General features: G+C 43.8%; 2 protein-coding genes across 3 annotated transcripts in view; both read right to left on the reverse strand.

Annotated features, from left to right (window-relative positions):
* Positions 1-1,854, reverse strand: part of LOC142846343 (zinc finger protein 426-like) — a 20,327-nt gene extending 18,473 nt beyond the window's left edge. The window contains exon 1 of the mRNA XM_075966715.1: positions 1,661-1,854. The gene's annotated coding sequence lies outside the window, so the exon portion shown is untranslated. The remainder of the gene's footprint in view (positions 1-1,660) is intronic.
* Positions 1,855-6,131: 4,277 nt separating this feature from the next.
* LOC142846350 (uncharacterized) lies at positions 6,132-40,286 on the reverse strand. 2 transcript variants are annotated; one of them, XM_075966754.1, is made up of 7 exons: positions 39,885-40,252; positions 31,555-31,644; positions 30,701-30,827; positions 28,295-28,366; positions 27,723-27,805; positions 24,727-26,076; positions 6,132-7,115 (listed from the first exon to the last, which is right to left on the reverse strand). In XM_075966754.1, exons 2-6 carry the CDS (start codon positions 31,585-31,587, stop codon positions 24,766-24,768), a joined length of 1,626 nt encoding a protein of 541 aa, XP_075822869.1. In that variant the 5' UTR covers positions 31,588-31,644; positions 39,885-40,252; the 3' UTR covers positions 6,132-7,115; positions 24,727-24,765. The 2 variants fall into 2 exon arrangements, with proteins under 2 accessions (XP_075822869.1, XP_075822868.1); XM_075966753.1 differs by lacking the exon at positions 6,132-7,115 and having other exon boundaries at positions 23,043-26,076; positions 39,885-40,286.
* Between the last annotated feature and the right edge of the window lie 31,803 nt (positions 40,287-72,089).

The raw sequence follows: 72,089 nt of genomic DNA on the forward strand, positions 1-72,089 counted from the left end.
AACAAACAAACAAACAGAAATCCTTTCTTAAAATTAAGAAACAAAGACAGTGGTAGAACACTCGTCTGCCATGTGTGAAACCCCAGGATCAATTAATTCTCAGCACCCTAAAAAGAAAAAGGGCACTCCTTAGATATATATTACGTATGAAATTGTTAAAGAATAAATAGGGCCATATGCGGTGGTGCAAGCCTTTAATCCAAGCACTCAGAAGGCAGAGGTAGGCAGGTCTCTGTGAGTTCAAGGCCAGTCTCATCCACATAGCAAGTTCCAGGACAGCCAATGCTATATAGTGTGATGTTATCTCAAAAAGACTAAAAAATGGAAAAGAGTAAAAACGAAACAAACACTAAATAGTGCCAAAGAGATGGGCCAGCTCAGCTGATAAAGCCAAGCCTGATGGGCTGAGCTTGATACACTGGATCTACATGGTAGGAGAGACTCAGCTCCTGCAAGTTGTCCTGTGACCCTCACACACACACACACACACACACACAAAACTGAAAAATGAAAATAGGATAACTAGCTGGGTGGTGGTGGCGTGTGCCTTTAATCACAGCACTTGAGAGGAAAGGCAGGTGATCTCCAGATTTAATGCCAGCCTGGACTACAGAGCAAGTTCCAGGAAAGCCAGGGCTACACAGAGAAACCCTGTCTTGAAAAACAAAAACAAAACACTACCAACAAAACAACAGCAAACAACAAAAATTAAACCACCACCACCAACAAAACAAAACAAAAAACCAACCAAATAAATAAATCACTGAAACCTGAAGTATGGCTAGTATTCATGTATGAAATTCAGTTATGAATCTTAAAATTTAGTAAAAAAAAAATAGTGTTATCAGCTAGGCGGTGGTGGCACACACCTTTAACCCCAGCACTTGGGAGGTAAAGGCAGATGGATCTCTGGGAGTTTGAGGAGTTTACAAAGTGAGTTCCAGGACATCCAAGGCTACATAGAGAAACCCTGTCTCAAAAAAACAAAATTAAACAAAACAAAGGGGTACCATTAATTAATATTTAAAAATGTATTCGTGTGTGTGTGTAAACCACATATATGCAGGTACCTTCAGGGGCTAGAAAGAGGGTGTGGGATCCCGAGGACAGATTCAGGAGGTTGTGAGTCTTCTTGCCAGTGTTGGAAACTACCGTCTGGAAGAGCAGCGAGCTCTCTTACACAACAACCATCTCTCCAGCCCCCTCATTACTTACTTTTTTTTTTTTGATTTTTTTTTCGAGACAGGGTTTCTCGGTAGCTTTTGGTTCCTGTCCTGGAACTAGCTCTTGTAGAACAGGCTGGCCTCGAACTCACAGAGATCCGCCTGCCTCTGCCTCCCGAGTGCTGGGATTAAAAGCGTGCGCCACTACTGCCCGGCTCATTACTTACTTTTTATTGTCTATATTTCTTAGTATTTTGCATGTATTGGGTTCGATTTAAAGTGTAGTAAAAATTAACAAAAATGTTCATTTGTTTAAAAACAGAAAGGTCCTCTTGAACCACTTAAGCACATATATGTACATATAATAACTATAAATAAAAATACCTACATGCAATATATATCTATAGTTTTTTTTCCCCAAAGCTGGCGTGGAATCCGGGGCTCAGCAGAGACAGCCACATCCCCCACTCGAGAGCCTAATCTCTCCCAGCGCTCACCCGTGTACGCGGCAGCTGCCAGGTCCAAGAGGCAGGAGGACACTCGGGGACGCTCTTTAACGTATCCAACGGCGGAAATATCTTTTTCTTGTGGTTTACAAAGAAGAACGAAAATTATAAAGGCTTGGAGGCTGTAACGTGAACAAAACAATAGCTGTCGTGCGGCAAAGACACGTCGTCACGGCAGTTTTACGACGCTCCCCGCTCCCCGCTGTCGCACCGCGCGCAGGCTCCTGCAGACCCGGCCTGTCACTTACGTCCTTGACAACGGAATTCCTTACTACCCGTGCGGACCTCACAGTCCGGAACCATAGACTCTGAGTCACTCGTGGCGACTCACAGAAAAAAAGCAGGCAAACGCGATGCTATTTCCTGTTTTGCTTTCAGCCTGTGGGCAGGGGATTCACATGGGACCGAGCTCAGGGATCGATGTGGCTGGTGAAAGGACCAGAGTGGAGTGGGCATGGGGGGGGAGGGGGCGGCAATGCTGAAAACTGGTTATCAGTGGTTTTTATTTGGTGGTGTTGAGACGTGCTGCACAGGCTGTCCTCCAACCTGACTTGTAGCTGAGGATGACCTTGAACACCCGATGCTCTTGCCTCTACCTTGCAAGTCTTGGAATTGTAGGAGTGCCAGCCACTACTTGCAGTTTAACAAATATAATACAAGACTGTCCAAATCTCTAAATCACAGTTCTATTGATAAATCTACCAGTTCATGAGATGATCCGTTTCTTCCAAACATTGAGTCCAACATGTGGATTCCTCTTATTTGGATAACTTAATAAACTATAGATTGGATTTCTTTACATTTTCCTGTGTGTGTGTGGTAGATGGGCGAATGCTGTACCACTGAGCCATGTCCCCAGCTTTTTATATTATCAAATACATATAATTTTAATATTTTATTATATACTTTTGTCTTGGGGGTTATGAGACATGCTCTCACAATATAGCCTAGGCTGGTCTCCACAGGCACCAGGTCTTCATGTGGTATGCATCAAAGAACAAAAATTATTAATTAAAAACAATTCCTCATGATACTTGTCCATCAGTGTTTATTGAAGCATCATTCATAGAAGCTGTGATTTAGAACCAATCTAGGTGTCCAACAACAAGGATGGACAAAATATGCTATATGTACAAAATACAATCTTTTTTGTACATATATTTTTGTTGGGAGATGATGGAGGTATGAACCATTGACATACACATACATGTAGGCTCCAGGTATTAAACTCAGGTTATCAGTTTGGTGGTGTTGGACTCTAGCGTCCAAACACCGAGAAGGAGTCACCCCTAGAGACCATCTCACACACCATAGCCGATGCAAAAGCATGAGGATTTTATTAATTCTGTCATGACAGGGTCCCCCAGCATTCGGGAAGCCGAGGGACCTCGAATAGCGGGTACAGTCTATTTTTAAAGGGGCCACAGAAGCAAGGGGGGTTGTTTTTTTAAACTATTTTGATTGGCTTATTCGAAAGGGCTATTACCAATAATTGACTGGAGAGCTGTTGCCAGATCAGATGAGGTAAGAGGTCATTTTGACCCCGTTTCCCAGGGGACCGAACCAAAGCATACGTATATGGGTAATTGTTCAGGAACTGAGTACGTGCGAGTGTAGCTGTTAGGTCCTTGGTTCCCAGGGGAGGAGGGGAAGCACTATGGCACAGAGGCTGAGAGGATTCAGAATTGTCAAAAATGGCTTTAGGATTGTCTTAAAGTCTTACATTCCCTCCTCTTATTTGGTCAAATATCTCAATCTTGAGATATTAGTAAATTTGGAGGACCAATTGGATCTGTACACAGAGATTAACAAACCAGTGTTGTAGGCCCACCATAGATCAATAGAAGGCACCAGGTCCTGTTGTCCTGGGACTTTGAAACTGTCAGATGAGGCTATTTCCTCATAATAGGGAGGTCCTGCTGACAAGCATAGCCAACAAGATTGTGTCAAGCTGGGGTCAGTACTATTTAGCAAGGAAAAGACTCCCATTAACAGATTAAACAGTCGCTGGCCTGTATGAGAGTTTGCCAGCAGTGAAGCAGGAGTTGTAGAAGGGTTTTTAGGACTAGGAGTGGGGCCCAGGGCCCTGGAAAAGGGGGGCTATCTCATTAGGGGCTAGCTGGCCTTGGTCAGGTAACATCGGGTTGGGCCCTAGTACTATGGTGATTGGAGGTGTTACAACAACTCACAGGGTGAACAGAATCCCTATGTCTTTTTTTTTTTTTTTTTGGATCATACAACCATAAACCCCAAGTATTGCCTGTTAACCGGTTAGCTCTTTTTTTTTCCTCAGTGAAAGTGATTATGATTTTTTACATTTTCAGGCAGCACAATAAAATACTTTAAGCCCCCCCCCCCATACTGCAGAGTTTGCTTCCCCCCCCCCCAGACAAATATATCATTCAGAATATTTGTATACAGGATAAAAGTTTCTGGGGGTTTGCTCAGTATCCTCCCAAGAGTAATTTGCTAAACATAGGTCAAAAGTTAGCTGGGGGAACCAGGTATTCAGGGGATGAACTCCAGTGGCTAGCCTTAAAGCTTGCCCAGTCTCAAAGTTAGTCAGGGTCCAGGTTAAGTCCTGAGGTATAAACATCAGGGCAAAGATCAGCAAGCCTGGCAGAGTCAGGCCTCCTTGAGAGGACTTTGGGTACACTGAAGCTTTCATTTGGATGGTCCTGGGTCGTCCTGTGAAAGTGCAGGCTTGACGTGAGACGCATGCATTCAGGCTGCAATACCGTCCACTTTGAGGGCAGTAGGTGTAGGGTCCCTTCCAGCGAGGTCTAAGGTTCTGGGACTGGTGTCTCCGCACGTACACAGAATCGCCAACCTGGAACGGGTGTGAGGTTTCCGGGTGCCCGGGCTGGTGTTGGGAGGTGCCAGCAGAGAAGCAGGGAGAGTACCTTAGTCCAGCGGGCAGCAGCAGGGATAGCTAGGGCCCCTTTAGGGAGGGTCTAGTCTGGCCTGCAGCAGCAGGCTCTGGTCAGATAAATACCATTTTATGTCCCAAGTCCTTCCCGACACCCATGGAGACAGTCCCGCGAGAAGCCTCTGGGAGACAAGTGGGGGAGATGTCTGAACCCCCGTGTCCAAATATTTCCTCCAGGGGAAAATCTTTTGCCAGCCTCCAGGGGCAGCTGTGGGGGATATGTAGCTCGAATATCCCAGGAGGCTAGCTCTGCCACTAGTTGACAGAAATCAGGGGTAAGGGCAGGGGTATCAAAGCGAGGGCTTGAGGAGGCATGGATTGCAGGTATGAGCGGGCAGCTGCTGTTCTGGCTGTGGGGTGCTGCAGCTTTTCTCATGTCCCTCGGGATATACCCCAGGTGTCAATTCTGTAATGAATGCGAGATTTCCAGGTGTCAGGGTGGCCCGGGGTCTCTATGCCTGGGCTCGGAGATCTGGAGAGCCTTCAAAACCGCGCCTGCAGATGGGGTTTGTGAACAAATGGGTCATGAGGGGCCTTAGGAAACTAAGAGGGGGGTCCCCCATATTGGATCTCATAGTGGGTTAGTCCAAGCTGAAACGGGGTGTTTCGTACACAGAACAGGGCTAGGGGAAGGAGCTGTACCCAGTCTCTAGTGCCAGATTCCAAAGGCTAATTTGGTAAGGGTCTTTATTTGTTCTTTTTACCTGTCCTGAACTCTGGGGTCTGTATGCACAATGTAATTTTCCCCAGTCTTACCTATGCCCTGACTTTTCTGAGTAACAAGGCTGTTTTACCATCAACCTCGATTACCTTGAGCAGGCCAAACCTCGAGAAAATTTCTTCTTTGATCTTCTTAGTACTGGTAAGAAAAAGCTTCTCTGCCTTTCGGCCGATGTCCCTTTAAGTAGGCTGCTCAGGTCATTCACCATTGCTGCCCTGTCTTCTTCAGCAAATCTTACCAGCACGCCTCACCAAAACCGGCTCTGCTTGGGCATTGCAGTACCCCAAGCTTCCCACAGTTGTGGTCTGGGAGCTGGGGGCAGTTGTTCTCTGAAACTTGCAAGCAGCTTGGGAAGGCTGTTTGGAATTGGGCTCCTGCATCTCCCAGCCCCTCCTCGTTTCAGTTAGTTGCTGCCTGCCGGGGCAGGTGGCTGTAAGCAGAGTTTCCAGGCTTGGGCTGTGACCAAGGCAGCTGGGAGGATTCAGCTGGCAGTGGCTGCAAAGCCTTCCTCAGCAAGGTGGGCATGGCAAAGGCAGAGAGCAGCCTGCTAATTTTTATCAGCCCTGGAGAACAGTAGGGGAAGTCAAAGTCTCCAACAGGTCTTTTTCTAATAAAAGCGTGGGACACTTAGTAATAATCAGCCATCCTTGTGTCCATAGTCAAATGCTTTAGACAAAGCGAGGGGGAACCCCCCCCCCCGTACACCCAGAATCGGACACCTGGGTACACAGCATAAGCAAGGGGGGGGATTTCAGTACTGTCACTGTGGCTGCTGCGTAGGCCTCTCAGGTGGGCAGAGCATCGCTTCAGTAGCCGGCTGTGCTTCTGCTTCTGCTCAGCAGCTGCTTTGGGAAGTGTCTCAAGCCCAAAGTCCTGTAGGGCCACTCCTCACTGAAGTCTGCATTCGGCCACTCAGGGGCTGCTCCGTCTGAGGTGCGCAGTCTCTGCAGCTGTCGTCTTCTGTTGCCTCCCTGTCTGTCTAATTTTTTCCTTTACTAAGTCCTGGAGGGAGCATCTCTGCAGTCCCTCCATTCTCTGCAACTTGCTGTCTGATGCTGACTGGCCTATAAAAGACATCACTACATTGGCTTGGCGATCTGCTGCCATGGGATCAAAAGGGGTTTACATCCTGTACCCCTCCAATAGTCTTTCTAAAAATCCTGTAGGAGTACTATCAGACCTTTGTACATTGCTCTTACCTTAGCCAAATTAGCAAATTAGTGGGGTGCTTTGCAACCCCCCCTCTTTTTTTTTAGACCTGCCAACTGGACTCTGGCAATAAAGACGGAGCTGCTCCCTACCAGCTGGAATATTGAAGTCCCATCCTCTATCTTGTCCAGTGATTGGGTTGACCTGCTGTCAGCTCCTGGGACATTCTTTTTTCCTCTGTGGTTAGGAGCACCTGTAAGAGCTGCTGGCAATCATCCCAAGTGGGCTGATGAATAACCAGAACAGATTCTATAAGCCCCGTCACGGCCTGAGAGTCCCAAGAGAAGAAAGGGTTATAAGAGAAGAAAGGGTTAGAGGCAGAAAAAGGCAATATTGTAATTGGCCTGCTACTGAGCAAAGGGGAAATGATTGGGAGATCACTCTCTCTAGTGGACATCCCTCCCCTGTCCCAGCATAGACATTGAGTACTGAAGTTTTCAGGGCTAGGGCCCCCCCCCACCAGACCAGCGGGGCTCCTCAGGAACGAAGTGCTTCCTCCGGGGGAGGAGGAGGAGGGAGAAGTCTGTCATGCTCGGCTGGATATCAGGAAGAACCAGAGGTGCCTGGATTCTGGGTTTCTTTTGCTCCTGTACAGGAAAGAGAGAAGACAAAGGGCTTGGGGAGGGGCAGCCATCACCTCCTCCAGCAGTGGGGCTGCTTTCGGAATCAGGGAAACTGATGATGGCCAGGGGGCCAGTGCCAGGTTCTGAATTCCTGCAGGTGGATTTTAACAAAGACAAACAGACATACAAAAACAAAAATACAAAGAGACAGACATAAACTCAAAACCAGAAGCTGGTGCTCTCACCACCACTCTGGTGTAGAACTGAAAATACACAAGAACAGAAAGACAGACATAGACTCAAAATCAGAAGTGTGTGGCAACAAACTGATATGAACCTGGAAGGGAGTGGGCGATAAGGGCCACACTCCCTAGAAACTAAGATGACCTGGTCGCTCCTAGTTTCACAAATTGCCAGTGAAGCGTCCTCCACGCCTGGGCCAGGGAGTGTTCCCGGACACGTCTGTCCCACTGCCTGGTCCCCTTCAAATAATAGCCCTGCGCAGGTACAATATTCCTTCAAATTTACTGATTCACAATTACACAGAAACAGAAACACAATACACAAACAGACAGACATAAAAATGAGCTCATTTTTTTATACCTCCAACTGGGTCTAGAGTGTGTCTGGGAACGACTCAATTCCCGGTCAGGGAACCAAATGTTGGACTCTAGCGTCCAAACACCGAGGAGGAGTCACCCCCAGAGACCATCTCACACACCACAGCCGATGCAAAAGCATGAGGATTTTATTAATTCTGTCATGACAGGGTCCCCCAGCATTCGGGAAGCCGAGGGACCTCGAATAGCGGGTACAGTCTATTTTTTAAAGGGGCCACAGAAGCAAGGGGGGTTGTTTTTTTAACTATTTTGATTGGCTTATTCGAAAGGGCTATTACCAATAATTGACTGGAGAGCTGTTGCCAGATCAGATGAGGTAAGAGGTCATTTTGACCCCGTTTCCCAGGGGACCGAACCAAAGCATACGTATATGGGTAATTGTTCAGGAACTGAGTACGTGCGAGTGTAGCTGTTAGGTCCTTGGTTCCCAGGGGAGGAGGGGAAGCACTATGGCACAGAGGCTGAGAGGATTCAGAATTGTCAAAAATGGCTTTAGGATTGTCTTAAAGTCTTACATTAGCAAGTACTTTTTTTTTGTTGTTGTTCTTGTGATTTTTTTTATTTCGTATTATATTTTTTTAATTTATTTATTTATTAAGAATTTCTGCCTCCTCCCCGCCACCGCCTCCCATTTTCCTCCCCCTCCCGCAATCAAATCCCCCTCCCTCATCAGCTCGAGCAATCAGGGTTCCCTGCCCTGTGGGAAGTCCAAGGACCGCCCACCTCCATCCAGGTCTAGTAAGGTGAGCGTCCAAACTGCCTAGGCTCCCCCAAAGCCAGTACGTGCAGTAGGATCAAAAACCCATTGCCATTGTTCTTGAGTTCTCAGTAGTCCTCATTGTCTGCTATGTTCAGCTAGTCCGGTTTTATCCCAGGCTTTTTCAGACCCAGGCCAGCTGGCCTTGGTGAGTTCCCGATAGAACAGCCCCATTGTCTCAGTGTGTGGGTGCACCCCTCGTGGTCCTGAGTTCCTTGCTCATGCTCCCTCTCCTGTTCCTGATTTGGACCTTGAGATTTCTGTCTGGTGCTCCAATGTGGGTCTCGGCAAGTACTTTTTAACTGCTCAGCCAGCTCTCCAGTTCCACAAATGGAATCTTTATCAGCAATAGAGAAGAATGGCCAGGGGATGTATCAATGGGTTAAGGCACTTGCTGCCAAACAACTTGAGTTTGATATGTGGGGCTCACATGGTAGAAAGAGAGAGTAACTTCTGTAAGTTATCCTCTGACTTCAACAGACGTGTAATGGGTTTTCTGTCCACTGATAATAGGTTTCTCTGCCAAAGCAGTAGCCCAGCTCAAGCCAAATTGAAAAAAATATAACAATTTTTTTTGAGCAAAGCAACTCCTGGGTAGGTTCTTTAGTCCCAGAGATGGAGGCTGGAGAGGCCACATGCTTGAACTAAAGTAGGGATCTTATATAGGTTGTAGGTGAGGGGTGATGTGTCTGTCGCAAGCTGTGTTTATGCCCAAGTATGGTCAAAAGCCGAACAATTTAGAGGGGGACTTGGGCTGCTGGCAACTTCAGGGGAGGAGCTTTTGTAGCCACCAAGAACTCGAAACTGGGCTTTTTGGTGCCTTTTCTTTGTTGGAGATTCTGAGTGGGCAGGGCTTGGAGAGAAAGAGGCAGGAATGGGGCTTCCTGGATCATGCAGGGTGAGCTGCAGGTTCCAGCTGCACAGCATGCTGTGGCACACTGCATGCTCGAACTCACATGCTCACACAAAAGTGTATATATTATACATTCATTCTAAAGGAAAAGTTATGTCATTTACAGAAAAATGAATGCAACCAGAGGTAGTCTTTTTTTCAAAGATTTACTTATTTATTATGTATACAGTGTTCTGCCTCCATGTACACCTGCATGGCAGAAAAGGGCACCAGATCTCATTACAGATGGTTGTGAGCCACCATGTGGGTGCTGGGAAGTGAACTCAGGACCTCTGGAAGAACAGCCAGTGCTCTTAACCTCTGAGCCATCTCTCCAGCTCCAAAGGTAGTCTTATAAAGCAAATTAAGATAGTCTCAGAGTGACAAATGTTTTTTTCTCATGTGTAGTTCCTAGGTTTTATATAGACACATAAAATTATATATATATAGGACATGGGGTAGAAGTGAAACTGTCTAGGGGACTAAAGGGAAGGGAAGGGGAAGACTTATTGGGGTAACATATTAAAGGTACATTATATAGTTGCATGAAAATATCTATATAAAAAGAAAAAATATCTATAATACAATAGTATGTATTGTGAAATATTTTAAAAGCCAAAAAATGTTGTACATTATATAATGTGTTTATGCAGCTAGAAGTATACTCCTTTGTTTTTGTTTTATTAGTATTCAATTGGTTTTTGTTTGTTTGTTTGTTTTTGAGACAGGGTTTGTGTAGCCTTGTCTATCCTGGAACTAGCTCTGTGCCAAAAAGTCCTTGAACTCAGAGACTAAAGGTGTGTGTTACCACCAACTGGCTTAACTGTTTTTTGATTGGCTGGTTTTGTTTCTTTGAGCCAGGGTCTCACTGTGTCACCCTGGCTGGCCTGGAACTGGTTTTGTAGGCAAGCCTGGCCTTCAATTCAGAGCTCTGCCTGCCTCTGCCTCCTGAGTGCTGGGATTAAAGGTGTGCACACCACTACATTGCTTTGTGCATGTGACGTGAATCTCTGCAGATGCAGAGGTTGAGGACAACTTGCTGGAGTCGGTTCCTCCTACCATGTGGGACCTTGGGATTAAACTCAGGTTGTCAGGGTTGGTAGCGGGCTCCCTAATCTGCTGATCCATCTCCAAGACAGTGTTCAGAACAAAATAAACACTGGGCTGGCCAGATGACAAGTGTGGTAAAGGCACTTGCTGTTACACTTACCTACCTGAGTTAGATACGTGCAACCCACAGGTAGAAAGAAAGTATTGACTCCCGCAAGTTGTTCTGCATAGTATGTGTCCGGAGCCCGGCTACTCGGGAGGCTGAGACAGGAGGATCTCGTGAGTCCAGGAGTTCTGGGCTGTAGTGCACTATGCTGATCAGGTGTCCGCACTAAGTTCGGCATCAATATGGTGACCTCCCGGGAGTGGGGGACCAGACCACCAGATGTGTGCTATGGCACATGCCCACACTAACAAAATAAATATGTAATAAAAGTTAATACATGAATGGACATGGTGGCACATGCCTTTAATTCCAGCACTAGGGAAGCAGAGGCAGGCGGATCTCAGAGTTCAAGGCCAGTCTGGTCTATAAAGCCAGTACTAGGACAGCTCGGGCTAGAGAAACGCTGAGACAGAGAAATACTGTCTCAAAAAACAAAAAGCAACAAAAAATGAGCAACAACAACAAAACTAAAAGAACAAAAACTAAAGGCCCCAGACATTTTGGTGCACTTTATCATTTTCTTCCTTCCTCGTTCTGTTGTGACGCTTGCTGTGTGTTGGCATGAGTTCTTTGTTTTGTTCTGTGCTTTGGGTTTAACCCCTCTAGTTGCTAGTTTAGGAAGTTAGATTGTCAACTTGAATTCTTTAAAAATTATTTGTGTGTGTGTGTGTGTGTGTGTGTGTGTGTAGGTCTGTGGAAAACCTTGGGTGTCCGTCGTCTTGATGTTCACAGCTGTATACACCAGACATCTGGTCTGTGAGCTTCCTGAGTCTTGTGTGTCTCCCTCCCATCTCCCCATAGGAATATAGAGATTCACGCCACCAGTCAGGCTTTACATGGGTTCCGGGCATCTGAACTCAGTTCTTCATACTGGCATGACAAGAGCTTTACCCACTGAACTAACTATCTCTCCAACCCATTTTGTTTGGTTTGGAGGCAGGGTCTGGCTATGTGCATAACTTCTTTTTCTTTACGTTGTGTGTGTATCTGTGCGTACATGCATACAAGCCATGGTTCTCGCGTATAGGTCAGAAGACAGCTTTAGGGAGATGGTCCTCTCCTTTCACTATGTGGTTCCAGGGATGGAGTGCAGGCTGTCAGGCTCAGTGGCAAGCACTGTTACCTACTGAGTTTCCTTTGCCAGCCCACCCATACATGACCTTCCTTTCTAACATGAGGACGGAATAGCTTACATGTACACTCATTTAGCAGTGCCCCCGAGAATGTAATGGGCTGTGTTTTCGTTACGTTCAGCGGAGGCAGGTGGATCTCTGTGAGTCTGAGGCCAGCCTGGTCTACAGAGCTTGTTCCAGTACAGCCAGGGATATATAGCGAGACCCTGTCTCAAGAAAACACACAAAAGAGTATGTGCACGTGTCAGGTAGTTCTCAGTGAAAAATGTTATGGATCCTTTTTAATCTTTCACCATTTATCTTTTTATTTAGTTTGTTCAATGGAAATTCAGGAGAAGTTACTGTGAATCAGAACATAAACACAAACACCACATACGATCCAAGCAGAGGCACTCGTTCTGGTATGAAGTCGAGGGGGTGCTCATTCACATCCTAGGTACTTCAGAGGTTTATTCCTGTGTAGGTTTTTGGGGCAGTGCTGGAGACCAGAGCCAAGGCCTTGTGGATGCTAGAGGCCTCTACCACTTCTGCTACTAAGCTACTTCTAGATTTTATATCTTCAAGTCTTACTATGTAGATTGCACTTGCCCCAAACTCTTGTCCCCCTGAGCGCTAAGATTAAGGGGCTAATCCACCCAGACACACCTCCTGTTTGTCTTTCTTTTATTTCTTCTTCCTTTCCTTCCTTCTTTTCTTCCTTTTTAAGGTATCCCTGGATGGCTTGGAACTCACAGAGATCTGCTAGCCTCTGCCTTCTAAATGCTGGAATTTAAGGCATGTGCCACCATGCCCAGCCTGTGTTTGGAGAAAGATGCTTTGGCTATCAGGGATACTGTAGCCAATCAGACAATAGAATATTAAAGGATCAATGTGTGGCCATGCAAAAGGAGATTTCAGAGTGGATTGATTTTTTTTTTTTGAGATGGGATCTCACCATGTTGCCCATGCCGGCTTGAACTCCTGCGCTAAAGTAATATTTCTGCCTCCACTGTGGTTTGGACTCTAGGCTTGTGTAGTGTGTCCAGCTTTGAGTGTATCTTTGTGCAACTTACCACAGTCATGTGTGGCCGCACACAACTAATTCCAGCCCTCAGGAGGCAAAGGCAAGCGGAGGATCTTTGAGTCCAAGGCCAGCCTGGAGTTCCTGGCCAGCCAGAGCTACATAGTAATAGTAAGACGCTGTCTCAAAAAAAAAGATCAAAATAAAAACTACAACAAAACTAAAGCCCAAAATGTTTGCTACAGAATGAAGCTGGAGTGAACAGAATGAACTCTGGGGTGTGTTCTATCTGAAAATATTCCTAACAAAACGGCTCCAAACGAGGCTCCCCTGACCCCCCTAGGCTCAACACAGCCAGGCCCCAGTAGGCTCATTTACATATCTGCCTTTCGAATTTCACAATGTATTTTACCTCCAAAACGGACCATATTGTTTAACTGTGAAACTGTTTGACATGTTCTGAAAATTTTAAAAATGCGTTTTGAAGGTAGCCGAGGTCAGTGTACTCCCATTCTTTGGAATCCCAGGAAGTCTGGGTCTTCTGCTGAACGAAACAGGAGTTGGCAGTGCCTGCCACTCACTTCCGCATGCGTGTCTGGCGCATGTGTATTTGAATGTGCGTGTGGAGGCCTGAGGTCGACATGAAGAGTCTTTTTCAATTGCTCTCCACTTTATTCACGGAGGCAGGGTTCTCAGCTGGTCATCTTAGGCAAACTGCTTTGGAGATCCCGCCTTCCGGGTGCTGAAATTACATAGGGGTGCCACACCCACACATCAATCACTTGGGTTCTGGGGATTCAAACTCTGTTCCTCATACCTGTGGGGAAGCGCGTTATCCCCTGAGCTATCTCCTAGCCCTCCTGTCCACCTTATGAGCTATGATCAGTTCATGATGTTTAGATTTGAGGGAAGATTTCAATCTATCGTTATCATGGTACGTATCAAATGCTACAGAAAAGGTCAAATGTAGGCACTGAAGCGCTTGCTCAGTGGTCAGGAGCATTGCCTACTCTTTCAAAGGACACCCTCAAGTGTGATTTCCAGCACCTACATGTGGCTTACCAACACCTGTAACTGCAGTTCCAAGGGTTCCAACACCCACTTCCAGCCTCCACGGGCACCAGTCATACACATGGCACACAGATATACATGCAAGCAAAACACCCATATACATAAATTTAAAAGTGTAAATGTCAAATGTAATGTTAAACTGAACCTGCAGAGGGAAGGAGCTCCGTTTCCAAGACAACAGTTATAGCTGAACAATGTGAAACTTATTACAAAAGCTGTCCACGTAATTAGCACCGTGGACACAACATAGTGAAGCTTTATAGTAACTCTTTAAAGTCCTCCTTAATATGCATGTAGTTATGGCTGTTTTCTAGTTTTTCATTAATTTGTTTTAAGTTCATGTGTGTGTGTGTGTGTTGCTCTGGATCAGAGGACAACTTGAGGAGCTGGTTTGCTCTTCCACCCTGTAAGTGCCTTAGGCAGGCAGGTTTGGTGGCAAGCTCCTTTCGCTGCTGATCCATTTCACTTGCCCTGGAAGCTTTTCCTATTGCTTGTTTTATGACCTTGTATTGCATCTTGATTCTCTAAAAGCTCTTACCTTCAAAACATAGAAAAGAGTTTGTTTTGTTTTTGAGGTCTCATTGTGCAGCCCCGGCTGGCCTGGAACTTGACTATGGAGACCAGGCTGGAGTCTCCAGAGCAGGAAGTGAACGTGTGCGACACCACACTTGGTCAGGTGGTTTTTATTGTTGTTGTTGTTTTTTAGTTTGTTTGTTTTTGAGACAGGGTTTCTCTGTAGCTTTGGAGTTTGTCCCGGAACTAGCTCTTGTAGGCCAGGCTGACCTTGAACTCAGAGATCCACCTGCCTCTGCCTCCTGAGTGCCACCACCACACGGCTAGGTCAGGTAGTTTTTAGTATCCATTTTTCTTAAGAAACATTTTGATTTTTTAAAGCCTCTCACTTCTAACTGAAACTCTAGCAGACTCAATGATCTTTTAAACCTTTCTTATATCCTTTTTCCATATCTCTTAAAGTTGGATTCTCAGTATTTTCTATATCAACTAAATAAAGTGTAGAATTACAAAATTTGACATAGCTATTTGTTCTCTGCCACAGTCCACTCTATTGAATTTAGAGGGTGGAATATAAAAAAGTTTCTAGGTCCGAGTTGTGTTTTAGTACGTCTCTAAGAAGGGCGAGATCATGAGGAGGCCGACAGTTCACCTCAGGACTCTCTTGCTCGCGTCAGTGGCTTTGTGACTGTGGGGAGCAGAAATATTATGAATAGTTATTTAAGTGTGTCATCAGACACACTTGAATAAATCTGCATAGCAACCCCACTTAGGCCACAACACTCTGCCTGTCTCAGCAGACATAGTATGTTTGCTGGATGGAGATACATGTAGAATCCTTGTCCTTGGCGGCCACAAGGGATGTGGACCCCATCCTTGTAACTGCTACTTTTTCTATAGGATTACAGCCTATTGCATTTTACCCCTTTACCCCTTTTCTTCTTTTTCTTTCTTTTTCAATCTTTTGAGGTAGTGTTTCTCTGTAGCCTTGGCTGTCCTGGAACTCACTCTGTAGACCAGGCTGACCTTGAACACAAATAGATCCGCCTGCCTCTGCTTCCTGAGTCCTGGGATTAAAGGCGTGTGCCACCACTGCCAGGCCACCCCTTTCTTTCTTTTGATAGGGTCTCATGTCTGTCAGGTTGGCACTAACCTCTCTATAGAGCCAAATAGATAAATAAATAGAAATTTAAAAAGGCCCTGAACTGCTGCCTCTTCTTCTCTCACATTCTGAGGCCTGGGATTACAGGTGTGAGACAATGGCCTATTATTATTTTGTTTACAATGTCCCAATGAATCCTTGTTTTTGCGTCTCACTATGTAGCATAGGCTGATCTGGAACTTGTGACTGTCCTGCCTCAGCTTTATATTTTATTCTAGGCCTTATAGTATTATAGGTATGGCATGATGCAGAGCCCTGAACTCCTTTTCAGAGATTAAATGTCGATGTGCATACATATTCCAAATAATCAAGAAACTGATAGATCAGGTTAGCTCAGGAGTTCCAGGGCAGCTTAGCAAACAGTAAGACTGAGCCCCCCTCCTCAAATAAATAAAAGCATGCACACTTAGGGTTGGGGGTGTAGCACATTGAGAGGGTGCTTGCCTAGCATGACTGAAACTCTGGAAGAAGCTAGAGGAGGATCAGAAGCTCATCCTCCATGGCACTGAGGTTGAGGACAGCCAAAGCTATATAGTAGATGCTTTCTGAAAAAAAAAAACAAGGACAAAAATTGATCTTAGGTTCCACAATTTCATCATTGTATTTGGGCTTACTTTTCTTCTGATTCATGTTTTAAGTTCATTAAGACCCTTTTCCCCTCGTGGAAAGAGAGTTTCATGATCTAGTTCAGGCCAGCCAGAAAGTTGTAACCATCCTGCCTCATCCACTTGACTGCTGAGATTACAGGCACCCACCACCATACTGGACTCATTCTGGCTGCTTAAATCCTACGAGGACTATAAGTACTTGTTTCATCAGGCAATTCACAAAACTGGGTGCAGCATGCAAGTCTCCTTCATTTTTAAAATGACATTTATTGGGGGGAGGTGATGGCAGGTGCACCGTTGCCCTGACAGTTCTCTTCCACCATCATGTGGGTCCAAGAGTTGAACTCAGTCCAAGCATCTTTACCCACTAGGCCATCCTGGAGGATGCAAGTTTAAGGAACATTCTGTGGGTTCTAATTTCAAAGCCTTTTAAAGGCAGTATTTTGGAAGGAGAAAGGAACCAGTAGCATGGGAGATGGGAGGGCCAGACAGGGAAATGACAGTAAACATGAGCAAATCACATGATGTATATGTACGAAAATATCCCAGGGAAACCTATCAATTGTTACCTTTTTTTCCCCCCAGGGTGGGGAAGCACATGTGAAAGTCAGGGGATTCCTGGAGGCTGTTGGTTCTATTTTTCCACTATGTAGGTCTTAGAGATTGACTGCTAGTCAACAGGCTTCAAGGCAAACACCTTTACCTATTGAGCGATCTTGCTGGCCTAAAACTCACTGTTTTATATAATAATTGTACACATTTTATCTTCGTGTGCTGTGCAGCTGACATGAGTGTGTATGTATATATGCACATGTTGAGACCAAAGCAGGACAAGTGTGATGAGCTCTTTAATCACCCTGCGCCATTAGTCCCTGGAGACAGGGTTTCCTCCCTGAATTGAAAGATCACCTACTCCATCTCCAGTGCTGGGGTGAACGGTGTGCACAGCCACACTCAGCATTTGATGCATGTGCTGAGATCCAAGCTCAGGTGCTTATGCTTGCAGAAACGCAATCTTACCCATCCGATCACCTCCCAACTTCCATTCTTTCTACAAAATGCCTCTTTGGTACCATCTGTATCCATCCTTGAGGCTGGACTGTATGAAAAGTGGTGTTCTAAGGGTCCAGTGTGTCTCATGGCTAAAAACTACCTAAAGGTCAGGAACATGTAAATGACAGGGGGAAGGCATGTCTTTCTCACTGGGCATTAAAACATCCCCGTTCAGCAGGGTTATGGTGGCACATGCCTTTAATCCCAGCACTTGGGAGGCAGAAGCAAGCGGATCTCTGAGTTTGAGACCAGGTTGGTCTACAGAGTGAGTTCCAGGACATCCAGGGTTACACAGAGAAACTCTGTCTCTAAAAGCAAAAACAAACAAACAAACAAGATAACAACAACAAAAAAACCCAAACATCCCCTTCAATGCTTTTGTCTAAATGGAAGTACTCTATTTTATGCCTATAGGGAGAAAAAGAAGATTAGACATAAATTCTGTCAGCAGTAGACTAAGTATACAAAACTGAAACTACAATGCACACAAGTGTGTGGGTAGACCCTGTAATCCCAGCATTTAGAAAGAGAAGGCAGGAGCTAGAGAGATGGTCCAGCAGTTAAAAGCATGCACCGCTCCTGCAAAGGACCCAAGTTCTGTTCTCAGCACCCTTACTGGGCAGTTCAGAACTGCCTGTGACACCAGCTCCGTGGGGTCTGACACCTCAGGCCTCTGCAGTTCAGAACTGCCTGTGACACCAGCTCCGTGGGGTCTAACACCTCAGGCCTCTGCAGTTCAGAATTGCCTGTGACACCAGCTCCGTGGGGTCTGACACCTCAGGCCTCTGCAGTTCAGAATTGCCTGTGACACCAGCTCCGTGTGGTCTAACACCTCAGGCCTCTGTACCCACCCATACACAGATGGCACACATATACATACTTTTAAAAATTAAAATTTATTATTTTATTTTATTGGAATTTGCTTGTATGTATGTCTGTGTGAGGGTGTTGGATCCTGGAGTTATAGACAGTTGTAAGCTTCCATGTGGGTGCTGGGAACTGAACCCAGGTCCTGTGGAAGAACAGTCAGTGATCTTAACCACTGAGCCCTTTCTCTAGTACCTGTTGTTTCATTTTTTTTAAAGATTTATTTATTATGTATACAACATTCTGCCTCGATGTATGCCCGCATGCCAGAGGAGGGAGCCAGATCTCATTACAGATGGTTGTGAGCCACCATGTGGTTGCTGGGAATTGAACTCAGGACCTCTGGAAGAACAGTCAATGCTCTTAACCTCTGAGCCATCTCTCCAGCCCCCTGTTGTTTCATTTTTTAAGACAGAGTTTCACTATGTAACTTTGTCTGTACTAGGCTAGCCTTGAACTCACCAGAGATCTACCTGCTTTTGCCTCCCAAGTACAGTGATTAAAGATGTGCACCATTATGCCTGCCCCACCCCCCAAAAAAAGAACTTAAAAAAATCTTTTAAAAAATGAAAGTAGAATCAGGAAGATTACAATTTCAGTGTCATCCTGAGCTCCATAGTGAGTTTGAGAACATTCTGGGGTACCCTCTCAAATAAGAGACTGCCTCAAAAAAAAACCCTCAAACTCTTTTAAAACAATGTATAAAAGACATTGCAATAGGACACATTTAAAGTTATCAAGAAAACTTCTGAAATCACAGAAATAGTTGGAAAAATCTGGGATACCCAAATTAAGAAACCCTTAAGATACTATCATATGCAAACTTGTACTGCCTCATGGAAATCAGTGTGGCAGTTCCCCAAGAGCTGGGAATAGAAGGACCTCAAGATCCAGCTATAGCACTCTTGGACATATCTCAAAAGACTGTATCTACACCCTTCTACAGAGACACTTGCTCATCCATGTTCACTGCTGCCCTATTCATAATCACCAGAAATTAGAAACAACTTAGATGGTCCTCGACTGAAGACTGTGATAAAGAAAATATGGAACACTTACACAATGAAATATTACTCAGCTACTAAAAATAAAACAACAATAAAAAATAAACATGAAATCATGAAATTGGCAGGTGAATAGATCGTCCTGAAGTAACCCACCCCCAGAAAGATAAATAAGGTATGTGTTATCTTATGTATGGACATTGCCTGTTAAATAAACCAAGCTACAATCCGAAGACCCAGAGAGGTTAAGTATGAAGGAAGGGACTAATGAGGGGGACAACGCATGGGTCTCTATGGGAAGGAAAATAGGATAGTTATAGATGGAAGGAGGCAACTGGAACGGGGAGATCAAACAGGGAGAAAAAGGGAAGAACAGGGTAAAGGGGGGAATATGGGGAGAGACTGGTGTTTTGAAAGAGATGGCCCCGAAAGGGAGTGGCACAGCTCGAAGGTGTGACTTATTGGAGTAGATATGGCCTTATTAGAGGAAGTGTGTCACTGTGGAGGCGGGCTTTGAGGTCTCATATATGCTCAAGCCATGCCCAGTGAGACAGTTCACTTCCTGTTGCCTGTGGATCAAAGATATAGACTTCTCAGTTCCTTCTCCAACACTGTGTCTTATCTAGCTGCACACTGCCATATCCAACCATGATGATAATGACCTGAACCTCTGAACTGTAAGCCACCCAATGAACTGTTTTCCTTTATAAGAGTTGCCATGGTGTGAGTGTCTCTTCACAGCTAAAGAAATCCAAACAAGCCGGGCGGTGGTGGCGCATGCCTTTGATCCCAGCACTCGGGAGGCAGAGGCAGGCGGATCTCTGTGAGTTCGAGGCCAGCCTGGTCTACAAGAGCTAGTTCCAGTACAGGAACCAAAAAGCTACGGAGAAACCCTGTCTCGAAAAAAAAAAAAAAAAGAAACCCAAACTAAACAGACAGCTAAAACTAATGGCAATTTGAGAGGTCATATAGAAAACTAATACAGTAGAAACTCCTTATCTTATCTTCACATCTCTCTCTGTGTACACACACACACATACACACACACACACACACACACACATCTTATCTTCATATACATGAGTGGAATCACCAAATAACTGGGGAGACAAAGTTGTAACTCGAAATCTCTTGTCACGAAATGAAACTTCAAGCTCTGAGAATGGGTAACATCTAACCAAGTTGTTGCCAATGGCTTCATGGAAACCCCAAAACAACCCAGACTATTGCCAAAGCTATTGTTTGCTCTCGAGAAACAGATGGTTTCAGCTTTGTTGCTGAAAACATCTATATAACTCATCGAACATAGTTAAGTTGAGCTGGTGCCTACTTAGAGCCCTCATTCCTACTGACTAGTTTCCTGGTACTGGAAGATAACTCTGCATCCTACCAAAGCAGAAAGGTAACCACCAACCCAGCTACAAACACTTGAGTCTACAATGGTGACCTTTGGCAATGTACACTGGTATATTAGCAGACAAAGCTTGTGGAACTAATCAACCAATATCTGACTAGATTGAAGGCCTCCTCCATGAGATGGAATCCATCCCCAACACTGCTCAGGTGGCCAAGAACTTGAGATTAGATAGACCATGGACTTGCATGAAGACCAAATTCTACTGTTCTACAAAAGGAATGTAGCAATAAAACGACTCCTAGCAACATTCTGCCATATGTAAAGATCAGTGTCTTGCTCAGCCATCATCAGAGATCACACAGCAGATGGAAGCAAACACAGAGACCCACAACTGGAGAATGTGCAGAGAGGGAGAGACCCTGGAATACTCAGTCCTAAATGGAATGTCTCCATCAAATACCTCCCCTGGGGGACTGAAGAACACTAAGGAATCAAGGCCTTCTAAACACAGCAGGACTGACACACACATAAACCAGAAACTGTGGCAGCATGCACAGGGCCTGCATAGGTCTAAACCAGACCGCATCTGTCCCAGTGGTGAAAGGCTAAGTGGACACAAGCCCCCATCTCTAACACAGAAGCTGTTTCCAAAAATAGTTCTCTCCAATGGAGTCCCACTGGGCAAACAAATCACTCTTAAGGGCAGGCTCCATGCCCAGCAGTAGATGGCCAACACAAAACCCAATGGTACTATTGGGTTTGTCCCATTTTAAAGCTTTCTGCATATATACTGGTTTCCAACTTTGTGTTTTTATGGCTTTCTATGTGTATGGATGTGCCGCTCTGCATCTGTTTCTTGTGCCTTTCTTTAGGTCCTTTTCTTCTGTATGTTTGTTTGCTTATATCTTATTTTACTGTTACTTCTTAGTGCCTTTGGAGGGGTTGTTTAGTTTGAGACAGGTTCCCAATATGTAACTTTGGCTGTCCTGAAACTCGTTATGTAGACCAGGCTGGTCTCAAACTCACAGAGATCCTGAGTACTGAGATTAAAGGCAAGTGCCACTACCTCTATCTGAGTGAGAGGGAAGGAGGGGAGGATCTTGGAGGAGTTGGGGGAGGAAAACCTTATTTAGAATATAATGTATGAAAATATCTATTTTTTAGAAGATTTATTGATTATGTATACAGTATTCTGTCTGCATGTATGCTGCAGGCCAGAAGAGGACACCAGATCTCATTACAGATGGTTGTGAACCACCATGTGGTTGCTGGGAATTGAATTCAGGACCTCTGGGAGAACAGCCAGTGTTCTTAACCTCTGAGCCATCTCTCTAGCCCCCCAAAATATTTATTTTTAATTAGAAAATAGGAAAAAAAGATATGAACACAAGAATAAAAACCTCTAAGATGGAAACTCCTACAACACCCCCCACTGCACCTCCAAAATTTTAAATGAAGTGGTTTACTCCTTGCACATTGGAGGCTGACGGCAGACAAAACGAGTTCCAGGACAGTCTGGATGGACTACAGAGCAAGACCATATTATCAGGAAGGGTGTGTGTGGCCGGGCGGTGGTGGCACACGACGCCGACGCCTTTAATCCCAGCATTCGGGAGGCAGAGGCAGGAGAATCTCTGTGAGTTTGAGGCCAGCCTGATCTACAAGGCTCTAAAACTACAGCAAAACCCTGTCTCGAAAAACAAAACATAAAAATAAAATAAAAGAAAGAAAGAAAGAAAGAAAAAGAAAAAGAAAGGGTGTGTGGGGAAATGTGGAGCTGGGGACATAGCTCAGTCGTGGACTGACTGCCAATAACAAGAAAGAAAACCAAACAACAACAACAACAACAAAACAACCAAACAGAAAACAAAACAAAACCCTACAATTATGAAGTAATTTAAGATGTCTAAGTCTTAAAATAAATCAAAAACATAAAGGGGACACCAAGATGGCTCAGCAAGAAGGGCCATGTGCTGCTTAGCATGACAACAATCTGAGCTGCATCCCTGGAATGCATATGGTAGAACTAACTCCTACTGCAAGTTGTCTTCTGCTATAAACCATGAAAGTGTTGCCTTCTACAAAATAAAAATGTACAATGCTGGGCGGTGGTGGCGCACGCCTTTAATCCCAGCACTCGGGAGGCAGAGGCAGGCAGATCTCTGTGAGTTCTTGGTCAGCCTGGTCTACAAAGCGAGTTCCAGCACAGCCAGAGCTACACAGTGAAACCTGTCTTGAAAAACAAACCAAAACAACAACAACAATGCAGTAGAATGGCAGCTATACCCGAGTCACTGCCCAAAGCACACCAAACAATACAGAAAACATCAACTATGAAGAGATGATTGCTATGAGCATCTATGGGAAGCCATACTGGTGCCTGATTAACTGAAGTTTCTTATGCATTGTACTGAGCAAGGGCGCAGAATGACACACCATCCAGACCTACAGAGGCAAAAACAGAGTGAAGGAGGCGAGGATGTAAGCAAGCAAAAAAGTATTAGCCACAATATTACTGAAATTTCCGCCAAGAAGGAAAAGTATGGCTGGCAAAAAAACTTTTTGTATGATAGGGCCTCTCTTGGGTATATTCCCAAGAGTGGTATTGCTGGATCTAGGGGCAGGTTGATCCCGAATTTCCTGAGAAACCGAAACACTGCTTTCCAGAGTGGTTGCACAAGTTTGCATTCCCACCAGCAATGGGTGAGTGTACCCCTTTCTCCACATCCTCTCCAGCAAAGGCTATCATTGGTGTTTTTTATTTTAGCCATTCTGACAGGTGTAAAAAAAACTTTTTAAGATCAATCATTTTGAATAAATCTAATGAATAAGAATATAAATGATGTCTCATTTCTCTTCGGCTTTCTTTGATCTAGACTGATTTAGGATATGGGACATATAGGTTGGGTGTGTTCCCAGAGAAGAATAGGGTTCAGGACTCTAGACTGATTTTCTTTTTACAAAGACTTCATTATTCATGTGTCTGTATGTGTACTTGCACATGAGTATCCAGGGACCAGAAGAGGGAGCCTGATCCCCTGGGGCTCCAGTTACAGGCAGTTGTGAACATCTCAGTGTGAGTGTTGGGAACAGAACTCTGGTCTTCTGGACTAGCAGCAAGTATTCTGAACCACACAGCTACCTCTTCAGCCTCTGATTACTTTGAATATGAAAACTGTGGGCTGATGCGATGGCTCAGTGAGGAAAGGTGCTTGCCAAGCCGTGCCTGACAGCCTGAGTTCTATCCCTGGGACCCACATGGTGGAAGAATTGAGCAGATTCCTGCAAACTTGTCTTCTGATCTCCATGTGTGCACTGTGACACGTACGCCTATTTCATTCCCACTACACACACGCACACAGAAAACCACCACGAATTTAACATGACTATAAAATACATGCTCCCAAGCACTTGAGCTATTTGTAATCTTGAGGACTTACCAGAACCTGGGAGGGATTGTATTATGATTTATATCTGAAATTCACATACCGATGGCTTGGTCCCCAGGGCTGCAGTGTTCAATGTGAGATGTGCGAGGTCAAGAGGGCTCTGGCCTCACTGAAGACTAAGCCATCTATAGATTCACAGCCTAATGTGTTTCGGGTAAAAGGCTTTGCTAGTCTGTTTGCTTAGCTATTTATTTATATCACCTTTTACCTAAAAGTTGTGAAAGAACAAGGACATTCTAAAGACCATGAGAACTGTATTATGAAATGGAGTTGCTGGAAGTTATTATAGGCTAGCATGTTTAATAGTATAAGCCAACTAGAGAATCTACACTAAAACAATGTTTATATTCCACAAGTCTTCATTATCACCAGCTTGCTACCCAGAAGTTGTAACAACCAAGATGAAACGGCGTTGCTTAGAGGAAAGAAAACATATCACTCTAGGGCTATCAGGACAGACATCGAAAGTTCAAAATAAACAGCAACATCCAACAGGCCTTACTGCTGCCAGCAATACCACATTTCAGGGCACACAGACAGAATTTCCAGATAGCTGACTTCTCTTGGGTATGAATTATGATTTTTACTAAACACTGAGGATTAAGTTTATGTGACTTTCTAACATTCTTTACTTTCAAAAAGTTTTCTCAACTGCTGGAACTAATGAATTAAAAGTACTTAGCAGGACTACAGCCTTCTGTATGTCTTATATCAGTGTATTTCCCTTTACTGCAAAGTCTCACATGTTTAATAAGGTCCTAGGAAATAATGTCGGCTTTAGTATTTCTTTCCTTAATTCATGGGGCATCTTGAGTATGGGTTCCTTTATGTTTCCAAAGCAATTGGGGCTGTTCCACACTGGTTTAATAATGTAAGTTCCAGTCTGATGAAATCAAGATACAAGGGACTAAGGATATTTGACATTTTTCCTACCTGAAGTGATTCTATTCACCATGAGGTACTAGTGTTCGGTTAGTAGGTAAAATCTGCTGTAGCCTTTCCTACGTTCTCGGCGAAAGGTTTCTCTCTAGTGTGGATTTTTCCATGGTGAATGAGATTGGAGGATGAAGTGAAGGTTTTCTCACACTCCGTACACTCATAGGGCCTCTCCCCAGTGTGAGTTCGGATATGTTCAGTTCGGCTTGAGGAAGTAGTGAAATCTTTGCCACAATACTTACACTTATAGGGTTTTGTTCCGGTGTGAATACGAATGTGTTTAGTAAGGTACGAAAAATACTGAAAGGACTTCCCACATACATCACATTCAAATGGTTTTTCCACCGTGTGGGTTTTTAAATGGTCATGCAGTAGATTGTACCTACGGTAGGCTTTCCCACATTCTTTACACTCGTAGGGCTTGTCTCCAGTATGAATGGTTAGATGTTTGCGTAAGTACGAGGAGTTGAGGAAGGCTTTCCCACACTCCTTACATATGCAGGGTCTCTCTCCACTGTGCGTTCTCAAGTGCCTACGCAGGTATGAGGAAGCATGGAAGACTTTCCCACATTCCCCACATATATGAGGCATCTCTCCACTGTGAGTTTTTCTTATATGGTTATGTAGGTATGAGGAATTGAGGAAGGCTTTTCCACACTCCTTGCATATATAGGGTCTCTCTCCACTGTGAGTTCTCACATGTCTACGGAGATTGGAGTAAGAATGGAAGGCTTTCCCACATTCCCCACATATATAGGGCCTCTCTCCACTGTGAGTTCTTCCTATGTGGTTCCGTAGGTACGAGGAAGTCAGGAAGGCTCTTCCACACTCCTTACATATGTAAGGTCTCTCTCCACTGTGAATTCTTACATGTTGACTAAGGCGCGGGGAGGAAGCAAAGGCCTTCCCACACTCTTTACACGCAAAGGGTTTTTCTGAAGCATGAGTTGATATATGTGTTATAAGGCCTGAGCGCTTAGCAAAGGCTTTCCCACAATCCTTGCATTTATATGGTTTCTCTCCAGTATGAGTTCTAAAATGTTCCACTAGCCTTGAGTAGGTAGTGAAGGCTTTCCCACATTCCTTACATTCATAGGGTTTTTCTCCAGTGTGACTTCGTAAGTGTCTATTAAGATTTGAAGAACGTCCAAAGGCTCTTCCACAGATCTTACAGGGATACGTTTTTATGGTGTGCATTTGAACAGAGGCGTCCTGACCCGAGTGAGTAAGATGTCCAGTGTTGCAAGTGCTGTGAGTTTTCACTTGTGTCTTGAAATATGAATGCTCACTGAAGATTTCTCCACACTGTACATAGTAACAGAGTTCTCGTGCACTGTGGCTTCTGACCTGTTGATAAAGGGATGACTTATCGTTAGAGAATTTTCCAGACTCACTGAAGGACTCTACTTAAGTGAAGGCAGAAAGATGATGATTTTTGCCATTTTGACTATATGCTAGACTCTTATCCTAAAGTCTAGAACCATCAGTTTAAAAAAAATATATATATATATTTATTTATTTATACCATATTCTGTCTGTGTGTATGTCTGCCGGCCAGAAGAGAGCGCCAGACTTCATTACAGATGATTGTGAGCCACTATGTGCTTGCTGGGAATTGAACTCAGGACCTTTGGAAGAGCAGGCAATGCTCTTAACCACTGAGCCATCTCTCCAGCTCCCTAGAACCATCAGTTTTAATTTGGAAAGATGCTTCAGTATTTTGGTAGTTTTGTTTTTGAGACAGGTTCTTACTATGTAGCCACAGCTGGCCTGAAGTTCAATATGTAGAGAAGGCTGGCTTTAAACTCACAGAGCTCCACTTGCCTTTGCCTTCTGTATGCTGGAATTAAAGGTAAGGTATGTGCCACCACACCTGACCCCTGGCCCTTTCTTCTTCTTTTTTTTAATTGATAAGGTGCCTCTCTATTAAATAGACCAGGTTAGCCTCAAACTCAGAGATCCACCCGACTCTGCCTCCCGAGTACTCAGATTAAAGGTGTGCACCACCATGCTTGATTTTGCCCGAGCATATTAATGAAATTATTTTAAGATCCTCAGAAATCAGTAATATATGTGCAGGAATCAGTACTTAGGAGGACTCTATCAATCCAAGTTTTGACCTAGACCCTAAGACATTATTTTTAGTAGGGTGAATATCACTTCTCTTATTTTTAAAATTTGTGCTGATTTTCTACAAAATTCCCAATCTTTCCTGAGTGTGGTAAATAAGAACTCTCCTGGTTAACATCACCAACACTGTTCTCTCCTGTTGCTATGAACGAATGATAAAGTATGTTCAACTTTTTAATAGCATCTTTAGAATTTCTGCTTCCTTTCAAAATGAAAGATGCAACAGTCGTTGCCATTTGATATAAGCTCAAAATAATTGTTAAGATATAGACAAACTGCCTTAAAAGCTAGTATCTAGTTACATATGTGGGGCCAAGTACTTGTGGGATCTCTCTCTCTCTCTCTCTCTCTCTCTCTCTCTCTCTCTCTCATGCTGGGTGACATATGCAGATTTCACTGAGTTGAAATTTTAGGTCTTCATCATCTAGAGAGTGAACACCAGGCCATCCAGGGCTATGTGAGATCCTGTTTTAAATAAATAAAATAAACAATGGAATGTATTTACTTTGGAGGGGAGAATGCATACATATGGCAGTGTGCATGAAGAGGTAAGAGGACACCTGGGAGAGCCCCCTCTCTCCTCCTACCATGCGGGTACTGTGGATCAAGCTCACGTTGTCAGACTTTACCCACTGAGCCATCTTGGTCAGAGGGGTCTCTTAAAGAATAGGTTTGTTTGTTTGTTTGTTTTTAAAAGAATAGGTTTTATGATCAGTTTGGGTCACCCAAAAATTCATTATATTCAACATACTTCTTAGATACACTGCTGCTCTCTCCTGGGTGCGTGCTATTTGGCTTTCTACAAGGGAATTCACAAGTGCCTAGGAATGAGGGAAATAACAAATATCTTTAGTCAGTCTTACTGTTTGTATTCCACCGGGAGTCTGTCCCCTCAAAAACTCCTGACGCAGTGTTGACTCTTTGGTGCCAAGTGGCATTTCCCATTCTGGAAATAAACAGAAAAACAAAATGAAGAGTTAGCCATATAAATAAATAAATAAACAAACAAACAGTTACAAAGTTAAATGACATAGGGCTTTTTTGAATGTTTCTACTGAACCTGGCTAAGAAAAAAGAAAAGTGTGATCATTTTGACCAGGTCAATAAATTGACTACACTAAGGATGTGAGTTTTCAATGTTTTATTTCAAACTGACTCTTTGAAAATTAAAACTCATGGCAAGCAAGAACTGCACTATCAGGGCTGCAAAGTAGCAAAGATCTGAGCAAAGAATATAAACAACAATAATAAACACGAAACACAATAATAGGTCATTCTGCAAAACTACAGGAACACCTGAGAAGGCAAAAAGTAAGAGCCTATGAAATAGAGGGTTCTGTGCCCTTTCAGGTACACGGCCCACACTTAAAGACATCAGGTGCATCTTTAAAAGACTTCACATTTAATTCTTAACACATCCTTCACAAGCACTCACCTTGGAGATCTTCTCTATGCAAATCCTCTTCTTCCAGCCAGGAGATCAGACTGGGTTTGATGACCTCGCATCCTGATACAAGGCCAAGTGCATTCACGGAGGAAGTTCATGCAAAAGAGTCCAAAAGTCAGCATAATTCAGGAGTTGTTTGAGTTTCTGTTTCTGTTTTTTGGACAGGGTATCACTATGTAGTCCTGGAACATGATATATAAACCAGGATGGCCTCAAACACATAAAAAGCTGTCTGTCTTCCTCCTGAGTACTTCGATTTAAGGTGTGTGCCATCATGCCAGCCATGAAGCTATGCTTCTAATGAAACCAGGGCAGTTACTTCAGAGACGTTAAACAAGCAAATGCTGCCTCTTCTATGCCCTGATTACTGCTGAATTGACACCACAGTTGATGATTATATACATCCCAAGAAAACACTAACACTTCAGGTCAAATAGAAAGCAAAGTGAAACAAAGATAATTTTACTTCCAAACAGCAGGCTACAGAGAGCATCAGATTCTATAAGTAGGATGTACTCTTTTTTGGCTCAGTATATCAAAGGAAGAGAATGACTACATTTCTATATTTTTCGTCCTCCTTCTCACTTTTATTTCTTTGGGGGCAGTGCTGGAAATTAAACACAGGGACTAGCACAGAACACCCAACTCAATAAATTTGACTTTCAAATATTTATTTATTTGAGACAGGGTCTCACTGTGAGTTCTAGCTGTCCTGGAACTCACTATATAGACTAGGCTGACCTTAAACGCACAAAGACACATCTGTCTCTGCCTCCCAAGTTCCGGGATTAGAGCTAGCACCACTCTGTCCAGTCAATGATTGTGTTCCTAACAGGGTGATTGGTAGTGGTGCCGTTCATCTGGCACAGCACTTTGAGAACCACACAGAAAATGAAAAGGCATAGCAGACCCCACTTATTCATGCTTTTACGGTCTGTGGTTAGTTACACACTATCCCCTGTCCTGGAAATATTAAATATAAATTTCCAGAGAAGCCTCATCATTGCACGTCATTTTGAGTAGCATTACAGAATCTCACACCCCTCTTCTGTGTGTGAACGCAGAATCACCCTTTGCCCGCTGCCTGCTCCACAGCCATTCGGCATCTTTCTGAGTAGCTTGCCTGTTGTACCACAGCAGCACCTGCCAGGCACGGTGGCACAAACCTTGGGAGGCAGAGGCAGCTTGAGTTAGAGTTCCACGTCAGCCACAGTGAGAATCCACCTCAAAACAAACAAAAAGCAGCATGGCCACACTTATGCTCATGTGGCCCTCACTTTACTAATGGCCTCAAACACAAAGGTAGTCTTGATGGCACTTCAGATCAGGCCAAAGAGAAGTTGTAAAATGTGGGAGGGAAACCTCTATGTTGGGGTTGCTAATATTTATTCTTAGGAGTTTTCTTTTGTCTTTCTTCTTTTTTTCTTTCTTCTTTCTTTTTCTTTTTCTTTCTCTCTTTTTTTTATTTTTCAAGATAGGACTTCTCTGTGTAACAGCCCTGGCTGTCCTGGAAGTAGCTCTAGACCAGATTAGCCTCAAACTCACAGAGATCTTTCTGCCTCTGCTTCTGAGTGCTGGGATTAAAGCCGTGTGCCACCACACTTGGCTCAGAAGTTTTATTTCTTATTTGGGTATTTTGCTTTCACATATATGTGTAGTATGTATACACGATCCCCAAGGCCCGAAGAGGCAGCCAATCTGGAACTGAATTTACAGCAGCTCAAGGTTGTGAGCTGCTACCTGGGAGCAGGGAACCAAGCCTGGGTCTTTTGCAAGAGCAACAAGTGCTTTTAACTGCTGAGCCATCTCTCCAGCCCAATGCTAATTCATATCTACTCTCAAGAAGTTTCCAGTCAGATGTTATGGTACGTATCTATAATCCCAGCACTTGGAAAGTGGAGACAAGAAGATCAGGACAAGGTCAACCTTAACTACAATGAAATCTTGCTTCCAAAAATTAAATCTCCAATGTGTGAAATCAAGAAAAAGGAACTCGGGGGCTGGAGAGATGGCTCAGTGGTTAAGAGCATTGCCTGTTCTTCCAAAGGTCCTGAGTTCAATTCCCGGCAACCACATGGTGGCTCACAACCATCTGTAATGAGGTCTGGTGCCCTCTTCTGGCCTGCAGACATGCACACAGAGAGAATATTGTATACATAATAAATAAATATTAAAAAAGAAAAAGGAACTCAAAGCATTAGCTCAACTGTACATACAGTTCAGTTTCACCTACAGTTTTAGGCATCCACTGGGACTCTTGGATCTTATCTCCCACAGACAGACTCTGGATAAAGTTTGTGTGTCTGTACTTCCCATTGCATTTTGATCCTTCAGCACACCCAGGATACACCGTCCTCCTCCCTGAGAAGCCATAAGGAGCGGTGACAGTCCTACCTGCTGAGGCCAGGTTCTGGTAGTTCTCCAGCATCACCTCTCTGTAGAGGTCTCTGTGAGCCTGATCCAATAAAATCCATTCTTCTTGGGTGAAGTCCACAGCCACATCATCAAAAGTCACCGAGACCTAAATCACACACACACACCACACACATACACATACACCACATGCACACATACACACACACACACACCACACATACACACACACACACACACACCACACACATATACACACACACAGATTAAGAGAGAGAGAAAGAGAAAGCGAGAGAGATATTGAGTAAATAATAACATGTGCACCAATGTTCTCTACAGTGAAGCGAGACCTAATATCCACACGGATCTGAGAGCATCCATTGACTGCCCCAGGACTTGGTGGCCCCAATACCCCTGCCCACATCTACACTCAACTTGTTGATCTGCTCCAGATATTTACAATTAATGACCCTTCTGACAGGTGAACAGACCTCGCCACAATCAGACTAGAAGCCCTTCTCTCAATTTCTTAAAATATATTTCTTTTTTTTCTTAAAATATTATTTTTCAGCACACTACATGTGTTACCTTAACAGTAACAGACAAATACTCCAAAAAAAGGACACTAGATCTTCCTTATCATCTGTCAGAATAACTGAACTGGACCTAATTAATGTGCAAAGATTAATTAGTAATTATTGAAATCTGGAATGAGTTTTAGGTATTACATCAACCATATCAGAGTCCTCACTCTCTCAGAAATTCAGCCAGGTACTCAGCTCTTGGGGGGGCTTCTACTTGTTTTAGACTCTGGACGTAAGCCCACCCTGAAGAAGGGGGGACGACAAGGTGGGGTGAGACAAAGACCTACATACCTGGTAACAATTGGTCAGACAATCAGCCACCATCTTCTCTACCTTTATCTTTTCTTCAAGAACAGAGTCCGAGTCCCTGACAAAGAGTTCCTGGAAAAAGACAGAAGACAAGAGGACGCAGAGCGGCCTTAAATTCTTGTACGCCTTGACATCCTTGACATCATCCTGCCTGCCGTAGTCTCCTCTCCTGGGGCTGTGGTAGAATCCTCTGACAAAGCGAACTGAAGGAGGAGATGCCGATTCTGGCTTACAGCTCCAGGGCCCAGTCCATCACGGTGGGAAAGGAAAGGAGCTTCAAGCAGCTGCTCACATCACAGCCACAATCAGGAAGCAGAAAAGCAATGAACGCATTGCTTGGCTCACTGTCCATTACAGACAGCCCAGGAGCCTTGCCAATGTTCCGATGGGTCTTCTCCCATAAATTAACCCAATCAAGGTAAGTCTCACAGACCTTCTCAGAGGCCGCCCTAATCTAGACAGTGTGTGCCCAGAGATCTGCCCCCTAGGTGATGTTAGAACCTGTTGATTATGAACAATAACCAGTACACAGCCCTAATATGAAACCCATGTAATCCTGCACACCTGAGAAAACTCACCCATATACACAAACATGACGCCAGAGCAGTCCTGTGTCACCTAGAACTAGGAACAAGCAGATGAACCATGCTACCCACTAGGAAAATGTCTCATTTTATAGGGAAGAGAACTTCAAGTCGGAGAGGTGACACCTTATTTTCCCATAGTAATATATCTCATGAGGATTATATAGTACTTATCAAAACACACACACCAAGAGCCAGACTTAGAATCTGCACTGTCATGGTTTGGGTATCGAAATGATCTCACAAATTCACGTGTTGACAGATTGGTAATACAGCAGTGTGTACCTCCTTTGGTAGGAGACTGAATCATGAGAGATCCATCACCAACTGATTAAACAATTGATTAAGTTATGGGCCACATAACTTAATGGGCTATTACAAGGTAGCAGAATTTACGGTGTGGGACCTAGACGGAGGAAGTAGGCCACTGAGGATTTGTTCCCGAAGAAAAGATGCTGTTTTCTGCATGGTAGCTCATGTTGTGTTTCTGCTTCCTGTCTGCCATGGGGTGAGTAGCTCTCACAGTACCTTTCCCATCATGACCTTCTGCCTTACCAAGGGCTCAGAAACAGGGCCAAGAGAACCTGGACCAAAGCCTCTGAAAGCCAGAGCAATAAACTCTTTTCCTTATACGATGCTGGTGTCAAGTTTTTCTCTGTTTTGAGACAAGGTCTCATGTAGTCTAGGCTGGCCTTAAGCTTGATATGTAGCCAGGGATCAACTTGAATTCCTAATCTTCCTACCATACCTCTCAAGTGATGGAATTACAGGTGTGAACCACCATACCTGGCTTAGAGGGTGCTGGATGAATCCAGGGTCTTGGGCATGCTGGGCAACTGATCTACCAGTGGATCCCAGCTCCAGCACCAGTGCCAGGCATTTTATCCCAGTGACAGAAAGTTAACATGACCATTCACTAACCTTTGAAGTGGCCCTAAAGTACACTCAGCAGGGCAGTGTGACTGTCCAGGCCTGGATCATAGGAATCTTTACTGTTCAGGGGACTTAGATTAGATCCTCTGAAAAGGAACAACTGGTCTAGTCATGGAACACATCAGGAGTTGGCATCCCGAAGGTGGATTGCACAGATGTTCTTTTTGCATGCTAAGGCCACCTCCTTAGGCATCTCAAGGGATGGTGAAACTCTACACTTTATTCGGGGCTATTAGGAGCCTGTTCCAACCAATCATCAAGAAGCAATAGTTCACTACCATACATGAGCTCACTTTCCACATACGAGGTAAGTGAAAGCTACTATAGACAGTGTACCTTGTAATAGGAGTATTACTAACAACTCTTTCATTTACTGAAGACTAATGTGTGAATATGCAATATATATTTATATAAACCAGTTAACTATTACTTTTTAAAACTAATTAGATTTTATTTCGTGTATAGAGGAGTGTCCATCTTGCACATGTGGAGGTCAGAGAATAATTTAGTTGATTCTTTCCTTCTACTTATATGGATTTGGGGGACTTGGGGTCATCTGGCTTGGGGCAAATGCCTTTACCTGCTGAATCATCTTGCTGGTCCTAGATAAACCTATTTAATTACCCTACCAGCCCTTCACAGTAGACCTAATGGAGAAACAAGTTTAGACACTGCAAGTAACTGTTCCAACGAATGCAGGAAGTGTTGCAAAGTTCGGATCTTCTGTCATGTTTTGTTGTCTAAGGCTGAACTAGAGATTCTCCTGCCTCAGTTTTCCAAGAGCTGGGACTAAAGGTATGTGCAGCCATGCCTGGCTTTCCTATTTGTGTCTCAACAGGATCAGAAGTACAGCTGAGACCTGTACTGTACAACATATTTTATGACTTCCACAAGTACTACCGATCACTTCTGTGAAGTCAGGATTTAGTTTTTTTCTTGAGACAAAATCTTAATAGCCAGGCTGACCTTGAACTTGATATAAGACTAAGAATGACTTTTAAGTCCTGATCCTCCTGTTTCCACATCCCAAGTGTTAGAATTACAAATATGCACACCACACCTAGCTGAAGTTAATATTTCTAAAGGAGGTTTGCTTTGTTGGTTGTTTAAGACTAACCTAGAATTTGAGATGTAGACCAGGCTAGCCTCAGACTTGCAGAGATCCACCTACCTTGCCTCTCAAGGACTGACATGCCCACCTAAACTTTATAATTTTGTGGTGCCCCAGTTAGCTGGTGTTTCTTTGTTGTTGTTGCTATTTTTCGATATAATACTCAGAGTCCTGTCCATACTAGGCAGGCACTCTACTGCTGAGCTATACTGCCAGGCTCCAGTTCACCTTTAACAAGCCTTAGCTCACAGATGGACTAACTGAAGAGCAGGCCAATCCTGTGGCTATTTTCCTACTTTCTATATTTGTAACTAGAATGTTGCAAGGAACCGCTTGTTTGTCCCAGCTGCCCAGAACCGAAATAATCACACAGAAACTGTATTAATTAAAATGCTGCTTGGCTCATTAGCTCTAACTTCTTATTGGCTAACTCTTACATATTAATTTAACCCATCTCCATTAATCTGTGTATCAGCACGAGGTCGTGGCCTACCAGCAAAAGTCCAGCATGTCTATCTCCAGCGTCGGATCCATGGCGTCCCTCTGGCTCCACCCTTCTTTCTCCCAGCATTCAGTTCTGTCTTCCCTGCCTACCTAAGTTTCTTTATTCATTAATGGTAATGACAGCACACAGAGGGGACTCCCACATCACTAGAATATAGACATTCTTGGCTGGCAGAATCCCTTCAATTAGATGTCTGGCATATAAAGTGGAGGTTTTTGTGATAGAAGCAAACAGAGGTAGTAGCCTACACACTCGGGAGGTTGAGGCAGAAAGATTCCTACAAGTTCCAAGCCAACTGGACCTATGTATCAATATCCTGTCTCAAAAACTGATGAATCCCCTTCTCATTCTTCACAGAAATAGAAGGAAAAACTATCTTAAAATTTATATGGAACCACCAAAGATCCCGGATAGTCAAGCAATCCTGAAGAAGAAGAACACTGAAAGGATTACTATTCTAGATCTTAAGATATATTACAGAGTCAACAGTCATAAAAACAATAGGGCACTGGCACAAAAACAGACGTGCAGTAGGCCTAGAGATGGCTCAGCAGTTAAGAGCACTGGCTGCTCTTCCTAAGGACCCAGGTTCAAACCCAGCACCCACATGGCTGCTCACAGCTGTCTATAATTCCTGTTTCGGGAGATCTGATGTCCTCATCAGACATACCTGCAGGCAAAACACCAATGTACATAAAATAAAAATAAAAAAATTATATTGAAAAAAAGACATGTAGATCAAAGATCCAAATATGAGCGCACATAACTTCAGCCACTTAATATTTGACAATGATAGATAAACATAAGCTGAAGAAAGAGACATCTTCAACACGTGGTACTGGGAAAATTTCATGTGCACATGTAGAAGCACAAAATTAGACCCGTATCTACCACCTTGCACAAAAACTAACTCCGAATGGATCAAAGACCTAAACCTGAGATAATGAGACTGCTAGGAGAAAACACAGGCAGTACCCTGATGATGCAGGTGTAGGGACCTCCTGAACAGTACTCCATCTGCCCAGGAATTAACCTTAACAATTACCAAAGCTGAAAGGCTTCTGTGCAGCTAAAGATGGAGCCCACAGAAAGGGAAAAGAATCTTTGCCCACTGTACGTCTGACATAGGATTAATTCCCTGAATATATAAAGAGCTAAGAAGAAAGAAAGAAAGAAAGAAAGAAAGGAAGGAAGGAAGGAAGGAAGGAAGGAAGGAAGGAAGGAAGAAAGAAAGAAAGAAAGAAAGAAAGAAAGAAAGAAAAGAAAAGAAAAGAAGCAACAAATGACCCATTCAAAATATGAGCCTGGGACCTGAACAGTTCTCAAAAGAAAAGCAAACAAATAAAGTCTAAAAATAAATGTTTATTATCTCTAGCAACTGGGGAAAAGAAAACCAGAACAACTTTGATGGCAAAGTTCAACCGACAACAAATGATGACTAGAGTGTGGGGGAAAAGGAACCTTCCTTCAATGTTGGTGGGATTACAAACTGGTATAGCCATACGGGAATCAATGTGGAGGATCAATCAATCAATCTTTCTCTCTTTGGTTTTTTGAGATAAAGTTTTTCTGTATAGCCCTGGCTGTCCTGGAACTTGCTCTGTAGACCAAGCTAACCTCAAACTCAGAGATCCTCCTGGCCCTGCTTCCCAAGTGCTGGGATTAAAGGGTCACCACCACCTGACTCAAGTGTGAAAACTCTCAAAAAGCTAAAAATAAAGCCAGACAGTGGTGGTGCATGCCTATAATCCCAGTAGTTGGGAGGCAGAGGCAGGTGGATCTCCATGAGTTTGAGGCCACCCTGGTCTACTAATATAGGATGTCCTTCTGTATATGTGTTGCTTTTATTGATTGATGAATAAAGCTGTTTTGGCCAAAGGCTTAGCAGAGTAAAGACAGACAGGAAATCTGAACAGAGACAGAGAGAGTAGGAGGAGCTGAGGAGACACCACGTAGCTGCTGAACAAGAAAGTCATCAGAAACTTACTGGTAAGCCACAGCCTTGTGGTTATACACAGATGAATAGAAATGGGTTAGTTTAAGATATAAGAGCTAGCTAGGAATATGCCTGAGCCATTGGTTAAAGAGTGTTGTAATTAATATAGCTTTTGTGTGATTATTTGTATCTGGGCAGTCAGGAAATGAAAGTGCAGTCACTGTCTGTTTACATAATGGTGCCTAACATTTGGCAACGTACTTCCACATAAAGCCTAAGAAAGCTTGTAAAAATTACTTCTAGACCCACAAAAATGGGAGTCAATTGGAGCTTGTGGTAGCCACAATTTTTCAGATAGGCTCTGTTTGCTGGCTGTAAGCAGAGGTGCAGCTTTTCTCAGAGACAGCTTGCTGGTTCATACTGGTGGCACCAATGGCTCTGGCTCTTCTGGGAGGTCCTGCTACAACAGAGCATTTAAATGGGGTTTCTGAGCAGAGTGCTACAAGTTGCCTAATGGTGATACAGACCCTCTGTGTCCCTGGAGCAAGGCTTGCAGAGGCAGTGAACACACCTCTACCATATTGGACAGGGTGGAGCCAACAGACAAAGCTGCAGCATTATTGCTAGCCATGCCTCCTTAGCATTTAAAAAAAAAAACAAAGCAAAACAAAACTCTCCTGGTTAGAAAATGATTACAGATACACAATAAGAGATTCAGACAAAAAAGATCTCTGAATGGGACACAGTGTTGGGTAAATATACATGGGCTTAGGACAGAGAGAAGAAAGAGTACAGTCATAGATTAAAGGAGTAAAATAATAAAATAAATATTAAAAAGTAATAGAGTAAAAAAATAAGCCACATATACAGTTACAGGAGGAGACCTTATTCAAAAATAAAAGATGACACCACATTACTCACTTCTCCCTTACCCATGCAAGAGTGGGAGGCGGGCTAGGGAGATGGCTCAGCAGACAGAGGTACTTGCCTGCCTGCTGACAGAGTTCAATCCCCAGGATTCAAAATAGTAGGGGGAACTGCAAGGTGTCCTCTAACCTCCACATGTCTGCTATGACGTCTTTTCACACAGGCACAACTATGAAAGTACACTAAAAGAAGTTTAAAGTGAGGAGCTGAAGAGATGGTTCAAAGGTTAAGAGCATTGCCTGCTCTTCCAAAGGTCCTGAGTTCAATTCCCGGCAACCACATGGTGGCTCACAGCCATCTGTAATGGGGTCTGGTGCCCTCTTCTGGCCTGCAGGCATACACACAGACAGAATATTGTATACATCCTAAATAAATAAATAAATATTTTTTAAAAAAAGAAGTTTAAAGTGTGAGAAACTTAGGGGTGATGTTTTCTAAAGGTCCAGCGCTGTTGTCAAGCAAAGCATTCATTTGAAGATTTTATTTAGCTTATTGCTCCTTATGCCAACCAAAACAAGACATAACACTTAACAGATACTTGAGTTTGGAGCACCTATATGGCCTCCAGCTTCACGTGCATGTCAGAACAAGTTACGACAGCTATAGTAGAAGGGGGCTCAGCAGACAAAGGAGCTCGCCATAGAAGCCTGGAGACCTGTTCAATCTCCAGAACCTACGAAGAACGAATGGACCCCACAAAGTTGCCCTGGGCCAAGCCACACCCATCACAAACACATGTGTACAAGAATAATTAAAAATCTTAGGGGGCTGGAGAAATGGCTCAGTGCTTAAGAGTACTGACTGCTCTTCCAGAGGACCCAGGTTCAATTCCCAGCACCCACATGGCAGCTCACAACTGTCTGAAGACCCAGTTGCAGGGGATCTGACACCTTCACATAAAATAAAGTTAAATAAACCATAAAAAATATAAAAAAAAATCTTAAAGCATATAATACAAGGTTTTCACGTGCCTGATCTGAATCACTCAGCAGATCTAAAAGAGGTCCAAGTGCCAGACATCAGGCAACACCTTAGCCTTCTTGGTACTTTAGCCCAGTCCTAAGCCTTTTGTATATCTGCTGCCGGAGGCTAGACTCAGAGCTTCCTGCCTGCCAAGTAAGTTTGCTATCCCTGAGCCACACACACTCCAGGCACCATGCCCTCTTTTAAAGATCAACACGTCTGCTTTTGAGAAACAGCTGTGGCTCACAACCAGAACATTACGGGATAACTACAGACACACAGTTACTAGAGAAGAACTGAGTAACGCTGCCCGGACAACCCAAGGAGCATACGGTGCTCACAGCAGCTCTTACCACAGCTTATAGACCTCTCTTCTAGAGTTATGGAGCACACAGGAAAAAGAGAAAGGAGGAAACACAGTCTTTTTTAAACATCCCATGAGACTTCAATTAGAAATAGCAAAATGTATGACTTTCCTAAAGAATGTGAGACTCTTCAAAAATTACCACAGAACCAGGCATGGTGCTAGACACTAGAAATCCCAACAACTGGTAGGTAAAGGCTGGAGGATCAGAAGTTCAGGGTCAGCCTCAACTACATAGCAAGGTTGAGGCCAGCCTGGGCCACATGACATCCTATTTCAAAGAACAAACAGAAGCTATGGATTTGGATCAGTGAGTAAAGACCAAGCCAGAAAACCCGTTTTTCCTCCAGTACCAGAGATGGTGGAAAGAGAACCAACTCCTGAAAATCGTTCTCTGACCTCTGAGCCAGGGCTAGTTCCTGAAATGAAGGATGCACAGGCCTTCAGCTTCAGGTGAAGAGGGCAGAGTACTCTCATTTTCACCAGCAGAAAGCCATAGTCCCACTGCATCTATACATTTATGTACAAAATAATCAGTGTGTAGCTCACTGAATGAGCAGTTTTACGAGTAGTAAAGTCAAGAGGAGAAGAGGTAAAGAGAGAGAGGAAGAAAAGAGAATAAAGAAAGGCAAGGAAAAGGAAGAAAACGAAAAGAAAAGGAACGACTAAAGAAATAAATATTTAGGGGGGTGTGGTGGCGCACGCCTTTAATCCCAGCACTACGGAGGCAGAGGTAGGTGGATCTTCACGAGTTCGAGGCCAACCCAGTGTACACAGCGAGATCCCGTTCAGCGGGGAGAAAAAAAGAAAAAGAAAAAAAAGAAAAATAAACATTCACACTCACCCCAAACAGAAATGTTACTGCTAGACACCTAAGAGGACTTTTTCTACCCCAATGTCATATGACAGAATTAAACAGACGATGCCAAAGACAAAGCCACACTCTGCGAGGTAAGATTCCTTCACAAACCCCAGCTCGCGGTGCTCACCCGAGCTCCACAATCAGGGGTGGTGCAGAGGAGGCGGCGGCTGCAGGGCGATGCAGAGCGGCGGAGTTCTGTCCTGGAAGACCGACTAATCTGGAAGGCTGGAAGACAGCTTGGGAGTTTTCTCCAGAGGGGGCCGAGCAGACCGCAAGTTCCTTCCCGGGAGAGCGTCCGCAGCGGCGGAGGGAGGCGAGGTGCACGCCAGACCGCCGGTCCCGGGCTCCGAGCCTACGCGGACGGCCTCTCCGCGGGCTGCGGACACAGCCACGCCTTACACTGACCCTCCACGGCCGCCGTCGCGCCCCCCTCCTCGACTCCCAGGGAGTAAAGATGGACCAGACGCGAAGAAAGGCACTGCGAACTACAGGACAGAGCCATCGCTAGAAAAAAAAGGGGGGTCGCTATGTCGGTGTCACTTCCGCTTCCGTCCTGGAGTGTAGCCCGGGAGATTCGGGTCTTGGCCACCCTGGACAGAGGTGGAATTTAGGAACTGAGAAATGGCTCTGGGATTAGGAGTGTTGTTCTTGTAGAGGACCCAGGTGGTGGCGCACAGTTGTCCGTAGCTCCACCAAGTTTGACTTAGATCTTAAACCTGTCCCTCTGTCTCTGTCTCTGTCGTTCACTTAAGAGGCAAAGGCAGACAGATCTCTGTGAGTTCATGGCTAGCCTGCATAGTGAGTCAGAGAGAGACAGATTATTCTCGAGCCAAATATGAGTGACTTTGGCCCAGGAACACAGATTTGAAGTTACCCCAAATTCCACATGCAAATGTAACTGTTTCAAGAAATTATTATAGTAACAGAACAAAGAAGATCGTAAAGCATGTATCAGACCTTAGCAAAGCTGCCACCATGATGGAAGTACCATTCAGGATGCAAAACTCAGCATGTAGACCACCACCTGCTAAAGCTAAAGCCAAGGCCTAGTCCATCAAGTCCGTGGTTCTGGGAAAGTCTTTGCCTTGTGGCTTCTGTAGTTCTGATTCTGGCTAACTGTTCTTGTTAACTGAAATCTGTTAACCCAGAACATTGTTTTTCTGCTTAAAAGCTCATGCTGAGAAAGGCTTGGGTTATAGTGGGATCTTGACCACCCAGTGTAGTCACCAGCTGGCTAATAAAGACTTTCTATTGGCTTAAACTCCTGTCTGTTTTAGTTTTTTTTGGGGGGGGGGAGGTGTGCTGTTTTTTGAAGACAGGGTTTCCCAGTAGCTATGGAGTCAATCCTGGAACTCGCTCTGTAGACCAGGCAGGCCTCAAACTCACAGATATCCATCCACCTGCCTCTGCTTCCCGAGTATGAGGATTAAAAGTGCGTGCCACCACCACCTGGCTTTTCTATTGGCTTAAACTCGAGTCCGAGCAGTCTTCTCTCGTGGATACCCCACAAAAAGCACAACCACAGATACTTGTAGACAGCAGGTGCATGGATTTGTTTCTTTTTTAATTTTAATTTTATTTTAGGTGCATGGGTGTCTTGCCTGCATGTGTGTCTGTGCAGCATGTGCGTGCAGAGCCTGCTGAATCCAGAAGAGGGCATCAGATCCGCTGGAACTGGAGTCACAGATAGTGGTAAGACGCCATGTGAGTGTTGGGAATCGAACCAGGGTCCTATGGAAGAGCAGTCAATGTTCTTAACCACTGAGCCATCTCTCCAGTCCCCAGGATTTTGTTTCTTGATCTACTCAGTCAACCTGTGTCTTTTGATTGGAGAATTGAAGACATTAATATTTAAAGTTATTGTTAAAATGTATATGTTAATAATGGTAATTGTGTTGATTTTGGAGTTATTTGTGTTTTTGGTGGTATTTTGTGTGTGTGTGTGGAGGGGTTTGTTTCAGACAGTGTCTCTCTATATAGCTCTGGTAGTCCTGGAACTCACTCTGCAGACCAGCCTTGCCTCAACTCACAGAGATCTGACTGCCTTTCCCTCTCCAGTGCTGGATTAAAGGTATGTGCTACCATGCCTGGTGGTACTTCATGTTTTAATAATTATGGATTCTTATTTTTTCCACAGTATCTCTGCTATGCTCATTCCTCTCTTCAACCTAAACTTTTGCTTCTCATATTTTTCTTAGGTTTAGTTTGTTGAATATAATTTTTAGGATGTTTATATCATGGAAAGTTTTTCTTTTTCTTTCAATTATGGTAGATCAATCTAGGCTGGCCATCTTTCACAATCTCAACATCCAAAGTCCAAAATTGATTAAACGCTTTTGGCATTATGATATGGCAACATGTTTGCGGGGATCTGGGAGTAGAATGTGGTGTTTTGATTGAGAGTGCCTCTCTCAGGCTCATATATTTGAAAGCTTCATCCCTAACTGTTAGAACTTTTTAGAAAAGGATTAGAGGTGCAGCCTTATTGAAAAGGGTGTGTCATAGGGGTTGAGCTTTGAGGTTTCAAAATCCCAAGCCAGGCCCAGTCTGTCTCACTCTCTGTCCCATGCTTGTGGAGCAGATGTAAGCTCTCAGCCCCAGCACCATGCCTTCCTGCCTGCCTGCTGCGATGCTTCCCACCGTCATGGTCATGGATTCAGGCTCTGAAATTGCAGGCAAGCCTCCAGTTCTTTTATGAGCTACATTTGTTGTGGTGCCTCTTTTGCAGAATAGAAAAGTAACTAACACATAAGACTTTCCTTTGACTTTTCTATTTGAGGCATTGGGTGTTTCAATTCCATCTCCCTTTCAGCCTGAGTCCTCTTCAGTGTTTCTGTCTTCTCACTGGATTCTTTCTCACGTCCTGGATTGTCTCCATCATTGCCATCAGCTCTGTGTTTCCTTGGCCATCACTCGATTGTTTATTCTCCTTAAACTCTTTCTCTTCTTTTAAGTTTTATAAATTGATTTTTATTGAGCTCTACATTTTTCTCTGCTCCCTCCCTGCCTCTCCCCTCTCCTTCAACCCTCTTCCAAGGTCCCCATGCTCCCAATTTACTCAGGAGATCTTGTCTTTTTCTACTACTCATGTAGATTAGATCTATGTATGTCCCTCTTAGGGTCCTCATTGTTGTCTAGGTCTTTTAAGTTTTTTAAATTTCATTGAGTGGTTTCTTTGTGTCTTCTATAAGCTCCTTGAATTCATTGATGAAATTTGTGAAGTATTCCTTTAAGTTCTGTGTCTTAGGATTCATGTAGGTAATTCTCATTTGTAAACATTTCTACAGGACTGGTAGATTTTGGAGAGAAGACACTGGTTTGATCTTTTACATTGTTATTTTTGAGATGAGATCTTGCAGGTGGACTTCTTTTGTTAGTTCTAAGTCGGATATGGACAGAGCAGGTTTAGAAATAATAGAGGGCATGCAGGTGGGTTGGGAATGGCTTGGTGGAATGAAGTCAGGTAAACAGAGGGACTAGCCTGGTGTACAGGATCTGATTCCTGTTTTAAGCCTGAAATGTGTGTAGATTTGGCTTGGGAAAGTTTGGTTATGGTGGTAGGGGTGAGGGTTGAAGGTTGAATAGGAAGGAAGTGTCCTGGCAGAAGTCAAGAGATTGGTTGTGGCACTGGCAGGGAAGGCCAGTCTAGGCCAGGGCATTAGATGTAAAACCCACGTTAGATCTAGCGGGTTGGAGAGGATGCATGGGTCAGGAGAGTCAGGAAGATTCATCAGAACAGACCGTAGAGAAAGATGAGGGATCTCTAGCTGAGTGGAGAGGTTGGCTGTATCATTGAAGGGACTTGTGGGCAGTGGCTATTAGGGCAGGTCCTGGCGGATTAGCTAGAGTTAGGTTGCAGTGCAGGCAGAGGGTGGCCAGACTAGGCCAGGACACCAGATGTGGGACCTGAACTAAAAAGAAAAGGTATGGATGGGAAGGTCAGCAAAGAACAACAGATATTTATGGTCTGAGAAATGGGGATACCCAAAGCAGGATGGCCCAGTGTGGTTGTGAGAAATGCCTAGCAGTGTCTTGTGAGTGATCTAGTCGCATGTGATTGCTGAGAGGAGTTAGGGAGTCAGCACAGGTCAGGGACTTTCAGGCATCCCAGCTATTCTTTCCATAAGAGCTAATCCAGTGTTGCCTAATTTTGTAATATAGCAGTTCTAACTCCTCCTAGCTCTTGATTTAATTCTCCTAACATTTGTGTTGTTATGTTAATGGTGTTGGTAATAGCACATGCCAGTTTTGTAGTCTTCTGCTGAACGCCTCCAAATGTACAAGCAGAAGAAAAGTAGCTACTGTAGCTGTCTCAGGGATGGACATAAGCTTTAATGGTCATCACAATAAATGGGAAGGTTTCAGCATTTTGTGCATAATGCAGTTGGATGTCAGTCAATGTGGAAAGCATGTGACCAAGGGCATGTAAACCATAAAATTTGGTTCATAGAAAAATAATAGTATGGTTCCTGCGAAAAAGGGACCAACCATGGATAAACCTTTTCCATGTGTTAAAAATTGCTTGTTCATATCCCCACACTGAGAATTTTCCTCATTGTGTCAAAACATAAAAAATAGTTATAGAAGAGAAAAGACATGGAAGTCTTTGAATATTTCCCAAAATTATCTTAGACCGAAATGTGACATTGTCCCTAGCAACAGTAACATATTCAATAGGAGGAATTCATAATCCCACCAAATTTGTCTTCAATATATTTGGTATAGAAGGGTCATCGATAATGAAAAAAGAAGTCTCACTAAGTATCCCCCAATAGCCAATTTCAGCCATAAATTATTACCCAAGAGTCCTAATCCTAATGACCTCATAGCTAGTTCAGGGATGTATGTATTACTATTGCTATAATAGTACCTTTTTTGCCCTTTTTCCATTTTTGATAATGATATAGCCCTTAATCCCCAAATTCAGCTTGTAATTTAAGTATTCCAAAATCTGTATTCCCCTTTTTGATTGATCTGGTAAATTATGTCATTCCATATTCTCAGGTTCAGCTTGTTTAAAAATTACCCATTCTCTGTCTTCCTAATCAACAATTCTAATTCCTAGAGTTCCATTAACATGAACACATGAGCATTTCAACACAATAGGTTGACCAACTTTAGTGCCACCTGTAAGGGAAGTAGACAATTTAGTGGCATTATCATAAAAAACAACTTCAGGAGTTATAGCCTGATGATTTTATCCCAAGGTTCATTCTGCTTCCTGACACATATTCTTAATCTGCCCCACGTAGGACTCTTGGTTCTGCTTGGTGAGTCTGTCGAGTTGCCTCTTCTTTGTACTGGTGATCTTCCTCTCCTTGAGAATGTTTCAAAAGGATCCAGATGTTGAAACTCCCATCACTTCATACTGGAGGTTTATATGCTGTTGTGGTATTCACACTAGTTGATCTGAATCTGAAACAACATAAGCAAACCCACCTCCACATGTTTCCATGTTCCTGCTATGCCATTCTTTCTCAGATGGTAATATCACCATCTAGGAGATTTCAGCTTATTTTTTAGTGACTCTCCTGTTTCTTTCCAATTCTCTCAGCATAGGGTATGTGATGCTCATCCAAGATTTCCAAATTTGAAGTCTACAGAGATTTCATAAGTTGGTCATGAGGGGAAACTGGGAGAACTGTCCTCCCTTTTAACTTATGAATGTAAACCTTCAGGGTGTGATAGCTTGCTTTAGGTTAAACTTTGACAGCATATGCAGAAGACTATATAATGGGAGACATAAATTGGTTTCACCTTCAATCTTGCTGTGTAAATGAATTACATTTGTATTTAATATTATTACAAACATAATTCTGGGCATATTAAATACATTGATGAGTTACAGAGTAATAATACTATCTTGTGTTTTAATTGCCTTTGTTTTTTAAATATATATTTATTATGTATATAGTGTTCTGCCTGCAAGTATGACTGCAGGCCAGAAGAGGGCACCAGATCTCATTACAGATGGTTGTGAGCCACCATGTGGCTGCTGGGAATTGAACTCAGAAACTCTGGAAGAGCAGTCAGTGTTCTTACCCTTTGAGCCATCTCTCCAGCCCAATTGCCTTTGTTTTAATAGTTTATTATACATGAGTAATTTTTTTCATTTTTGATTCTTTTTTTATTGATTTATGTTGAGCTCTAAATTTTTCTCTGCTCCCCTCTCTGCTTCTCCCCTCCCCCTTTCAATCTTCCCCCAAGGTCCCCATGCTCCCAATTTACTCAGGAGATCTTGTCTTTTTATACTTTCTACTTCCCATGTAGATTAGATCTATGTAAGTCTCTCTTAGTGTCTGCATTGTTGTTTAAATTCTCTGGGATTGTGGTTTGTAGGCTGGCTTTCTTTGCTTTATGTTTAAAAACCACTTATGAGTGAGTACATGTGATAATTGTCTTTCTGTGTCTGGGTTACCTCACTCAGAATAATGTTTTCTAGCTCCATCCGGTTTCCTACAAAATTCAAGCTATTTTTTTCTGATGTGTAGTACTCTATTGTGTAATTGTACCACATTTTCCTTATCCATTGTCTGATCGAGGGGCATTTAGGTTGTTTCCAGTTTCTGGCTATGACACACAAAGCTGCTATGAACATAGGTGAGCACATGTCCTTATGGCACTTTGGGTATATACCCAAAAGTGGTATTATTGGGTCTCGAGGAAGGTTGTTTCCTAATTTTCTGAGAAATTGCCACACTGACATCCAAAGGGGTTGTACCAGCTTGCAGTCCCACCAGCAATGCAGAAGTGTTCCCTTTTCCCCACAACCTCTCCAGTACAAGTTGTCATCAGTGTTTTTGATCTTGGACATTCTTTCAGGTGTAAAATGGAATCTCAGAGTTGTTTTGATTTGCATTTCTCTGATGACTAAGAATGTTGAACATTTCCTTAAGTGTCTTTCAACCATTTTAGATTCCTCTGTTGAGAGTTCTCTGTTTAGGTCTTTACTCCATTTTTTATTGGATTATGTGTTCTTTTGGTGTCCAATTTCTTGAGTTCTTTGTATATTTTGGAGATCAGACCTCTGTATGATGTGGGGTTAGTGAAGATCTTTTCCCATTCTGTAGGCTGTCGTTTTGTCTTGTTGACTGTGTCGTTTGCTTTACAGAAGCTTTTCGGTTTCAGGGGGTCCCATTTATTAATTGTTTTTCTCAGTGTCTGTGCTGCTGGGGTTATATTTAGGAAGTGGTTCCCTGTGCCAATGCATTCAAGTGTACTTCCCACTTTCTCTTCTATGAGGTTCAGTATGGCTGGCTTTATGTTAATGTCTTTGATCCATTAGGACTTGAGTTTTGTGCGTGGTGATAGATATGGATCTATTTTCATTCTTCTACATGTTGATATCCAGTTATGCCAGCACCACTTGTCAAATATGCTTTCTTTTTTCCATTTGATATTTTTTTGCTTCTTTGTCAAAAATCAGGTATTTGAAGATGTGTGGATTGATATCCGGGTATACTATTTGGTTCCATTGGTCCTCCTGTCTTTCTTATGCCAGTACCAGGCTGTTTTCAGGGCTGTAGCTCTGCAGTAGAGTTTGAAGTCAGGGATTGTGATGCCTCCAGAAGTTCTTTTATTGTACAGGATTGTTTTGGATATCCTGGGTTTTTTGCTTTTCTATATGATGTCGAGTATCATTCTTTCAAGGTCTGTGAAGAATTTTGCTGGGATTTTGATGGGCATTGCATTGAATCTGGAGATGGCTTTTGGTAAGATTGCCGCAGTCAGTGCTCTTAACCGCTGAGTCATCTCTCCAGCCCTAGAATTTTACAGTTTTTAACCCTCCAACCCCATCCTTTTGTAGATCCTGAGAGTAAGAAAGTTTGCATTTTAGCAAGAGACTTGGAGATATTAATGACCTTGAATGGGGGAACAGTGTTTGTAAACAAGAACTCAAAGGCGGTGCAACCCTCAGAGAGCTAAATGTCTATAATTATATGTGGCCGTCTTCACCTTTATGTACAAATCCCTCTGGATTAAAAGTTTTTAAATGCCATTATACATAAAAACATTAATAAATAAATCTCTCATTTCTTAAAGAAATTTTCCTTAAAGGAGGGGGTGTTAGGCAATATCTATTTTTATTGGCCTATACTCAGTATCTATAACAGCCCTTGTAACTGCATAGGTGGACTTACACTCTGTTTTTAGTTTTTAGCCTGTACATTTTAGTTTCTCCAGAAAATCTTGAGGTCTAATGCAATTAAGGTCTAATTCCAGACAAGCTCCACTTGCCCAAGTACAGATAACTTCCCAGAATGGTGGGGGCTGTTTCTTGTAATTGCCTGACCTTGCATTATAACAAAACTGTTATTCGTATAAGATAACCTACTTGCTTTTGCTTCTACAAACAAGCTTGCTTGCCCCTGACTGCACATAGGTGGGATATATGCCTGATTATAATGGCGGGAAGTACCTCAGGATGTGTTTCCCCCTGACTACACAGAGGCAGGAAGTAGCCTTGTGGGTTTTGCCTTTATAAACCCTGACTAATGGAATTCAGGGCTGCATCTTGAGAGCACTCCCAGGTGCAGTCCGGGCACCATGAGCTTCCAGCACCAGAATCTGAGTAAAGTCTCTTCTTTTTTTGTCATTAATTTTAATATCTAGTTTTCCTTTCTTTTTTTCTTTTACTTCTTAAGAACAATCTTTCTTTAAATTTAACATACCAATCCCAGTTCTCTCCCTCGCCCCTCCTCCTGCTCTCCCTACCTTTTCCCCACCCCACCTCTCATCCACTCCTCAGAGAGGGTGAGGCCTCCCATGGGGAGTCAACAAAGTCTGTCACGTCACTTGAGGCAGGACGAAGGCCCTCCCCCCTGTATTTAGGGTGAGCATGGTATCCCTCCTTAGGGAATGGGCTCCAAAAAGCCAGTTTATGCACTAGGGATAAATCCTGGTCCCACTGCCAGTGGCCCCACAAACTGCCCAAGTTACAAGATGTCACCCAAATTCAGAGGGCCTAGTTCAGTCCTGGTTCCCCCATTCTCAGTCTGGAGTCAGTGAACTTCCACTAGCTCGGGTCAGCTATCTCTGTGGGTTTTCCCATCAAGATCTTGACCCCTTTGCTCAGATTATCAGTCCTCCCTCTCTATGACTGACTCCAGGAGCTTAGCCCAGTCCTTAGCTGTGGATCTCTGTAACTGCTTCCATCAGTTACTACTGAATGGAGGTTCTATGATGACAATTAAGATAGTCATCAATCTGACAACAGGGCAAGGCCAGTTCAGGCACCCTCTCCACTACTGCTTAGATTCTTAGCTGGGGTCATCCTTCCGGATTCCTGGGAATTTCCCTAGGGTCAGGTTTCTCACTAGCCCCATAATGGTTCTTTCTATCAAGATATCTCTTTTCCTTCTCTGACCTTTTCCGAACTCGACCTTCGGGATCCTTCATGTTCTCTTCCCCCTTTCCCTTTTTCCCCTCCTCACCCATTTCCACCCCTCCCCCATGCCCCCGGTTTTCTCAGGATGTCTTGTCTATTTCCCCTTCCCAGGGGGATCCATGTGTGTTTCTCTTAGGGTCCTCCTTGTTTCCTGGCTTCTCTGGGCTTGTGGACTATAGGCTGGTTATCCTTTGCTTTATATCTAATAACCACTTATGAGTGAGTACATACCGCATTTGTCTTTCTGGGTCTGCGTTACCTCACTCAGGATGGTTTTTCTAGTTCCATCCATTTGCCTGAAAATTTCAAGATGTCATTGGTTTTTGTTGTTGTTGTTTTTCTGTTTTTGTTGTTTGTTTTGTTTTTTTCAAGACAGGGTTTCTCTGTGTAACAGCCCTAGCTGTCCTGGAACTAGCTCTTGTAGATCAGGCTGGCCTCAGGCTCACAGAGATCTGCCTACCTCTGCCTCCCAAGTGCTGGGATTAAAGGTGTGTGCCACCACCGCTCGGCTAAGATGTCCCTGTTTTTTACCTCTGAGTAGTACTCCATTGTGTAAATGTGCCACATTTTCATTATCTATTCTTCAGTTAAGGGGCATCTAGGTTGTTTCCAGGTTCTGGTAAAGCCTCTTCTTTTATAAAAATGTATTCATGGTCAGATTGGTGAATCTCTGAATGACCCAGATCCATAACATTTGGTAAAATGGCTCAGTGGGTAAAGATACCTGCCACAAAGCCTCATCACTTGAATTCTTAATTTTCATTTTTAAAAAGATTTTACTTGCTATTTATATATTCATTTAATAGGTTTTGATCAAATTCACCCCATTCATTCCCTTCCAATTCCTCCTCTATCACCCCGTCACCACTTTCCCTTCCCAGTATTGCCAATAGCTCCTCAGATAAGTGTGAAATGTCTTGAGTCCATCCCCCACCCCCATACTGGGATATGCTGGGACTTTGGCTGGCTTGATTTTGTGCAAATCTTGTTCAGACTTTCCAAGTGTCTGAATTCATATGGGCAATTGTACTCTGATAACCTGTATTTAATTCCTGGGATCCACATGTTGGAAGAAGAGAACCAAATCTTGCAAATTGTTCTCTGAACTCAATTTAACACACACAGACACACAGAAAGAAAATAAAATATCAAATGATAGAAGTTCTTTTCTTTTTCTTCATTCTTGAGTCCTTGCTGCCCTGGTTGCCTCTACTTCCTGAGTGCTGCGATCAAAGATATGAGATTGGCCTAGCAAAGAAAAAAAATGTTTTTGAGACAGGGTTTCTTCGCATATTTCTTTTTAATTAAAACCGGCTGAAAATAGCTAGGTGTGATGTCATATGACTTTAAATCTCAGTGCTCCAGAGACAGGAGGGTTTCTGAGTTCAAAGCTATCCTGTCCAGGATAGCCACGGCCATGGTCTCAAAAAAATGAATGACCAACTGGGCAGTGGTGGCACACACTTTTAATCCTAGCACTTGGGAGGCAGATACAAGTGAATCTCTATGAGTTAGAGGTCAGTCTGGTCTACAAAGTGAGTTCCAGGATAGCCAGGGTTGTTATACACAGAAACCGTTGTGAAAAAAACACAACCAGACAGACAAACAAAATAAATAAATAAATAAATATAAACTTGGAGACAGAGAAATGACTTAGTGGTTAAGCCTTGCTGTTCCTGTAGAGAACCCAGTTTGGTTCCCACGCCCCATAGTGGGTGGTTTAAAAACCACCTACAGCTCCAGCTTCAGAGGATTTGATGGCTCTGGCCTCTGCAGACATCTACACACACATACACACACACACACACACACACACACACACACACACCCTCCTTCTACATAAAATCTTTTTTTAAAAAAATATTTATTATGTATACAATTTCTACGTGTATGTCTGCAGGCCAGAAGAGGGCACCAGACCTCATTACAGATGTTTGTGAGCCACCATGTGGTTGCTGGGAATTGAACTCAGGACCTTTGGAAGAGCAGGCAATGCTCTTAACCTCTGAGCCATCTCTCCAGCCCCCAATAAAATCTTTAAAAAATAGGGAACTAGAGAGAAGGCTCAGCAAGATTTTTTTTTGCAGAGGACCTGGATTTGGTTCTGAGTACCAATAAAGTGGCTCACAACCATCAGTGACTCCAGTTCCTGGTAATCTAATGCCTTCTTCTGGTCTCCAAGGATCCCGTACACCTGTGGTTCACAGACATACTTGCAGGCAAAATAACCCATGCACATAAAATAATTTTTAAATTTAAAATCAAACCTTTTAAAAAATTAGAAACTTGACTATTCTATCCTTGGGACATCTTCCCCTCTCTGGAGTTCTTTCTTACTTCTCCCTTTTCTTTAATAAATCTCTGCCCACTCTGCTTTTAAAAAAATGGTAAAAAAAATAAATTTAGAAGTCGGGAGAGGGTGGTACACAGCTGCACTTCCAAAGCTTGGGAGGCTGAGGCGGTAAGAACGTAAGCTCAAGATGGACCACGCAGGTAACAGAGCAAGATCACGTCTCAGAAGGGGAGGAGGAGTAGACAGGGCAGCTCTGTGAGAAAATGCTTATTTAGTATGCATAGGATCTCCAGAGTAGGGAAAGAAAGAAAGAAAGAAAGAAAGAAAGAAAGAAAGAAAGAAAGAAAGAAAGGAAGGAAGGAAGGAAGGAAGGAAGGAAGGAAAAAAGGAAGGAAGGAAAAGCCGGGCGGTGGTGGCGCACGCCTTTAGTTCCAGCACTCGGGAAGCAGAGGCAGGCGGATCTCTGTGAGTTCGAGACCAGCCTGGTCTACAAGAGCTAGTTCCAGGACACAGGCTCCAAAGCTACAGAGAAACCAAAAGAAAGAAAGGAAGGAAAGGAAAGGAAGAAAGAGCGGCAGTGCAACCGTCCTTGTTTCATTTCTGCTGCTGTTATAAACAGCATGACTAAAAACAACTCTGGGCAAAAAAAAAAGGTTTATTTGGATTACAGTCCCAGGTTAAGTCTATCATTGAGGGAAGTCAGGCCAGGAAATCAAGGCAGGGGGGGGGGGGGCTTAAACACAGGTCTGCTTGCTACAGCATGACTTGTAATCAAGGAATTCACTTTATAGCTAAAGTGCAGAAAACATGAAAACAGAGACCGGGGCAGACACTGTTTACTGGTTGCAGGCTTATATGCTCAGCTACCTTTATTTTCTTTTTCTTTTTTCTTTTCTGAGACACGTTTTCATTAGGTAGCCCTGGCTGACCTAGAATGTAGACCAGGTTAGCCCCAAACTCAGATATCTGCCTGTCTCTGCCTCCTGAGTTCTGGGGTTACAGGTGTGGACACGTCACCCAGCTTTCAGCTGCCTTTCTTATGCTGTTCTGGACTATCTGTGCAGGGAATGGTGCTACCCACAGTGTGCTGGACTCTTCCCCATTAATTAGTGAATAAGACAATCCCTACAGGCATGCCCACAGGCCAGTCTGCTCTATGCAATTCCTCAATTGAGAATCTTCTCCTAGGTAATTATAGGGGATATCAGGTTGACAGTTAAAGATGTGAATTGTAACTTTAGTTAGTTTAGTATAAGCTGACTTGTTGGAAAATCAAAGCTGAGTACATGCATAGAAACAGATCCAGAGACACTTTTATGCACACACGCATTCATTTTGGTGGTTCTTGGGATGGAATCCAGAGCCTCGTGAATACCAGGCAACACCACTTACGGTACACCACCCAGCAGCAAGATGAATGTAATCAAGGCTGGAAAGTATCAAAACACCTGTACAAAGAACATACATCTAATGATGGCATTCAAGAAGAGATAGAAGAGGGGACTGGAGAGATGGCTCAGTGGTTAAAAGTACTCACTGTTTTTCAGAGAACACAAGTTGGATTCCTAGCACCTTTATGACTATCTAATTCCAGCTACAGGGGATCTGATACCTCTGGCCTCCATGAGCACCCATTTTATAAAATAGTAAAGGGGGTTGGAGAGGTGGCTTAGTGGTTAAAACCACTTGTTCTTGTAGAGGACCTACCTAGGTTCAGTTCCCAGCACCCATATGGCAGCTAGTACAGTCTAACTTCAGTTCCAGAGGCTCTAATGCCCTCTTCTGGCTCTATGGGTAATAGGAATGCATGTGATACACTATATACATGCAGGCAAAACATGCATATGCATAAAGTAAAAATAAATAAATATTAAAAAGTAGTAAAATAAATCTTTATTTAAAAAAGAAGCCTAGGGAGCTGGAGAGATGGCTCAGAGGTTAAGAACACTGGCTATTCTTCCTGAGTTCAATTCCCAGTAACCACATGATAGCTCATAATCATCTGTAATGAGGTTCTGGTGCCCTCTTCTGGCATAGAGGAGTACATGCAGGAGGGAGGAGTACGTGCAGGAGGAACGTTATGTACATAATAAATAAATCTTTTTTTTTTTTTTTTTTTGGTTTTTTGAGACAGGGTTTCTCTGTGGCTTTGGAGCCTGTCCTGGAGCTAGCTCGGTAGACCAGGCTGGTCTCGAACTCACAGAGATCCGCCTGCCTCTGCCTCCCGAGTGCTGGGATTAAAGGCGTGCGCCACCATCGCCCGGCAATAAATAAATCTTAAAAAAAAAAAAAGCCTGGTCTGTGGTAGTGTACACCTTTAATCTCAGCACTTGGGAGGCAGAGAGAGGAGGATTTCTCTGAGTTCGAGATCAGCCTGTCTACAGATCGAGTTCCAGGAGAGCCAGGAATACATAGAGAAACCCCATCTCGGACGGGCAGTGGTGGCGCACGCTTTTAATACCAGCACTCGGGAGGCAGAGGCAGGCGGATCTCTGTGAGTTCGAGGCCAGCCTGGTCTAGAAGAGCTAGTGCCAGGACAGGAACCAAAAGCTACGGAGAAACCCTGTCTCGAAAAATCAAAAAAAAAAAAAAAAAAGAAACCCCATCTCAAAAAACAAAACAAAAAATACAAAACAAAGAAGAGGAAGGAGGAAGGAGAGAAGCTGGGAGGCATCATAGTACACCCCATTTAATTCCAGCATTTGGGAGTCAGAGGCAGACAGATTTTTTGGAGTTAGAAGACTGCCTAGTCTACATAAGAGAGTTCCTGGCCAGTCTGAGCTATTTAGTGTTGTAAGATTTTTTTTTCTCTTTTGGCTTTTTAGGGGGCCAACCACCCAGCTCCTAAATAAATCACACACAGAGGCTTATTCTTAGTTATGAATGCCCAGTCTTAGCTTGGCTTGCTTCTTGCCAGCTTTTCTTAACTTAAATTGTCCCAACTCTCTTTTGCTTCTAGGCTTTTACCTTTCTTTATTTCTGTGTACCTTCCTTTGCTTCATTCTCTGTGGCTTGCTGTGTAGCTGGTGGCTGGCCCCTGATCTCCTCCCCTTGGTCTCTCATTGTTCCTCTTTCATCTCTCCTCTCAGATTTCTCATATTTATATTCTCTGCCTGTTAGCCCCACACCCCATCTTTGCTCCTACCTCGCTATCACCTCTTTATTAGGACCATCCGGTGTGTTAGGCACAATAACACAGCTTCACAGAGTTAAACAAAAGTCACACACCTAAAAATAACATTCCCCAACAATTCAGCGAGACCTGTCTTGAAAGAAAGAAAAGTTTTTGTGGACAAAAGGTGAATGAGGATGAAAAGCTGAAGATACCCTATTTTCTCAGATAAACAAGTTCATTGTTTTAGGATCAACAGCATCCTAAACAGTTTCTTTCATACTCACCTTGGCGGTCCTCTCTCTGCAGTGTTCCCACATCTTCTAACGGAGAGATCAGGTTGGGTTTGAGCAGTAAACAACCTGTATACAGGGAATGATGTACAACAGAATGGACTCATGGAAGCACCAGGCAGCTCCAGATAATCCAGAATGTTCCTTCTCATTACACCCATGAAATTATTTAAGAAAGGCTGATGTATTTTGAAAGAAAATGGCCCCCAAAGGCTGCTTGGGAGTGGCATTATTAGGAGGGGTGGCCTTATTGGAGGAGGTGTGACTTTGTTGGGGAAGTGTGTCACTGGGGGTGGGCTTTGAGATTTCTGATGCTCAGGCCAGGCCCAGTGTTTCTCTCTTCTTGATGCCTGCAGATCCGGATGTAGAACTCTCGGCTCCTTCTCCATCACCATGACTGCCTGTACACTGCCATGTTTCCTACCATGATGACAATAACGAAATCTCTGAGCTGTGAGACAGCCCCAATAAGTGCTTTCACTTATAAGAGTTGCTGTGGTCATAGTGTCTCTTCACAACAATAAAACTTTGACTAAGACAGCTGAAAATGACCTTTGTCTGTCTGTAAAAGATTATCTCTGAGACAGGAACCAAAAGCTACAGAGAAACACTGTCTCGAAAAATAAAAAAAAAAAAAAGATTATCTCTGAACCCTGAAGCCCAAGTCAATGATTATATACCCAATTATAACTAACACTCTCACTTAGAAAACTGAGTTAAAAGCAAGACTATTTTCTGCCCACCTTGTCCCCATTTCTCTTTCTCCCCCACCCCTCTCTCTCCAGCACCTTATGTATCTTAGGCTGGCCTCGGAAGCACTATGTAGCTGAGGTTGCCTTTGAACTCCGGATCCTCTTGCCTCCACCTCCAAAGTGCTGGGGTGACAGGTGCACTTGGGCCACATTAAGAATCTTTCATTAGATTTATTTGTTTATTTAGACTGTGTCTGCATGTTTGTACACATGTGCTCTATCATGTGTGGAGGGCGAAGGACAGCTTGCAAGACTCAGTTCTCTCTTTCCATCGTGTGGGTCCCAGGGATTGATATCAACTCTTCAGACTTGTCTGCAAGTGCCTTTACCTTCTGAACCATCTTGCTGGTTCTGTTGGATCATGTTTTAAGAACAACCACAGTGCAGATTACAATTCATCAACGCTGGGACAAGGCTTCTGTTATTTCTCATGAGACTCAGAACAGACTTCAGTGATGCTGAAATACAGGTGCTACATAGCACTGCTCTCTCCCAAGAGGCCAGGAGGGACAATGGCAGTCTTACCTGCTGAGAACAGGTTCTGGTAGTTCTCCAGCATCACCTCTCTGTAGAGGTCTCTCTGAGTTCAATCCATTATAACCCACTCCTCTTGGGTGAAGTCCACAGCCACATCAAAGGTCACCGAGTCCTAAGTCGTATGCATGTCAGTCTGAGTAACACTTGGCCAAAGGCATGTCTCTGCAGTGTTCTCTGGAGAGGAATGAGAACGAAGCCCAGATCTGGTTCTGAGGGCTTTGTAGTTCTGGGTCTTCTCTGTAGTTACCGCAGCCACTCTCGACTCAAGGCATTCATGACATTAGTGACATGTGAGAGGATCTCAGAGTAACCAGACTGGGAGTTCCTCTCATCTCAGTCTTCCCATCTCACAGTACTGGGAAGGAAACCCAGGGTGTCATACACACTAGGCAAGCGCTCTAACACTGGACTGCATCCTAGCTCTTTCTTTCATTTACCACATTTTTATTACATTTATTTATCCATGCGTGTTTGCATGTGGGCATATGCATGCCACTCTGAGTATGTGGATGTCAGAGAACAGCTTGAGGGAGTCAGTTCTTTCCTTCCAACATATGGGTCTCAGAGATCAAGCTCGGGCTGACAGACATGGTGACAAGTGCCTTTATATCCTGAACCCTGCACTGGTGTCGTCTCTGTATTTTAGTTTTGCTTCTTTATGTTTGATACAGGGTCTCCTTTTGTAGCCCCGACTGGCTTGGAACTCACAGACATCTACCTACAAACAGACAGACATCTCTCTCTCCCAAGTGCTAGAATTAAAGGTGTGTGCCAATACATCCAGATATATTTTTTTAATGAAACAGAGCATTAGTAAGCCACAACCTTCTAAGTAGCTGAGATGACAAACCTGTGTCACCAAACCTGGTTCATTTCCTTATTTAATTTATAAGACTCAGGGTCTCATGTAGGAGGGTCACCATCAGTAACTACTAGACAATTATAACAATGTTCAAGATGTCCTCTCTCTAATCTAAGGGTTCTGCTCTCTGAGTAAACCAGCTAGGGACTGAGTCCTGGAGTAAGGTTCTATATGTCTAGGAAACTAGTCAGTTGAGTTAGGAAGACGGCTCAGAGGTGACACAGTACTGGCTATTAAAGCCTGAAGACCTGAGCTTGGCTTCTCAGGACCTATGTAAAAGCCAAATGAGAGCTGGGCAGTCAGTGGTGGCACAAGCTTTTAATCCTCACACTCGGGAGCCAGAAGCAGGTGGAACTCTGTGAGTTCAAGGACAGTCTGGTCTACAGAAGAGTTCCAGGAGAGGCCGCAAAGCTACTGAGAAACCCTGTCTCGAAAAACAAACAAAACAAAACAAAAGTCAAATGAGGTAGTGCCTTCTGTGATCCCGGGGTACTACTGAGATGGGAGAGGGAGACATAAGAGTTCCTGGGAACTCCCAGGGCAGCTAGCTCAGCATCTGTTATGAGCTGGGGGACTTCAGCTTCAGGTTGTTTTTGAGTAATATTTATGAGGACTCTGTGCCCTTCTCCCCAGAGAGTGATGAGTAACCAGACCAAGCAAGAGAATTGGTTTTTTATTTTTTATATTTTTATTTTATTTTATTTTATTTTGGTTTTTCGAGACAGGGTTTCTCTGTGGTTTTGGAGCCTGTCCTGGAACTAGCTCTTGTAGACCAGGCTGGCCTCGAACTCACAGAGATCCGCCTGCCTCTGCCTCCCGAGTACTGGGATTAAAGGCGTGTGCCACTACTGCCCAGCAAGAGAATTGTTTTTATGATGATTCTTTACTAGCAACTTCAATATCCAATGCATCAATGGGGGTTACAATCTCAATAGGTATGGGGGATTGATAATGGGCAACAAACAGGCACTTCAATATCACCATTATTAATCCTACTAAACCTAATACATAAAACCAATTCATAACCTTAATCTAACTTATCACTTATTCATAAAGCACTTCTTAACCTTAATACAACTTATCCATTACTTATCTATAAAATACTTCTTAACCTTAACTTATCCATTAACATTTCCTAATCTTATCAATTATCCATAAAATATCTCTTAACATTTCACACACTAAACATATGTATTAACACATCTATGCTTTTCTCTTAACCTCTCATACACATGAAATAGCATCATACAATCTGGTATTCCCTGGCTTAAAAAGGGCTTTTTGAATTCTTTCAGGCTGGGCTCTTGTCCGCACTGGGGGCTGGGTAGCATAAATCGACTCTTGATCCCGTAGTCTGCACTCAGGAGTTCCAGGCTGGTATCTGGTAGGGCCTTGGACTCGGCTTTTCGGGTGACCGAGTCTCGGGAGACAAGGCTTTAGTTCTCTACTCTTGAAGATAAGGCTTTGTTCTCGGGATGGCAAAGCATTCTGTCTGCTCAGAAGATGAAGCTTTGCTCTTGGGATGGCAAAGCATTCTGAAAGGCAGAGTATCTAGTCTGTTCTCAGGAGACAGACCTTCAATGTCCACTCTCAGGGAATGAGGCTTTGCATTCGGGATGCAAGGCGTTAAATATCTGTTTTCGGGAGATGAAGCTCTGTGCTCGGGAGACAGAGCATTAAATGTTTAGGCAAGGCATTCAATATTGCTGCTTTTCGGGAGGCAGGCTAGGAGGATCTTTCTTTTCACGGAGGCCTGGTGCCAGAGCCATTGTGAGAAGTGAGATAACCGTCCTGCTTCAGCCACCTCTTTTAAGTCAGTTCAAAACTGCCCCTCGTTTGATCCTTCCGATAACCAGATGTCCTAGGTTATCAGTATCGACTGGCCACAGAAGGTGGGGGTCCCTCTTGTGTGGCAAGATTATTTCGTTACCACGGTTGCTGGGTGCAGCCTCCCCACATCTGGCAGGGCCAGATGGGTGTGGCAGCCTTCAAGCGGGCAAATGTTCTCTTAATATTTCACCTTAGTAATTTTCCACACCACACACAAGAAGAAATGCTTTTACATTACACCAAGTTACATTCATTCGTATTCTATAAATTTCCTGCTCTATCTACACTACAGATTCCCCTTTTTTATCCATTCAGAGGAATCTGCTTCCATGCTCATTACAGCATCACAGCTGTGACTGATGAGACCCTGCCCCAACAAGCAGGATAGCGAGGGATGACACACAGTGCACGTCATGGCACTCACACACATTTGTGTTTGGTAAGTATTTTTCTGACTGACAAACCTCTCCGCCAACACAGTAATTCCAATCAGACCAAATCAGAGTGAATTAGAAGATGCCCAGCTTTAATGGGTGCCAGCGCTCCTGGGTGGCCCCTGGAAAAGCACGGAGTTGGGGAGGAGAACCTGAACGACCACCAGAGAGAAAAAACGAAAGTCACGTGTTTATTCTCGGGGCGGGGGGGGGGGGGCAGTTTAAATAGGCTGTGGGAGTGGTCTTGACCCTCCCTGAGGAGGGGTCACTGTTTGGCGGGCTTTCTTGGAGGTGGAGTTTGGACTGAGGCAACTTCCAGGGCAGGGAGCTTGAAATGGAATTTTCCACCCAACATTTATTTTTTTTAAAAAAAATATTTATTCATTATGTATACAATATTCTGTCTGCATGCATGCCCGAAGAGGGCACCAGACCTTATCACAGATGGTTGTGAGCTACCATGTGGTTGCTGGGAATTGAACTCGACCTCTGTAAGAGCAGGCAATGCTCTTAACTGCTGAGCCATCTCTCCAGCCCCACCCAACATTTCAAAAATGGATGCCAGGGGGCTGGGGAGAAGCTTCCAACTAAATATTCCAGACTCTTTGTATAAAGGGGTACCAGGGAGCTGAGGTGATGCTTCCAATCCAAGCGTAGGTAACTACAATCATGCTTTGTGTGTGTGTCCATGTGTGTTCATACATATAGAGGCTAGAGCTTGATTTCTAATGTCTTCCTTCACTCTACACCTTTTAAAGATTTATTTTTATTATTTTAAGTTATGTGTCTGTGTGTGGGTGGTGCCCGTGGAAGCCAGAGGGCATTGGATTCCCTGGAGCTGGAGCTACAGGTGGTTGGGAACAACCAACCTGGGTGCTGGGAACTGAATCCAGGTCCTCCGCAAGAGGACTACCTGCTCTTAAGCACAATGCCATCTCTCTAGCTCTCTCCAACTTAGTTTTTCAAGACAAGAACTCTCACTAAACCTACTGATAGGCTGCTTGGCCAGGTCACTTTTGAGATCCTCCTGGCTCCATCTCTTCAGCCTCTGGATTACAGGTGCTCATGCTCCCAGATGTGGTTTCTTACATGGGTTCTAGAATATAGGCCTGTACTACCTCCTATATACAGCTGCCCAATGCCTACTTGAGAAAAAAAAAAGACTGTTTTTGTTTTGTGTTTGTTCTTCGTGGTGTGTGTGCACATGTGTAGAATGCATATGATCTTGTGTGCAGAGGTGCAGAGGTCAAAAGAGAACATTGGCTGTCCTGCTCTATTTTCTCTTGAGACAAGGTATTTAACAAAATTGAAGCTAGGCCTATAGTCAGCAAACCCCAGAGATCCTCCAGCCTGAGCTCCCGACAGCTCTGGACTCAGACATATGTACAGCTATAGTTGACTTTTGACGTGGGGTGCTAGAGATTCAAACTCAAGTTCAAATGTTTGCAAAGGTCTGTGTCCAATATGTGCCTTGAGAGAAAGTTCGTGGGTGACCTCAAGATGTAAGTTCTAGTCAAATGGGTGACATCAGCTCTGATACAGCATCGTCACTGGGGAGGCGGTGGGGAATGGAGTGATTTAAAGTGACATCAGCAGCAGTGGGGGCTTCCAGGCCAGAGAGATGCTGAGTGGGATGTGGAATTGCATTTCCCTTTCCATCTGATATCCCAGGTGGGTGGAGATGGGTCTCTACTTCTGCTGTGTTTGGGAGGAACAACGGCCTATGTGGAAATGTGAGTCTCTATCCTGTAAACTAATGAAATCACCAACAACACAGAGAGCCTGGCCCCACCCAACAGTTTTTGTTTTGTTTTAATGAAAGTATAAGATCAAATAGACCCCATGTCAGGAAAACAGCCACCTAGTCCAATGAACAATTTCTGGAAAGTGGATCAGGAAACCACACACCCTCAATCAGTTCTGTACCTCATGAGATGAAGGAAAGATGAAAATCTCACAAGACAGGCTAAGTCTTAAAGACTTGGAGCAACACTGAAACCTAGAGGTTCTTTTGCTGGATTGGAATTTTATTTTGAGACAGGGTCATGTAGCCCAGGCTATCCTCAAACTTGCGATGTAGCTGAGGATGATCTTGAAATACTTGATTCTTCTGTTTCCATCTCCCAAGTGCTGGGATTCCCGTCAGGCAGCACTATACCTATTACATGGTGCTGGGGAGAGAATCCAGGCAGGGTTTTGTACTCGGGAGGTGAGCATGCTAACCAACTGAGCCCCAGCCCTAGCTCCTGAGCTGGAATTTTAAGTTGCTTGGAGAGTCTGCTGTACCTTTCAGCAAAACTGGCTATGTTGAATTTATGAGGAACTGAAAGTCTCATTGGCTGCCTTTTCCAATTACACATTTGGAAAAGTGAAGTATGTACCAGGGTCCCTTTCTAATACCTGAAACTCCAAAGGCAATAAAAAAATGTCTGGGTAGGTGAGATGGCTCAGCAGGTAGAAGGTGCTTGCTACCAAGCCTGACAATCTGAGTTCAATCCCCAGAACCTACATGGGGAAAGGATAAACTAACTCTTGCAAATTTATCCTCTGACCTCCACACAAGTGCTGTGCTACATTCATGTCCACATACATACACACATACATATATACATACATATACAATAGATGAATATAAAAACGACCTACCAGGACCTGGACATAACCACTATACTCTACTCTGACCTCAGAAGAGATAGAGACGCGTGATGTTCTTTATTAGGTGGTAGAATTTTAACATAGATCTCATACATATTAAGCATGCATTCTATAGCTAAGTTATGTACCCAGCCTGAAATGTGACATTGATGACTATTTTAGCCTCTGTGAATCAAGAGATCCCTGGCATTCATTCTGAATGGGACAATTTTTAGGCGGTAGCCAACAGTTTGTGGTTGTAACATGGGGACACCTGTTGGCCAAGGTTTTCAGGGTCTTACTCAACAGCCTTAGGCTAGCCTAGAACTCACTATACATAGCAGGATAGCCTCAAATTTGAAGCAACCCTCTTGTCTCAGACTCCAAGTGCTAAGATTAAGGCATGAGCCACCACATCTAGGTTGGTTTTGTTTTTGTGGTGCAAAGTATGGATCCAGTGCCTCCTCACACATGCTAGGTTAGCACTCTATGAACCCCAGTCTGGAGACTGTATTTTACAGAAGCATCTTGTCCATCTTGGTGGGGTTTTCATAAGAATAAGTATGATTAGCAACTGAGCATAAAGGATCATGTGCTCAGGTCTTTGAGAGACTATTTCCTAGACATCCCAGCATGTAGTCAGCAATTGTGATTTTAAGGCACGTGCCAAGAGGCTGAGAGGGTCTGGGGCTGAGGATTTGGTTTGGTTGGCAATGTACTTGGTTAGCAAGCACTGGGCTCTGGCTTCCATCCCTGCACAAAACCAGGTATGATGGTGCATGTATATAATCCCAGGTCTCAGGAGGTGGAGGCAGGAGGATCATTAGGATCATCTTTGACCACAGTTTGAAGTCAACTTGGAATACCTGAGGCACTGCCTCAAAAGAGGGTGTTGTTTCTTCCATCAAGAGCATGTAAGTAGATACCAGCTAGAATGGTGACCCCGAGACTCCAGGAAGCATGAGACTACTAAAACCATTTCCACGACGGAGTCTCCAGAGGACCTAACAGGAGAGCAAAGAACCGTTTGAAGGAGTTGGTTCTATCCTTCCACCATGTGGGTCTGAGGAACTGAACTGAGGCTGAGCCATCCCGTCAGCCCTGCGTATGTATGACTTTAGGGAGTGTCCAATGCATGTTTTAGAAGAAGTTGCCAACGTGTTATCATACTTGTATTCCTGCATAAAACTGGATGAAGTCAAGATTCTGTCTGCAAGATTATCTGTAACAAGACTCAAACTGAGGTATTCACAGTGGTTTGGAAAAAGTATGTTATATTTCTCTGGAGATGAAGGCAAACTGCAGCTGAGAAACCATTGAGAAAGACACTAAACAGAGTGCCCCATCCAAATCTGTGCTAGCAAAATATGTACAGGTTGATTATAATCTGTATTTTAATAAAAATAGGTATTGGGTACAGAGACTGTAATCATAGGATGAAACCATAACATTAAGACTGTAGTAACTTATTATGAAGTTATTTATACATTTAGTCTACTTTTAAATTGTTGGCTTTTTTTTTTCTCGTTTTTGTTATTGTTGTTTTTGATTTTGAGACACAGTTTCATAATGTGACCAGGCTGGCCTAGAACCTGACATGCAGACTAACTGGACTGGCCTCAAATTCAGAAATCCACCTGCGTTTGCCTCCCACACTGGGATTAAAGGAGTGAGGCCCCACCGACTGTGACTATTTCCCAAGCTGTGAGCCAGCCTTTCTCACTTCAAGGTTGGGTCTTTCAGGCACTTTGTCAGAAAAGGGAGAAAGTAACAAATACATTCAAATGTTTTTTATATTATTATTATTCAATGTAAATAACAAACCCTTCTCAAGTTCTTCCCCTCTTCCTGTATGTTGAAAGAACTGGCCAGTCTCCGTTAAAATTACTTCTCTCCGTGAACTGTTACCCCGAAGGTGGCAGTTCCATGCTTGCTTTGATGTCACTGTTTCGGAATCACCACATGGAAGCAGGTATTAGTGGTATACACCTTTAATACCAGCAATAGCAAGGTTGAGAGTGGGATCGAGGCTAGCCTGGGCTATTAAAGACTGTGATTCGGAAAGAAAAATAAATAGGGTGACCTGACTGCCAGAAATGGTCTTTCTACCCAGGGCTCACCTGAAAGCATCGGAATCGCCAGGACCCTGCAGCCTCAAGACTTAAGGTGAGGCTCAACTAAATGTATGTACAGGTGATTTTTTTTTCTTCTGGAATAAAAAGAAACCAGAAAGGTTTTCTAGGGACTTTTGAAGAGGGTAAGACACGAAACCAGGCTCGAATCTTGCGTAGTGGCTATTTCTTGTAATTCCAGTACGTCGGAAGTTGGGTCAGGAGGGTGGGAGTTCGAAACCACTCTGTACTATTTTGAGACATTGTTTCAAAAAGGAAAAAAATGCAAAAAGCACCCGGGGGACTCAGCGTACAGACAGGACGCTTCCCGCCGGTCTGGACCGGAGCAGGCGCGCTGGCCCCCCGGTCACCACCCGTACCCGGGCCCTCCACGACACTAAACCCTCTCTAGGTAAGCCCAACCCAGGGCCAGCACCAATTGTCCTTTGACAAACCGGGATGGCGGCGGAAGAGAAGACAGCGTTGTGGTGTCACTTCCGGAACAGCCTCCGGCGGGGCGCGCAACCTCGGTCTCAGCGGCAGTGAACCGGCTGAGACCAGTACACAGCTCCCTGCAGCTATCACCGAACTGGTACCCGCTGTTAGCACCGATTTTAGAATGTGCCAGCACGGTGGGGGCGGGGCCTCCTATTCAGGGCGGCGTCCCTACCTGGGGTGGTACCTCCTACCCGGGGGAGGGGCTAACTGCTCTTGGGGCGGGGCCACCTACTTGTGGGGGCGGGTCGCTAGCAGGCTACTTGTTCTCTACCTAGGGGCGAGGCCGCTTGTTCTGACCAATCCAGAGGCCGGGGGTTCTACTTCTACGTACTCGTTAGGTCTGGAGGTGTGGCCGGATCGGGTTCGCAGTGTGCACAGCGGGATAGACCTGAAGAGCAAGGTTTCACGTGGGGACTTGTCCTACGGTTTGCTTAGGAAAACCTTGCTGCATGCCTACCGTCTAGCTATTCACCAGCAGAGCAGGCCGGCCTACACAAACTGGTGTCGAGTCACGTACTGGGAATTCTAGGACTGAATGCACTAGGGCGCAGAAGCTGAGGACAGGAGAACTGAACAGGACAGACCTCCCGACTAGTACGTAGTAATTCTAGTAACCAGGGTGTGGCTCGTTTGTTGAGCCTCTGTGTATCAAGTGTGAAGTCATGGATTCTAACCACAGCATAGCAAGGGACAAACAAACAAAACAAAAACAAAAAACCAACTTAGGGGGCTGGAGAGATAGCTCAGCAGTTAAGAGTACTAGCTGCTCTTCTAGAGATCCTGAGTTCAATTCCCAGCAACCACATGGCACCATAATGAGATACGGTGCCCTCTTCTGGCCTGAAGACATACATGGAGGCAGGATTTTGTATACATAATAAATAAATGAAGTATTTAAAAAAAAAACAACTTAAAAAGACTTAAAATTACTGTGATGTAGGAAGAATCCTACAGAGAAATCTATTCCTTGCTTGCTGTCTTTTTTTTTTTTTTCTAGTGATGGGGATGTAGGACCACCTTGGACCTGATATCAATCCTTAGGACCTATGTAAAACAAAATGCCGGTTGTGGTGAACATTTGTAACCCCAGTGCGAGAGAGGAAAGAGGAGGAATCCCGGGGACTTAATGGCCAGCCATTTTAGTCCACTTGTTGTGTTCCAGGCCAGTAAGAATTGTAAACATGAATCCAACCCCTTGTGATTTTTTTTTTAATTCTTCGGAGGCTGAGCTCTGCTGGAGGCCCAGTGAGAGCCTGAAAATGTAGCTTCTGGGTTTACTTGAACTCAGGCATTGGGTGCATTTGGGTCGGGAACGCTGGTGTGTGTGTTTGCATGTGTGAGCGAAGGGTTGGAGAGGACATCCTGCAGGAGTCAATTCTCTCACCATGTGGACTCCAGGAACTTAACTAGGTCACAGGGCTTGGCAGCAGAAACATCTCGCTGGCCACCATTGTGGGTATTTTGTTTCTTAAACTAATTTGGAAAAACGATTTGGTTTTTTATTTTTTTCAAAATTTGGGCATGTGTATGTTATGCCCAAATCCGCGAAGTCCCCCAAAAGCCAACAAGGAGACTGAGTCCCGTATGTAAAAGCAAAGAGCCTTTATTTTATACACGTTTGCAAACTCGGTCTCTCCGCATGTCCAACGTATTGGAATAAACAGAGAGCCCAGAGCTCAGTTAGATTAGGGTTTATATAGTAGTAAAGATGGGGGTGAGGGGTTTCTGAGGTTTTAGGACCCCTGATTGGCTGACATTTGTCTAGAGGTGTCCTGGTGAGTGTGCGCTGGCAGGTGATCCTATCTACAGTGGTTGGAACATTAGGCATTTCCTTTGGCTGGTCTGTTCTTGGGTGGTGCCCAGGTAATCTCAGTTTGTGGTTCTTCCTTGTAATGAGCATGGAAGCAGATTCCTCTGAATGAATAAATAAAGGGGAATCTGTAGTGTAGATAGAGCAGGAAATTTATAGAATAAGAATGAATGTAACTTGGTGTAATGTAAAAGCATTTCTTCTTGTGTGTGGTGTGGAAAATTACTAAGGTGAAATATTAAGAGAACATTTGCCCGCTTGAAGGCTGCCACACCCATCTGGCCCTGCCAGATGTGGGGAGGCTGCACCCAGCAACCGTGGTAACGAAATAATCTTGCCACACAAGAGGGACCCCCACCCTTCTGTGGCCAGTCGATACTGATAACCTAAGACATCTGGCTATCAGAAGGATCAAACGAGGGGCAGTTTTGAACTGACTTAAAAGAGGTGGCTGAAGCAGGACGGTTATCTCACTTCTCACAATGGCTCTGGCACCAGGCCTCTGTGGAAAGAGAGATCCTCCTAGCCTGCCTCCCGAAAAGCAGCAATATTGAATGCCTTGCCTAAACATTTAATGCTCTGTCTCCCGAGCACAGAGCTTTGTCTCCCGAAAACAGACATTTAATGCCTTGCATCCCAGATGCAAATCCTCATTCCCTGAGAGTGGACATTGAAGGTCTGTCTCCTGAGAACAGACTAGATACTCTGTCTTTCAGAATGCTTTGCCATCCCGAGAGCAAAGCTTCATCTTCTGAGCAGACAGAATGCTTTGCCATCCCGAGAGCAAAGCCCCATCTTCAAAAGTAGAGAACTAAAGCCTTGTCTCCCGAGACTCGGTCACCTGAAAAGCCGACTCCAAGGCCCTACCAGATACCAGCCTGGAACTCCTGAGTGCAGAGTACGGGGTCAAGAGTCGATCTACGCTACCCAGCCCCCAGTGCGGACAAGAGCCCAGCCTGAAGGAATTCAAAAAGCCCTTTTTAAGCCAGGGAATACCAGATTGTATGATGCTATTTCATGTGTGTATGAGAGGTTAAGAGAAGAGCATAGATGTGTTAATACATAAGTTTAGTATGTGAAATGTTAAGAGATATTTTATGGATAATTGACAAGATTAGGAAATATTAATGGATAATTTAAGGTTAAGAAGCATTTTATAGATAAGTAATGGATAAGTTAAGGTTAAGAAGCATTTTATAGATAAGTAATGGATAAGTTGTATTAAGGTTAAGAGTGTTTTATGAATAAGTGATGTTAGATTAAGGTTATGAATTGTTTTATGTATTAGGTTTAGTAGGATTAATAATTGTGATATTGAAGTGCCTGTGTGTTGCCCATTATCAATCCCCCATGCCTATTGAGATTGTAACTCCCATTGATGCATTGGATATTGAAGTTGCTAGTAAAGAATCATCATAAAAACAATTCTCTTGCTTGGTCTGGTTACTTATCACTCTCTGGGGAGAAGGGCACAGAGTCCTCATAGATACTACTTGAAAACAACCTGGAGCTGATGTCCCCCAGCTTATAACATTCCTGCAACCAAGTATTGCTTCAGGGTAAACTACTGATTTCCCTCAGGCCTCTATTAAATCTGTTGACGGCTGAGTCCTACACTGGCAGGTGATAATGGTTGGAAGTAAAGAGCTTCCTTTGGGTGATCTGTTCATATTTAGCTTATCATGGCTGGTTCCTACAGTGTACATCTTAAGGAATAAAATTCAGTATCATCACGAGGAATTGGGATCTGAGTATGGGAGGTGCATACTGGTGATGCTAGCACCCTGGAGAGAGAGGTGGCAGGACAAGAATTCAAGGCCATTCACTACTGCATAGCAGTTGAGACCAAAGTGGACTTTGTGAGACCCTATTCAGAGAGAGAGAGATAGATAGAGATAGAGATAGAGAGAGAGAGAGAGAGAGAGAGAGAGAGAGAGAGAGGGAGAAAGGCAGAGAGAAAGACAGAGAGAGAGAGAGAGAGAGAGAGAGAGACAGAGACAGAGACAGAGACAGAGACAGAGACAGAGGACAGCTAGGATGTAGCAGAGTGATACGTGCCTTGTATGTATAATGAAGTGGCCTTAGACTCTATCACCAAACAGCAAAGAGAACTAGTAAGAGGGAGTCCAGTCACAAGGCAAGGTAGGGTAGAGAAATAGAAGCAGGAGGTAAGAGCTGAGCATAACTTCATACTCCCAGCAGCCAATCTCAACTCCTGAGAACCAGTTTAGGGTGGGCCAGGACTGGGTTTATAGCCCACTTCCAAGCTTTGATCTTCCAAAGTAGCTGGAGCATGGACCGCGTTAGTCCCACCACCCCAAACCTTCAGGGACTGGACTTTAGGCAGAGTGGAGGAAAAGAGGATGGAGTAGCCTAAGGTTTTCAGGAAAAAAGACTAAAGCCAGTAAAATTTCCTGCACTGGCAAGATTGCTCAGTACTTGCTGTCAAACCTAATAGCCTGCTGGGCAGTGGTGGTGCATGCCTTTAATTCCAGCACTCAGGAGGCAGAGGCAGGAGGATCTCTGTCAGTTAAGAGGCCAGCATGGTCTACATAACCAGACATAGTTCCAGCACAGGTTACAAAAACTATAGCGAAACCCTGTCTTGAAAAAGCAACCAACCAACCAAACAAACAACAAAAAACTGGGCAGCCTGAGCTGCATCCCTCTGCATGGTGAAGGGACAGAACCAACTCCTAAAAGTTTCCTTCTGACCTCCACAGGTATCCCCCTTCATAAATAGATACATTTAATAAAAAAATCAAATGGACTGTATAAATAGCTCAGGGTTAAAAACTCTTACAGGGGACTTGAGTTCAGCATCCGAACACCCATGTAGAGCAGCTCAAAACTGGAGCTCCGGGTCTAGAGGGATCCTATGGCCTCCACTGGCTCTGCATTCACACACACACACTCACATACAGACACTGAATAATTTAAAAATAAAATATATTTTAGAAGTCCTGGAAAGGAGTGGTCTCCAGCCTTTGCCTCCACAAGGCAGCAGACTCCTTTGACAGGATGGGCCGCTGAAGGAGCTGTTAACATCAGTGTAAAGTCAAGGTACCTGCTTTGCCAAGATGACCCCTAGACAAGGCCCTCCAAAGCTGGGTGCTTGTTTGTTGGAAACATCTATACTCTTGATGAAAAGGGAGCTCCACTGTAAGGGAAAGGGGTTGGGAGGACTTCCTGGCTCGAGTCAGATGTCTTGGACGAAAGCCCAGAGGGACTCACTTTTAGAGTGATAATTCGTTTTGTTGGGTTTGTGGTTTTGTTTGTTTCTTGAGACAGGGTCTCACTATGTAGCTCTGGCTGTCCTGGACCTCACTCTGTAGATAGCTGGTCTCAAACTCACAAAAATATGCTTATCTCTGTCTCCCCAATGCTGGTATTAAAGGTGTCTGCTACCCCAGTTATGTTTTTTTAAATTTTATTATTTCGTGTATATATGTGTACCATGTGTGTGCTCCATGCCTGTGGAGGTCAGAAAGGACATCAGATCCTTTGGGACTGGAATTACATATAGCTATGAGCTTCCCACTATGAGGACACTGGAAAAGAAACTTTGGCTTTCTGAAAGACCTACAAGTGCTCTTGACTGCTCAGGCAACTCTCCATTGTCTGGATTTCATATTCTGAGTCTTCATGGAGTGGTGTGGGAAGTCCTTCTAAATATGTTGTAGTAAGGAGGGCGGCAGGCTGCGGCCTGGCTCCCGCATGGCTAGCTTTACACCTGAAATAGCAACACACAAACTGTATTCTTTTAAACACTGCTTGGCCCATTAGCTCTAGCCTTTTACTGGCTAATTCTCATATCTTGATTAACCCATTTTAATAATCTGTGTAGCACCATGAGAAGGATCTTAACCTGCGTCCATCTTGGAGAGGAGAGCTATAGCATCTGCCTCACTGCCTTCTTCCTCCCAGCATTCTGTTCTGTCTACTCCGCCTACCTAAATTCTGCCCTATCAGGCCAAGCAGTTTTCTTTATTAATTAACCAATGAAAGCAACAGATAGATAGATGACCCACCTACATCATTTCTTTAATTTTAACGTAAAATTACATATAACAAAAGTTATCACGCAATAATTACAGTTACAATATTTATATCTATTTTATCTTTTATCATAACTAAGAAAAACTATAACTATCCATTCTTCAACTCCATCAAAGACTCCAGAAGGATGTAATATTACCTAAGCAAACAAGAAATAAGCAACTTCCAAACTCTAGAAATGACAGAGACATCTTGCTGCCTGGACAGTTGCCCAAGGTTTTTTTGTACCATTGGGGCATCCATCTTTGGCCTACAGGACCATAGTTTCCAGCAGACATTTCCATGAAGCAGGAAATTTCAAAGACAGTTCAGTCACTCTCTGCTGTGTCCTGCAGGACGTCTCGCAGACTCTTTCATGAATCAGGAACCCCGAAAGACCATCTCACCTTTAGGCAAGTTCGGCAGTCCTCTCTCTGCGGGTTCTTTGTGTCCAGTCTATGCAACAGTCCAGACAAGAGCAGTTTCTTGCCCAAATGGCTAACCAACTCTATAAGGAGCCTTTTCAATGCCCATCTTCCTCTTGAAGTGGCTGGTGCTGCCAGGAGCAGACGTGTCTCATTGTCATGAAAAGCCCTAAGTTATTAAAACATTTAAAATGCCATATTCTGCAGTCTTTGAAAGATATGAAGAATGCCTATCTGAAATATATCTATGCACATCTAGAAAATATAACTAACATGACTACAAGCTTGACTATTATTGATGATTATTTATTAACAGCCTATATTTCCTAATTATACATTACATTTTAAATGAACTACACAATCACAAAACCTTAATCAAGAGCAGAAATACATATACATATAACAAAATTGACCTTAAATCCATACATATGCAAATTATTCATATCTATATCATATCCCCCTTTAAATGTAAAAGAACATTTATAAACAATATTTTGGAATATGGGCGCAGTTTTTTCTCTCCAAACTGCTTCGTGCTGAATGGGGGCGCTGTTAATCAGATCTTTCATGGTGTAACCTGTGTGCCAGGTTCATCTCAGCAGTTGAGTGAAGTAATTTTTTGAGGATGTTCACAGCAACCTTTCAGGAGGGTGTCATCCATCATACCATATTGGGATAGAAGCAGTCCACAGGGTCTCATCCTCTGTGAAAACAAAAGAAGACCCTCTCCAAAGCATCATATACTTAGACCCAAATTTGGAAGCCATGATACCTTTAGAACATACATGTAGTTTGGCAGACTACACAATGAAATGTCTCTCTGTATTTAGCTCCTTCACAGTCAAAAAATTCAAAGAAAATACAATATACAGAATCCAAACTTTCTTTGAATTTTGTATTTTTATGTGGCTTAATTTTCTTTATTTCTTTTAGTCTATAACTATCTGTACTCTGTCTCTTTAAAGACTTTACCCTTTTTTTAAACCATTAACTTTATTCTCTGTATTTTTTCTTCTCTCTCTCAAGCCTACGTACACTCATCCAACATTGTGACCCATTTAGCAGTCTTTTATGTCTGAATCTGTCCTATTGTGAATCTGTAATTTTTTACTATCCAGGAGCACTTTTGACTTGTGCCTTTAAATCACTAAGTGCATAAGAATCTAAGCTGTGACATTCCTAGGTCAAAAACAGGTACTGCGGGTTTGCCCCGCCCAGTCCAACATGGTGGAACCTCTTGTGACTCTGCAGAGTGGCAGGCTACTCTGGATATTGACTCCACCTCTCTGCAATTTCAAAATGGAGGACGTACCAT

Source organism: Microtus pennsylvanicus, chromosome 3 (assembly GCF_037038515.1).
Source record: "Microtus pennsylvanicus isolate mMicPen1 chromosome 3, mMicPen1.hap1, whole genome shotgun sequence".
In the NCBI taxonomy this organism is placed as follows: domain Eukaryota; kingdom Metazoa; phylum Chordata; class Mammalia; order Rodentia; family Cricetidae; genus Microtus; species Microtus pennsylvanicus.

Coding starts and splice junctions, on each gene's coding strand:
- LOC142846350 (XM_075966754.1), bottom strand. CDS start 31,587: ATGGTGGCTGATTGTCTGACCAATTGTTACCAG. Junction 27,806..28,294: donor GCATAGAGAAGATCTCCAAG/GTGAGTGCTTGT, acceptor GTTTATTTCCAG/AATGGGAAATGCCACTTGGC. Junction 26,077..27,722: donor CTCCCGGTGGAATACAAACA/GTAAGACTGACT, acceptor CTTTATCAACAG/GTCAGAAGCCACAGTGCACG.